This window comes from Dermacentor albipictus, chromosome 6, assembly GCF_038994185.2.
Source record: "Dermacentor albipictus isolate Rhodes 1998 colony chromosome 6, USDA_Dalb.pri_finalv2, whole genome shotgun sequence".
Taxonomy (NCBI): Eukaryota; Metazoa; Arthropoda; class Arachnida; order Ixodida; family Ixodidae; genus Dermacentor; species Dermacentor albipictus.
The window spans coordinates 104,788,504-104,839,307 of NC_091826.1; the positions used below are offsets into that span (position 1 = coordinate 104,788,504).

The 50,804-nt window shown below is 47.8% G+C and overlaps 1 protein-coding gene across 2 annotated transcripts; it reads left to right on the top strand.

Moving 5' to 3' along the window:
- The first annotated feature begins 12,818 nt into the window (after window positions 1-12,818).
- LOC139061328 (endothelin-converting enzyme 1-like) lies at window positions 12,819-38,186 on the top strand. Of its 2 annotated transcripts, none has more exons than XM_070541201.1 (3): window positions 12,819-14,257; window positions 29,325-29,692; window positions 36,051-38,186. In XM_070541201.1, exons 1-3 carry the CDS (start codon window positions 13,208-13,210, stop codon window positions 37,768-37,770), a joined length of 3,138 nt encoding a protein of 1,045 aa, XP_070397302.1. In that variant the 5' UTR covers window positions 12,819-13,207; the 3' UTR covers window positions 37,771-38,186. The 2 variants fall into 2 exon arrangements, with proteins under 2 accessions (XP_070397302.1, XP_070397303.1); XM_070541202.1 differs by having other exon boundaries at window positions 29,328-29,692.
- Window positions 38,187-50,804: the final 12,618 nt, after the last annotated feature.

Genomic DNA, 50,804 nt, shown 5'->3' on the forward strand with positions numbered 1-50,804 from the left:
TGACTAAGTGTGCCGTTTCGTACTACTTTACTTGTCCTGCCGCAGCTCCACTGGTCTCTGGTGTTTGCGACAGCAGAGCCACGCGTAATTCTTCTGAAGCTTTAACTTCTCCCAGTTCCGCTGGTCTCTGACGTTTCCGATAGCAGAGCCACGCACGACTAAGTGTGCCGTTTCGTACTACTTTACTTGTCCTGCCGCAGCTCCACTGGTCTCTGGTGTTTGCGATAGCAGAGCCACGCGTAATTTTTCTGAAGCTTTAACTTCTCCCAGTTCCGCTGGTCTCTGACGTTTCCGATAGCAGAGCCACGCACGACTAAGTGTGCCGTTTCGTACCACTTTACTTGTCCTGCCGCAGCTCCACTGGTCTCTGGTGTTTGCGACAGCAGAGCCACGCGTAATTTTTCTGAAGCTTTAACTTCTCCCAGTTCCGCTGGTCTCTGACGTTTCCGATAGCAGAGCCACGCACGACTAAGTGTGCCGTTTCGTACTACTTTACTTGTCCTGCCGCAGCTCCACTGGTCTCTGGTGTTTGAGACAGCAGAGCCACGCGTAATTCTTCTGAAGCTTTAACTTCTCCCAGTTCCGCTGGTCTCTGACGTTTCCGATAGCAGAGCCACGCACGACTAAGTGTGCCGTTTCGTACTACTTTACTTGTCCTGCCGCAGCTCCACTGGTCTCTGGTGTTTGCGACAGCAGAGCCACGCGTAATTTTTCTGAAGCTTTAACTTCTCCCAGTTCCGCTGGTCTCTGATGTTTCCGATAGCAGAGCCACGCACGACTAAGTGTGTGTTTGGCACTACTTTACTGGCCCGCTCGCAGCTCCACTGGTGTCTGGTGTTTGCGATAGCAGAGCCACGCATAATTTTTCTGAAGCGTTACCTTCTCCTAGTTCCGCTGGTCTCTGATTTTTCCGATAGCAGAGCAACGCATGACTAAGTGTGCGGTTTCGCACTACATTCATGGCCCTCCCGCAGCACCGCTGGTCTCTGGTGTTTGCGATAGCAGAGCCACACATAATATTTGTGAAGCCGTAACTTCTCCTAGTTCCGCTGGTCTCTGACGTTCGCGATAGCAGAGCCATGCATGACTAAGTGTGTGGTTTGGCACTACTTTACTGGCACTCCCGCAGCTCCACTGGTCTCTGGCGTTTGCGACAGCACAGCCACGAATAATATTTTGTTATAGCACTAAGATGCACTTTGTGATTGTTAATTAGGAAAGACTTCTCTTAACCGTTTTCTTTGAAGGGTTGAGCTAGTACCTTCCATTAAATAGCCAGGAAAATAGAAAAGTGAGAGCTGAATTCATGTATAGTTTATTGCTCGTAAATATTACTTGTCATTGACCTTTGCTACTAACGTGTTCAACATGTTGAGTGGCCAACTTCTGGCAAGCTTGCAAGAAGGTTGCGCTTAAGAACTTCTGTTTATAACGCAGACCCAGAAAAATAAACTGAAGCGCTAGTGCTCATGTCCAGCCGAGTATTCTGGCGCTAGAACACGCAGATTTCGCATAATAATTGGGTCAATAAATAACACTGTTGCACAGAGAATTCGAACGAACTAGGTCACTGCAGAATTTTTCTGAATAATTAGGTGTCAGGAAATAGCCAAGTATCTGGAAAGGTGTTGCGTGAGCGCCTTTAATACTATCAGACTTTCAATTGCCTGCGCTGGAGCATGGAGCATAAGTGCGAACGTGCCTGTGTGCTTCCATTTTAATATTAAGATGACTGAAGGAATTGTTGCTGAATGTAGGTGGCGCCAGCTACTCATATTTTGTACGCTAATACTTGGAGACAGTGAAAAAAATTGGAGGCTTATCAAGGTTACGCCGAGTGGATGCTTCGCATCCACTGGGCTTAACTTTAGCGTATCCTTAGCGTTTGGAAGCATCTTGACCGCATACACGACCGGCGCAAAGACGCTGGCGCGGTTGCGGGCACAGAGACTGACGCGACGGTGGGCGCGCGCCGCTTCATCCCTGGCGTGACGTCACATATCACGTGATGCAGAGATGGTGGCGCCGCCGCCGCGTCGTGCGTGACGGCGCGAACCGAAGCGTGGTGGCCACCGCCGGGAGGCGACCGACGGTGCGATATGAGGCCCCATCTGCAGCCGGTGTGACGTCATCACGTGACGTCCCATCATGTGATCTCACTTCAGGGTCAATGGTGGCCACCGCTGGGAGGCGACCGACGGCGCGATATGAGGCTCCATCTGCAGCCTGTGTGACGTCATCACGTGACGTCATGTCACGTTACCCCACTTCAGGGTCAATGGTGGCATCCGCCGGGCGTCGCGCGAAGGCCCGAAACCTACGTTAATATGCTTCGCATAAGAAATGGCTGTGGCTTAGCTAAGGTTAAGCCCAGGATGCGAAGCATACTAGCCTTTATTTTAACGCGACAGCGTTAAGGAGCTCGTGTCGCAGAAAAGCCGGTGTCGTCGGCGTCGGCTCAGGCGTGCGTCGCTTGCTCAGGCGCACATTTCGTTGTCGCGCCGAACGCTGCGTTGCTCGACGCTCACCGCGTCCCGATGCGGGGCGCGTAGTCGCTATGCCGTAGCCCATTGTCTTACACCCCTTGGCGGGTCGACGGGAATGCTGTCGCGTTCCACTCTTGAAGGCGAAGCTTAAACGTCCGCTTTGTAGCTGTTATGACGTCATGTGGTAGCTACGCGGCCGTGCGCGGCGCAGCAAGGAAGAGCGTGGTTGTGCGGCTAGTATGCTTCGCATAAAAAAGGAAGACTGCACATTCGCTGCAGGTAGCTGGGCCAGTTGGTTCATACTTGTTGCGGTGAAAAAGACGCGAATTCATTTTAACGAATGACCGCCGGACGACAAGACAAACAAAAGACGACACTACCTACATGTATGTTGTGTATTTTTGCCCCTTCCCTCTTTTTTTTTTTTGTCAAGTCGTCTTCCTCAGGTACTCTATAGGATATAAAGAGAGGTAAAAACGGTGACATTATTCCCAAAGCTAACGTAAAAAGAAAAGGACAGGCCTCTGTTAAGGCAGTGTGAAACTCGGCTGCAGCAAGTATATGCGCGTTCACTTCCTTCCCACAGCAGGAAGAAAGACGCGCTCGGAGACAGCCAAGCCCGCTTGCGCCGAATATCACTCGCTTTTTGTTAGTTCCCTCTCTCTTTACCCAATCGCCTCCCCGGTCGCCAACTCGCGCCTCTTTTGCGCAGGCGGCAGTTGTCGTTGGCGCGCAAATTTGACCTGGCAGCTCGAAGTCCCCTGGGGACGTCGTATGCAGGGAGAAAACGACGGTGAGAAACAACAGGACGGCCCTGAGCAGGCACCTCGAAGAGCGCCGTAACGGGACATTGTTTGTCTCGTGCGCAGCGCATCTCGCTGCAGTTGCGGCTATTTCGAGGTGTCGACTGTATACTTCGACTGTATCGAAATCCACGTGCCGATTAACGTTTTATTTTTTATTTCAATACCCTAAAGGCCCAATGCGGGCATTACATAGGGGGGGATTCCTCAAAGAAAACTTATAAATATACAACACAGGTTATAAATGGCTGAAGACAGAAATAAACGACTTAAGAAGCCAGGTACAAGTTATTAAGAAAAAAAAATGGCTAGGAACAGGAACTGGAAAATTGCACATGTAGCAAATTAAAAAAAAATGAAAAAGAAAAAAAAAGCACCTTCAGAAGTTCCAAAACATGGCATCTAACATTTCACAGAACGATACGGCTGGCACGCACAAAAAAAAGAAAGGAAAAAACAACGACGAACATCATTTTACTTTGGAATTTTCTAAGTATGACCAAAGAGCTGTCTGAAATGATGATGTTTTAGCGATAGCCGCAATGCTAGAAGGAAGCGAATTCCACTCTTCGATAGCCAGGACCAAAGGTGAGTATTTGAATCGTTCTGTTCGTGCGAAAATGGGTTGAATCTTCTTCATATGATCTACACGAGCCGATGTGTGCGGCGCCGGGAGAAGATGTGAACTTGCAAATGGTGTGTTATTGTGGTAGAGTGTGTGGAGAAAGGATAATCGGCTGAATTTTCTGTGCATGACCAGAGGCGGGAGATGGAGCGATATTTTCAGTGATGTTACACTTTGATACCGAGAGTAACGGGAAAGGATGAATCGTGCAGCCTTGTTTTGTATAGATTCTAACATGTTAATAAGATAGGTATAATGAGGGTTCCAGATCACTCAGGCGTATTCTATCACAGGACTGATTAGCATGTTGAATGCGTGAAGTTTTGTATCCTGATTGACTTGGTGTAGTCGGTGTTTAAGAAGACCAAGTTTTTTTAAGGCTTTGGTAGTAATCAGTTCTATATGAGTGCTGCAGGATAAATTAGAGGTAAGATTTACGCCGAGGTATTTTACCGACGCTGCAGTTTCTATGATAGTATTATTAACAGTGTAGGCATTAGGACTTGTGTTAGCATCGGAAGTAAACTTGAGATGTTTAGTTTTGTCTGCATTAATAACCATTTGCCACCTGGCGCACCAATGAGTTAGTTCATCAAGGTCAGTCTGGAGAGCAATGATGTCGCAAGGGCTTGATATTGCTCGGTAAATTACGCAGTCGTCTGCAAATAGCCGTATTGTTGATGTTATGTTCGACGTGATGTCATTAATATGTATTAAGAAAAGCAGTGGACCCAGCACCGAACCCTGGGGTATTCCTGAAGCAACAACTGTACGTCTTGATAAGAAGCTCCCTAACTTAACTGACTGAAAGCGGTTTGTTAGAAATGCGTTGATCCACTGCGTAGTACGTTGGTCCAGCTGCAGGTTGCGTATCTTTATCATGAGGCGGTTATGAGGCACGCGGTCAAAGGCTTTAGAGAAATAAATAAAGATGGAGTCAATGTAGGAGGAAGAGTCGATTGCTTGATGAAGGTCCGTTATTAACTCAAATAACTGCGTCTGACACGATAAATGTTTGCGGAAGCCGTGTTGGTTATTATGAAGCAAGTTGTTCTGGTTAATATGAGTCATAATGTTAGTGAAATAATATGTGTTCGAGTACCTTGCAACATATCGATGTTAGTGAAATTGGCCTGTAATTATTAGGAACGGATCTGTCACCAGATTTAAATACCGGCATTACATAAGCGGATCTCCAATCTTCAGGCACACATGTCGTATAGAGTGACTGTTGGAAAACGAGAGATAGCAGGAAAGCTGTGTGTTGGCAGGTAATCTTTAAGAGTTTCGCGTTGATACCATCGGGTCCTGGGCTAGTGTGGTGAGGTAGGCGTTCAATTGCACGAGCCACGCCAAGCGCAGATATGTGAATGGGTGAAAATGGAATCTGTATATCGGCCTCAGGAAGCAACAGTGGATTGTAAATGGGCGATTCGTTCGTAAAAACTTGTGAGAAGTGGCTATTGAATTGTACTGCGCACTGTTCGATAGGCAGAGTGCTGCCGTGGGCGTCCAAAAGAACAGGAACCGTACTACCGGTTTTAGGATTAACAATGTTCCAGAATTTCTTAGGGTTGGTTTTCATCAAACTAGGAAGCGTAAAATTAAAATATTTGTTCTTGGCTTCAGAAATTAGTTTTTCAGCTATTTTGGAAATGTTTTTATAGTTTTCCCAGTCTGTAGCTTCTTTTGATCGAACCGCCTTACTAAATGCTCTTTTTTTCCTATTTAGTGCCCTGTTGACATCTGTGGTGAACCAAGGATCGTTGGTACGCGTACTCATCATTAGTTTTGGCACGCAGGAATCTTCAAGTTCTTTGAGTTTGTCACGAAACAACTTCCAATTTTCATTAGTCGTACGGTTATGAAAATTGGCCTGAAAGCTATTTGTGAAAGTTTCCAGCAACAGGTTCATATTTTCAACATCCGCACGTGCCTAGTTGTAGATAAGCTTCGTGTTTTTTGTTTTGTCGGTCCGTGGGAGTAGAAGAGAACAGTGCACAACCTTGTGGTCACTTATTTCTTCCAAGACGTGAATGTCTGAGAGCTCAGGATGGGTTGTTAGGATGAGGTCCAGGATGTGTTTACCGCGAGTGGGCTCGTGAACAATTTGGGTGAGCTGGTGATATTGAAGTAAATGAAGAAAGCTAATGTTCTCCTGTCGGTTATTGTCGGAGCCAACAGTTAGCGTCGTCCAGTTAATCGTGGGAAAACTAAAGTCGCCAGCTAAAAATAGAAGGCAATTCGGGTGCCTAACAAGGATCTGCTCGACAGCGTCATTTAACATTTCAATGAATTTAGGTTGGCTACTTGGTGGCCTATAACAGGCGCCAATAATGCCGAGCTTATGACCAAGTTGAGCAGAAACCCAGACTATTTCTAAGGGAGAGTCGATAGGGGTAAGAGATGCATGGAAGTCTTTGTTAATCGCAATGAGCACTCCTCCTCCTCCTAGAGAATCAGCCCTATCTTTCCTAAATAAAACGAACGATGGTGGAAGCGCGATGTCGTGAGATGCAACGTCTTCGGTTAGCCACGTTTCCGTACCCACGATGACATCAGCTGAGCAGGTATGTGCTATAGCTTTGAGTGCGTCTACTTTGTTATGTATGCTGCGGAAGTTTGCCAAGACCAAGGAGATCGGTTTGGTTTTGTTATCGTTGACTTTCTTTGGAGTAGACTGTCAATTCTCGGGGGGCGACTGCCTAGAAAAAAGTTTTTTCACGCTATCTGTTGCCGAATCATACCGGTAAACAAAATTTCTTATGTGAAGCTTATCAAATCTTACAGAATAACGCTCGTTTTCTCTGATATTGGCCTTGGCGAAATCGCGCAGCTTTTTCCGTGCATGTAGGACCTTCGGGGAGAAGTCTTCGTCTAGCCAAACTTTTGGTTCCGTGAGATGTTTTAGTTTATGCGCATTTTGAAATGCTTCAAGTTTAGATTTAAAGTTCAGAAATTTAACTATAATTGGTCGAGCTTGATCAGAACGTGGCCGGCCAAGGCGATGTGCACGTTCGATCTCACCACACTGTATTTTAAGCAATGCCCCGCCGTAACGGGGCATTGTTTGTCTCGTGCACAGCGCATCTCGCTGCAGTTGCGGCTATTTCGAGGTGTCGACTGTATACTTCGACTATATCGAAATCCACGTGCCGATTAACGCTGTTTCCAAACTATGAAAACATTTTCATTTTTTTGTTTTCCAGCGAGCAAGTAAACAATCGTGAGCTGTGGACAACGCTGCCGGGAAGATGCGAGCTAATAGGGGATATTCAAGAATGTAAAGCGCTGCCTGTCGACAACCCTGCAAGCGCCGTCGCCATTTTACCGGTACGGCGCTGAAAAACGAAACCATTCGCGGCGCAGCATGTCAGCTGCCAGCTGCTGCTTTTTCGCCTTCGTTTTGCGTTGCCTTCCCACCACTGCGGGGAAGGCAACGAGGGTAGTGCAAGCTGAGGGCAAGAGGTTAGGGCAACGAGGTGAGGGCAAGAGGGTATATGCTCCCACAGGGAGCAGAGTTGCCCATAGATTCGCAATTATGTTCCAGCTATGCAGTGAAGCCACTCCTCGCGCGCGCAGGAGGGAAATTCCGCGCGGTGTTCCATTTTGCTTTTTTTCTTTTCTGGTCGCAAGCTACATGCGGAAATTGTTCCCAAGTGCTGAGCAAGAGGACAGTTTTTAATGCAGGCTACGCTCGAACAATTGGCGCAGCCGAATGGGAGTAGGGGGCAGGGTTGCAACCCTCCGAAATGTTTAGTTTGGATGTACATATCTACACGCACATATACAAACGCACGCAGGACGTATGTATACGGGGGTCCTCCCCTCGAAATAAAATCCTGACTATGCCAGTGGCTCGACCAGCTCTAACGTTCGCGTGCAAACGCGCAGTACCTTGCAACAAAAAGCAGTGCAATGTTTTTGCGCATGCATAGGTAGTTTTCTTGCTGAAGCCGGAAGGCAAGAAATGTTTTAAAGGGTGCTTAAACAAAACTTCACACGCGCAAGGGGGTCAATTATGTGAGAGGACTTTGGCTGCCGAAACCCACCGATTAATGATTAACGCTATCGTGCCTGCATAATGTTTGTGACCATTAACCGTGACTGTCATTTATCACTAACAGTCTTTCACAGGAGCTGCATGTTTTTGATATATGCGATGCGGGCACGTAGATTTAAACAAATTTCAAATGTTCGCATGCGCACATTATACGGAGAGCTTAATTTACGATTCACTCTTACTTCAAACTAAACGCGTGCTTCGTAGCAGCAAATATACAAGTGGAAAAAGGTTCAGGATGCACGAGCTTCTAGATCAAATTTATTTCGTACAAGGGAATGGATGACTAATGGCTGCTGGCAGCAGGGCAGGAGTGCCGGTCTTAGAGCCTGAGGGGGCACAATTCAAAGCAACTGGAAAGGCAAAAAGCTATTAAGAGTAACAACAGGTTATTTTTATTGCACTAATCACATCAAGCAGACAAACTTGCAAAGTAAATTGTTCACAGGTTGCAGAGATTAAAATGACAACGCGTTTTTCTTTATCTCTTCATACTACTCAGAGCAGGAGAACCAGTAATTGAAAACACTGTATCAAGTCAATAAAATCACTAAAGCAGGCTTTGGCCACATAGCTCGCTTACAGAGTTCTGTGACCTATCGCATAAGAGGCAAGGAAAATTTGCGCCATTCAACAGTGCATTCAGTCCACTCCCTCTCACAGAAAACAGCATTGACCAAAGCAAAACATACATTTCCTGCTATTTTGACTGAACGACAAGTTTTTGTTCCGCTAGCTGGTACTTGCAGCTCACAAGCTAATATACATACAATAAATACATGCCGCGGGCAAATTGTATCTGCTAGTACTTACTCTGTTTTGAACGCACTGTTCTGGACCCACATAGAACAATCGTACAAGCAACACAGCGAATTGGGCGAGTTCGTAACTTAACATTCGGGGCATATATGTGCAGCGCAACACAGACGTGTCGTTCATTCTCTGTCCCGCGTCTTTGTCGCGCTGTACGTATATGGCAAAAAGCGTACAAGTGAAGTGAGTCTCTCTTAACCGGCGTAGCGTTAACAGGGCTGTCACTGGAGAGAAACGTTGCTTTACGTGTAAACGAGGCGAACTCACCTCGCATATCCTGGTCCCCTTTCGGAGCCGGCATTTGACGTCATTTTGCACCATGTGAATAGCGGTGCGAGCGGAAAAGTTATGCGCAACTGTGCTTCCTGCGGGAGCATATAGAGGAACGCTAAACGAAGGAGGCCGTGGCAGCGCCGGGAACGAGGTAAAACTGCTTTCCACTGAATGTCCTTGTTACTTAAGCGAGGCAAAAAATATCGACGCGAAGCTGATTTTGTCAACGAGAACGGCGCTGCGTTCTAGTCCACAACTGTAATCGGCGCGTGTAAAAGCTCCATTAGGCGTCGTTTCTCGTTTTCCTGAGCACCTGCGTTGTCTCTTTCAGCAGCATAAACTAAGCTTAACGAACAACCAGGGAGACATTCCCGATACGCGCATGTTTTGTTTTTGCGCATGTGGTAGTAGCAAATACTCAAGTGAGAACCTTGAGGACTGAAGTGAATAGAGGTTTCAGCTTTTTCTATTGACTTAAAGGATCTGTACGATTCTATCCCGCAGAATGACGTGATGAAATATGTAAATGACTGCGTGGGCAAGTTTAGAACGGTTCGATTTCAAAACGCTTCCGGTTTGACTTGCGACAGATTTTTATAACTTTTTAGTTTTTATGCTAACTCGACTTACGCGACTTGGGAGGGAAATGTTGTCAAACAAAAAAAATGACATATGCGCTGGGTCATGTATTGCTTGCTGCTTAAGTGACTTATATCTAGCTAACCGTGACCAGGTTCTTGATGAACATATGAAAAATAACATCGCTGTCGTGAAAGTGTTCAGATTTGTTGACAATTTTAAAATTATATTGAATAACGAATCAGACCAATTTGACTCGCTGGTTTCAAAAACCGTAACCTTGTTTACTGAAGTGTTGTCCCCTTTGTCGTTGATGCATGAAGTCCCCGTAGGCAATTTCATAAGGTTTTTAGATTTGGTATTGTACTTTTCACCACAAAAGGTCTGCTGGAGTTATCAGCCGAGAGGCAATAAGCCACTCGTGCCATTTCATTCCGCTAATTCAAAACTCGTAAAACGTGCCGCGATAACATCGTGTTTCAATACTTCCCTGATGAAGTCATGTGACCCCAAAGTGGAAAGCAATTACAGAGATCAGGCCAAGCGCCTGGCAGATTCTCGTTACCCGATGCGTATTATCACCGCTGTCGCGGAAGGCTTGAGCAAGAAGTGTAAAAACGCACCGAAGGGAAGCAGTACCACTGCTAGAGCAAAGTTGCTGTGGTACCATACACTCATTGTGTTTCACATAATCTCAGCGGTATAGCGACTTAGTCGGGGGTTTGCGTGGTTTTCTCTGCCCCTGAGCGTCTACAGAAACTACGCAAACACGCTAATTCAGAGAATAACAAAAGGAATGCATTTTCTACTCAACATTGCAAGCAATTTGTAACCAGCTGTACTGATAACATTATCCATGTCATTCCGATTTCGTGCGGAAGAACGTATGTTGGTCAAACTGGCAGATGAATCAATGAGAGACTAAAATGGCATCAATATAACGTCACTAGGGTAATCTTCGGGTCACTTGGGCATTCATTGCCGAGATAGTTCCTGCCAACGCATGCTTGAAAGTACTTCTATTTTGTATAGGAGTCATAGCAGGATGACAAGGGAGATTGTGGAGGTCTAGGAAATTGCAAACGTAGAGGAAAAGTGCGCGAGCGATTCATCAGGGTCGCTATCCGAAAAGCAGATGCGATTCCTCGGTTAATCGTTGTAACCATTGCAGTGCAAGCGTTGACTATTCCTTGGACACGTGTACGGTTTGTCAACAAGCACCAGCGAATGTTCTCTTTGTGCTGTATCATTTGTTTACACTCGTACAGTATACATTTACCGAAGCGTGCGCAAATCAAATCTGTGGTTTAAAGCAGCGCTGTGTCTGTGTGTCTGTTTGTTTCTACGTCCTCGTTCAGTCGCGCTTACGCACTCTGTCATGGAGTATGAGACATGCCGTAGGGACGGACTCCGGATTAATTTTAAATACCAGGGGCTCTTTACCATGCCCCCAATGCATAGGAAACAGGTACTTTTGCATTGCGCCTCCATTAAAATGAGGCCGCCGCCGCCACCGCTTGGATTAGCAGCTCTCGTGCTTAGCAGCGCAGCACCATAGCCGCTAAGTCACTGCGGAGGGTTCGCATGGTCGGCGGCGCCAAATATGAAGTACGGGCTCAATTCACCCAGTTATTTACAAGTGTGAATCTTGACCGCCTCGTGCTCCTCCTCGTGTCCCTCTTCTCTCTTCAGCCCTCCTCTTCTTCGCCGGAACGTCACAGTAGTGCATATCAGTAAGTGAGATGCAATTTTTAGAAATGTCCGCTCATTGCAACATGTCCCTGTTGGCCATACTTGCCCCTTGATTTGGATGCTGTTTCACTTGTACCTTTGCGTCATTCATATTTAGTATTGTCATCAAAGATCACTGAGATTTTGAGTATTAGGGATTTGAAGAAGGACATCTTGTAAAGTTACCGAACGTTCGTGCTATTTTCTAGTTCGTCTTGAATTAAGTCAACTGTAATACAAAACTACGCTGGCATCCTTTTAACGTTTCTCGTACACTTTAAGATTTTCGCGTACAATGAGCCCATCGTTTTATATCACATTGGCTGTCAGATATGTCGGTGATTTTCCCACCTTTGTGGAGAAACGTGAGTTTGAGAGAGGAGAATTACCTGGGCTTTGAAAATATTAATTGCGCGAAAGATGGTTTTGTGCAAATCATGTGATTTTTCTCGCCGTTCGCCGCTCTCCGTTCTTTCTTTATTTTTATTATTTTTAACAGCACCAATATCGGGAACTGTCATTAAGAAGTGGAACAATGCATGTGGCGATTCAAACGTCCATGACACGAAACGACTATGGCTCATTCGAAATAACAGGAAATCGGTGCTTGAAATCATCATTCATGGCCGAGCTGCATTTAAAAAGAGAGAACTAATGCACTGCTGTCTAGAATCCGTGGGAGATGCATCAGTGGAGGGCCATAGTATAACGCCGAAGTTGGTAATGTGACTAGAAGAACGCAATAATGTTATAATAAAATTTTCACTGTTGTATGAAAAAAAAACTGTTCACTCACGAAATCGGTATTTTGAGGAAATGGGTGGATTGTTAGGGGCAATAGGCAGGCAAGTTTTGAAATATCTGTGACATTTAGGGGTTAAATGACAAGTATTAAACCCTCGTTTTCGGGCCTCGTAGAAGTGTTCTATTAAACGCTTTAAACGTTTTCTTTCTTCCGTGGAAGCACCATGAACGGCAGCAATGTCATATTTTGAGGAAATGGAGGCCGCTTTATGGGTGACCTTTAGCGACAGATTGGAGTGTCTAGAGTTACTATGTGTTTTGAAAATTGTTACGGACTACTCGTCTTCTCTCAGTTTTCTACTGTATACACGGCATGTATATTTAGTGCGTGGAGAACTCCTATGAATCAATGGGGGAGGAATACAAATAAATAATCGTATTATGTTAGTGAAATAGGCGGACACCAATGTCAACTCTCAGTAGCAAGAGTTATCTGTGCTATCTTCATTAAATGTTTATTTTCATTCATGTGTTGATTTTAGTGCTATCATTTATTCCTCTATTTTCGCTGCATGCAAAAAATAAACTTTACCTCGATCTCATCATAGCATCCCATGTGAAAAGACAACAGAACAGATCTACCAGACAAAATTCCCAAATGCGCTTCTTGAATTTCAAAGTGGATAGGAAAAAACTTTAATAAAAGTCCTGCAAGAGTACATTTCAAAATTATTATTGAAACTTTTAGGTTAAACAAAAGTAACATAATCCCAGCAGGTTTATTTTCTCACTCATAGCTATGACTACTCACGCCAGAGTATTAAGGTTTCATTTGCTTAAGACGTTCTTAACTAAAACTAATAAGGAGGGAGACACAACCGTTAATGAGAAATAGGTTGAGAGCTCGGCCACAGGCACGTGACTTTAGCCGGCTACTCCCCGCTGTGGAACGGGTTAGGAGGAACCACAACGACAGGGCAGCAAGACCAAGGGGGCACAGAACAAAAATCAACTGTAACGTGCACCTTGGCCAGTCTCCCGTAGTGGGCAAGCTTCAGTGCTCGGCGACAAGAAGAAGAAGTAGAAGAAGATGGCCGCTGAAGCTGAGGCCGGCGGGTCCTCCTTGCCAGCCGAGAAGGAGTCGAAGCCTTCCCGAGACAGAGACGAGACGTCCTCGCAAAAGAAGAAAAAGCGCAGGGCGCGGCTGTCAGCGGCATCTCCGTCAATACGGCGCCGGAAGGCGCCGAAGCATCGGCGGGGCCAGCCGGGAGACACCACCCCCAGCAGCAGCAGCACCGCCAGCCACGTGGACACACCGAAACCCTCGACAGAGACGTGCAGTCTTCCCGCGGGGCCCGCAAACGTGTTGGACGGTGCTACGTGCCACGGAATCGCCGTGTGTCCCTCAAGGGACACGCCGCCACAAGATGTGCCCACGTTCACCCCACTGCAAGTAGTCGGAACCGAGGCGGCGCAACAGCCCGTTGGAGCGGGGCCCGTTCTTCCGTGGGTCAGCCCAGAGAAATGCGAACCGTCAGGAGACGCCGCCGTCGCTGACGTTTCACCTAAGCGGGACGTGGATGCAGGCGCGTCGACTCCGCCCTCGACGACGTCACAGTGGTCTCGGAGTACGGCAGCAGCATCGGCAGTCAGTTGCTCGGAGCAGGCACCGGAATTTGACGCGCAAGTGGACGGCGAATCGCGCGCCGGATTACCGGAGACTTCGCCGGCGCAGCAGTTGCAGCCAGTTCCCGGTGTGGTCGCGCTCGCGGCAGAAGACCCGCCGTTGGGAGGCGTACCGGGACACCAATCGAATCTCGAGGAGGCCGCCGGTCTACAAGTAGACCACGACGATGTCGGAGACCAGACGGAGAGACGCGATGCGGAACAAGCGCCGAAGTGGGCAGCAGCAATAGCCTATGCCGGCGCTGCTGAGCCAGGTGCACGCGCAACCCCCAGTACGGGAACCCCGCACTTGGTGGCGTCTCCTGCCCGCGCTGCGCTGGCGGGCATCGCGGGAACCTCGGAGTGCTGCGCGAGCAAACTGGCGCCCCACGGGGAGCCATTGGCCAACAAACCGTCGTCGACTACGGAGCTGAAGAGGCGGGCGCACTTCATGCAGTACTCGTTCGCCGAGCGGGTCAGTGCTCGCCGTTTCGTACGCGCAGTTGACAGTTCACGCCTTAAAGGGACTCTTTTAGGTGAAACCCTAATAATCTTTAGGGTGACAAAGTATTGTTTAAAAACTCAATTTTTGTTAGTTTCGCGGCAATGGGATAATTTTGCAAGTAGGAATGGCTAAATTTGAGGGTTTGCAGTTTCTAGCCGAACCTCGAGCTACGGTAAGCCTCTGTGACGTCACTCATTACAAATATGTTTTCCCAGTTTCTGCTTTTGTTCTTCAAACCACGTTCTTCAAACCTCTTAAGTTTGTTTTTCGGCACCTATAGGGTGAAATATAGTTAATTTTCGCGGATAAACAGTGGACTAGGCAGGCGTAGATGCTGTAATTGAATTCTTGGGGTTCACGTGCCGAAACCACAATACCATTCCGCAATAATTTTGACCACCTTGGGCTCTTTAACGTCGCCCGCTGCACGAGACCACGGGCATTTCTGCATTTTGCTTCCATCGAGGACGCGGCCGCTGTTCGATCCCGCGTCCTCGAACCCAGAAGCGCAAAGCCAAAGCCACTAGGCCACCACGCCGAGTAGGTCACCGGTATCGTTCCAAAGTGCACTATCTCCTGCGAGCAATTAACCTAGATAAACGTACTTCTTCACAGAGTCTAGAGGCTCACTGCCGGCCACGAATTGTTGATTTCTTGCCGGGCTATTGAACGCTTGTCCCAGCCGTGAGATTAGGCTGATCGATCGCCGATTTTACAATTTATTTCCTGCTGTCCCGAAGGGCAGCAGGTATCACGGGTTAATTAGGATCGAAGCGGGCAGCCTCATTGCTGCCGTGTTGTCGCGCAAACGCGGTGTGAGGTGGAGCGTTCCGGTAAACTTGTACCGGAGCCCGCTAAACTCCGCACGTTCACACTCGTGGCAACCGGTATGCGTTATCGCTCACGGTATACGATAACGCTGTGCTAAAACTCTCTAAATGCCATGGCAGCCGTAGGCACGGCTCAAGGAGCCACCATTTTGGCCACCACGGTCAATGGGGAGGGTAGAGACGACACGAGCCTTTGGCCAAACCTGCAGAGGCAGCGGTGTGCCTTTCATTTACTCTTTCTTCTTTCACTGCAATCTTTATAGATCTGCTTGCGCAGTGGCTAGGAATGTTGCAGCCTGATGTTGTCTTTTAGCCTTTCTATTCTAATCTTTACTGCGGTAGATTTGGAAGGCTGTTATGGCAAAGGTATATGTACGCGTGGCAGCACAGTGGCGGCTCGTGGAGGCACAGCAGTGCCATCTACATTTCGCGGGGCCGGCGTTTGGATAGAAAAAAAAATAACATTTGCCGTTCGAGGCGTGTTGCGCGAATTCGCGTACTGCGCCAGCTCGCATCGCATCGCATAAACAGAGCGCCAACAGTACAAATGAAGCGTGAGAATAACATGGCGTCACAATCTAACCTGCATAGGTCTATCTGTATTCATAGCCCTCATTGTATAACAGCACGCATTACACTGATGAGCCTTGACAGTATGGCATGAATTTAGAGCAAAGAATGTACCCAGATTTTGATTTCGAACTAAGTTCCATGTGCATGTGTCGTTAGTATTAACACACATTGAATATTTCGGTATTGAGATAAAATATACATTACATTGAAATTATTGACAAAAATCACACTTTAATCTCCAGTAGCACAGCACGCATGCTACCTTTCTATGGTGCTGAAGACATGGCTAAAACATAACATCTTGTGGAACGGCGCTTACAAAATAAAGGTACTAATCAAGTCTTGTGAAATTACCACAGTGTATATTGTCATTACCTTTTATATGGCTACGCATAAGAGAGTTTTGACGACATTACAGTATTTAATACGGTAATACAATCTCTATGAGCAATACAAGAACAAGGTAAAAGTGAGAGCCAACGTTTCGACAAGTGGACTTGTCTTTTTCGAGGCAGCGTAAAAAGACATGTCCACGTGTCAAAGCGTTGGCTTCCACTTTTACGTTGTTCTCTTTTTTCTCATCGTCTTAAATTTCCATCTCCCGCCTTCCTTGTGTTTTCGCTGTAATACAATCTCGCCACATTCAGCCCGCTTCAATACGAGCGAACTTCAGAAAGCCGGCACAGTTTCGTACTCAATTATTCGTGGATGGAAGCAAACAGCCCGTGACGTCACATCTTCCTGTTCTAATGGAATTTTCTGTGCATTTTCAAACGCTTCCGTTGGTGACGTATTGAATACATACCTTTCATCAACTAGTGTTTTGCCCGCGAGGTGTAGTCGCGCTTTAATCGCACGTCCACAATTCGTGTTGCCGCTCATTGATTCAGTACCGCATTTCTACCTCGCCTTCGCTACCTTGTGAATTGACATTGGTTACGGCCAGACGCCTTATGTTTTTAGCTTTATGTGCAACAACCGCGTTCGGGAATAAGCTCGCGCGCGCGCGCAGACGATACCTGTTTTAACGCGAAAGCGTTTAAGAAGCCGGTGTCGTAGAAAATCTGGCGTCCCACGTCCGGCGTCGAACATCGCATCGGCAACAGGATTTTGGGACCACGTATACTCAGGCCTTCCATTTGATGCAAGGAATTGACTGAACAAATAAATTTTAGCTCTCGGATTGTGATTTGGCTACACGAGAAAACATAATTCGTTTACGCGAAAACTCAGAGAAACCCCTTCACACACAAACCGTCCGCGGCGTTCACACACCAGCCGCAGCGTCCGCCATATTGCACGCGACGGCGCGATGGGTGTCGTGGGGTCCACGGAACGGCGAGCCCGGTTCCTTGCATTACCTCCACATGGCGATCACCTCCGCCGCACATAACCTCGTTATCGTGAATACAGGGCCTAAGTATAAAGGGCAGATCACGTGGGAAGTGGGAAACCGGCAATCAACCATTGATTACGCTTTGGTGACACAAGGAATTCTTGATAAGTTGAGAGAAATGGTCATTGATGAGGAAGGGTGTAGCAGCATAGGGGGTGACCGTAAACGTGTCATTTCGAAAATGGGATATGTAGTTAGGAAAGACAGCAAGAAGTGCAAAATGGCCAGTCCAAATTTGAATACTGAACAAATAACAAATATAGCCACTATAGTCGAGAAAGAACTTTGCAAATGGCAAAGTAAAGAGTGGGAATATAGTTAGCTTCTAAGCGTTAGAATGACAGAAATACGGATAGGGAAACAACATGTTTGTTCGAAAGCAAAAAAGAGAAACCGAGAAGCTGGTGGAACAGGGAGATACGAGAAGCGAACGCCGAACGACAGAAAGCATCCCGAATGCACAGGCTTGCAAAAAAGGCGCAGTTGCTGCAGTATGAAGTAGCCAGCAATTGGGAAATATACCGGGAGAAAAAGTATATGATTCAAATACTCGTGCAAGCAAAGATAAAAGGTGAAAGTGAACGTTGGTTGTGAGAAATACGCGAGAAAAAGAAGGCCGCACCTGGAGTATTTTGGAACCACATAAAATTATTAGGCACGGAGTCAACAACAATATAACAATATATCCTAGACGAAAATGGAAACAGACTGGAAGGAGAAGCGGCATTAAATTACATCCGAAAATAACAGCCGAATCTTTCCAAGGCAATGACGACGTTATACTTGTTGAAAAAAAGAGCATGAAAGAGACCCAATGGGAGAAGCAGCTGGCGCCGACAAATTTAAACTGGAAGAAAGCGGAAAAGAAAATTCCTAAGCGTACAGCCACAGGGCTAGACGAGGTTCCCGTTAGGCTGATAAATGAACTAGGACCAAAAAGTAAGGAAGCCTAGTGAAAGCAGTGGAAAGAACTTTAAAAGATAGACGAATACCAGACAGTTGGCGACAAAGTAGAATGAATTTAATTTATGACGCTAAGGGGGAGCAAGATAGAATTCACTCGTATAGACCGTTGACCATTACATCGCTATTATACAGGCTAGCAATGCAGGCAATCATATTAAAGCTGCAAGCATGCGCAGAGAATAATGGCATTTTGGGAGAACTTCAGAAAATGGCTTCAGAATAGGTAGGTGTTTGGATGATAACTTATTTATTCTTACTCAGTGTATTGAAATATCAAAAGTAGAAAGCAGACGGGTACATGTGGCCTTTTTAGACACTACACGGGCGTGTGACAACGTAGACCGGAATGTTTTGTGGGATATTCTGGAAGGGGAAGGCTTAGGTGACGATTGTGTACAGCTTTTGAGAGAGATTTACCTAGAAAAGACCGTTTGCTTTGAATGGGAAGGGATGAGGAGCGAGGATAAAGTTGATATCAACAAGGCACTCAGGCAGGGGTGCCCTTTATCCCCACTGCTGTTTATGATGTACACCCGCCGTGGTTGCTCAGTGGCTATGGTGTTAGGCTGCTGAGCACGAGGTCGCGGGATCGCATCCCGGCCACGGCGGCCGCATTTCGATGGGGGCGAAATGCGAAAACACCCGTGCACTTAGATTTAGGTGCACGTTAAAGACCCCAGGTGGTCAAAATTTCCGGAGTCCCCCACTACGGCGTGCCTCATAATCAGAAAGTGGTTTTGGCACTTAAAACCCCATATATTATTATTGTTTATGATGTACATGGTGAGGATGGAGAGGGCGCTAGAGGGAACTAATATCGTGTTTAATCGCTCATGCAGACAGGCGGGCACAGTAATAGAGCAACAACTCCCAGGTTTATTTTATGCGGACGTCATTGTGTTGCTAGCTAACAAGCAAAGTCATTTGCAGTGTCTGGTTAATATCTGTGGACAGGAAGGCAACAAGTTAGGTTTGAAATTTAGTGTTAGAAAGTCAGGTGTTATGGTATTCAACGAAAACAGTGAACAGACAGTGGAGATACAGGGCCATGAAATACTTCGGATAACAGAATATAAATACCTTGTTATATGGATAAACGAAGGCAATGGATATATGGAAACACAGGAAAAAACCATAACAGTAAAGGGGAAGAGAAATTCAGCCATAATGAAGCACAGAGCGCTACGGGGATACAATAGGCACGAAGTCCTCCGAGGTGTGTGGAAATGTGTAATGGTTCCAGGACTTACTTTTGGAAATGCGGTTGTTTGCTATAAATCAGAGGTACAATCAGGACTCGACGGGAACCAAAGGCCAGTAGATCGCCTCGCATTGGGCGCTCACGGGAAGACTACAAATGAAGCTGTGCAAGGTGATATGGGCTGAACTAGTTTTGAAGTGAGGGAAGCTCGCAGTAAAATTGACTATGAAGAACGACTGAGGAATATAGAAGAAAGTAAATGGGCTGGGCGAGCGTTGAGGTATCTGTACAGGAAAAACATTGATTCACAGTGGAGGAAAAGAACTAGGAAGCTTTAGCAAGTATGCGGCCTATAGGGTGGGCAACAAAGCAACAAAGAAAATCAAGCGGAGATTCAGAGAGGCTGAAATAATCCCATGGGTGGCGGCAATGGAAAAGAAACCTGCCATGAGTAACTACTTAGGAGGAAAAAACGAAATCAGGAAAGAAACTATTTATGATAACTCAAAGAGAAGCTCCTTACTTCTCGGAGCGAGATCAGGACGTCTTAGAACACGCACCTATAAAGCGAGATATAAGAAGGAAGAAGAAGGATGTGCTTGTGGCTGTGATAAAGCTAGGGAAACGATGGAGCATGTTTTATGAAAATGTGAAGACATCTACCCAGCGGTCGATTTAGGCACCACTGGCCTCCTTGAAGCCCTTGTGTTCAGCGAGAGAAGGGGACGAGTAAACATGTCCGCAATAGAGATTAGTAAGAGGCGATTGGAAGATCGGTGGAAGAAAAGTAGGAAAACGACAAACTATGGCGACGTACAAAAGCAAAGTTCGCAATAGGTAGTCAGAAAATTTGATTGTGTGAGTTCGTAGTGTTATTTCTCTTTTTTTCTTTGTTAAATCAGGTAGGACATTATAGTAGGCAGTATAATAGCAAGAGCTTGGTAGCGCAACCCCCCCCCCCCCTCCGTTTCAAACAGGAGGCTCGGAACATCCATCCATCCATCCATCCATCGTAATGCCCTTAAATGCCCCATCGCGGCTCACCCAAGAGGCCGTGGTTCCACCTCAAAGCTCGCCCATGGCTCGCATTCGTGCATAGCATTCGCGGCAAGCGTTTACTGTTAAACATTATGGTTACATATACTCCAATTGCTGGGAAGTGTGAGAAACAGTAAGGGATCTGTGAATGCTCTCGCGTTTTAATCTTATAAACGAAGCCTAAACGTCCTCCAGATTGTTCGACCTGCTGCTACCACAGCGGTTGGTTCGAACAACGTCATTCTTCCAGCCAGGGCTTATCGCATAACTTGGGAATGGTTTTCACGGCTGTTGCACCGTCCTCACGGCTGTTACGCCGTCCTGCTTCTTTCGATCAAGACCTATTCCGAGAACTCTTCTTGCAGCGCCTGCCTTCCACCATGCGCATGGTTCTCGCCGGTGCGACTGGGTTATCTCTGGCAAATTTCGCGCGATTTGTCCACTCCGTCATTGACGTTGCCCCCCCCCCCCCCCCCACCAATTTCTTCCATCGCGACCACTTCCGCAACAAATGAGTCACCTTGTCCTCTTGCCATCTGACCTGCAGGCACTTCTCAACGGTTTTCGCAGCCAGATAGTCAATCTAGACGCGCATATTTCCACCGTATCTACACGCTCTCGATCTTCGTCACGCCACCGCTCCTCGTCACGCCGGCGTTCCTCATCTCGATCGCCGCGTCCCGGCGAGTGCGGGTATCACTGCGCCTTCGAGGCAGCCGCCCGAAAGTACACGTCACCGTGCACGTTCTCGGGAAACTCTCCGACTTAACCCTTGCTTACGTTTAATGAGATCACCACGCACTACTATCTGTCAAGACGGGTCTTCCCCCTCCCGCACCCCGCCTTATGTAGGGCGCGGGCGGTTACCCTTCGACTTTTACAAGCCCGTGCGTACCCTACCCTCGCGGTTTTTCATGCCATATACCCCGAAAGATATCCCAGTGCGGACTGCCCTGCCTGTGGACTAAGGGCAACATTGGACCATGTGTTGTGGGAGTGTGAAGCCATCGGCTCCTCCTTCAGCGAGGATAGGTGGGCTGCGCTCTTGGGCAGCCCCGAACTCAACGACCAAACCCTGGCCGTCCAGAGTGCCCGCGATCGGGCCGTCAAGCTCGGCTTGGCGGTCCCTACGTGGGACTAACCGGGTGGCGCGGGGTCTCCACTGCGTCTTCTCTGGACCAAAATAAAATTACTTCACTCACTCACTTACCACTAGAAGCGGCGAGTGGTGGCGGTCCGGCAAGCAGCCGCTTTTTCTTCGTTTTCGACAAGGCGTCTGGGCTCCGTCGACAGGGGGCCGAAGTTAGCGTTGCTCCACCCTCGCCTGCGTTTTTGAAGAATCGCCTATCTGCAGATACGCTGCAAGCCACCAACAAGACCAGCATCGTGACTTATGGTGAATGCGCCCTCACACTGAACATTAGACTCCGGTGTCCTTTCCGATGAGTTTTCCTCGAAGCGGACGTGGCTTACCCGATTCTTTGTGCGGACTTTCGTCGTCGGTTTGACCTGCTCGTGGACATGGCCCACAAGCGTCTTGTCGATGCTAAGACGCACCTAACGGTGCAAGGTATAGCGTCAACAGCCAATGTCGGCACTGTTACCAACAAGCCACCTTCATGGGTCTGTAAGCATTTATTAAATGACTTTCCGGGCTTGCTTCGCCCGTGCAATTTCATGCATCCTGTAAAGCACGATGTCACCACCGTACTATCACCACAGGGTCACCTGTGCACAGTCGTTCACGACGCATCGCACCCGATCGGCTCAAGGTTGCCAGAGCCAAATTCGATTATACGCTCGAGCTTGCCATTGTGCGACCATCATCAAGTCCTTCGACATTTCCTCTGGACATGGTGGGCAAGAAGTCCCCAGGAGGCTGGCAGCCCTGCGGTGACTACCGCACCTTGAACAACGCCACCATTCCCGATCGCCACCCCTGCCTGACGTCGCGGATTTTACAGCACCACTATATGAAGCAACCACCTTTTTAAAGATAGACCTCGTCAAGGCGTATTATCAGGTACCTGTAGAACTCTCGGACTTTTCCAAGACTGCCGTCATAAGATCTTTTGTCCTCTTTGAATACCTGTGGATGCCCTTTGGTCTCCGCATTGCCGCTGAAACTTTCCACCGTTTCGCGGACATAATCACCCAGTGGCGTAGCCAGAAATTTCGTTCGGGGGGGGCTCACTTTGCAGCTCGGCCTGCGCCTTATAAAATTAGTCGAGGGATCAATATATATACATATATATATATATATATATATATATATATATATATATATATATGTCTGTCATTCAACAACCTTGTTTACATTTTTGTACATATGCTACGACCAGGGGAAAATTTAAATGACGCTTTCCTTTGTTAGAATGTATTGCGCAGGAGCAGCTGTCACCAGTTGTGCATTGCGGAGTAATTGCTCCGAAATTATAGTCACAACAGAGAGCGCATATAAAAAGCAGGCGTTCTGCAACATATACGAGGGCGAGTCAAATGAAAGTGAGTCAATGCGGATATATGACAAATGGGGTACTTTATTTAAAAGAAGTCACCATGAGTATTTAGACACTTGTCCTACTAACGAGTCGCATAATTCCCGTCTCATAAAACTCCTTGGGTTTCTGCCTCGAAAATCTGTAAATGACTACACGTCATCTTCCGACATGAATCTGGTTCCCTTGAGCAGTTTCTTCAAATTTGACTAAATGTGGAAGACGCAAGGCAACAGGTCTCGGCTGCATGAGGGATGTTGCAGCATTTCCCACTTGAACTTTGCCAGTTTTCTATTAACCACATCAGCGACGTGGGAACGGGCAATGTCGTGTAGCAAGATGTCCCCAATGCTCAATTTTCCACGTCGTTTGTTCTTAATTGCGACACGCAGCCGATTCGATCTTTCACAATATCTGAAACGATTTAGAGTCTCTCCAGGTTTATAAAATTCGATCAATAGTGGCCCCTAACGATCTAAAAAGAAGTCAACGCTTTTGCGGCATAAATGACGGCCTTTGTTTTCCTTGGGAGTGGTGAATTCAAATGTTTCCACTGTAAGTTTTGCCGCAGTGTTTCAGGCTAGTAGTAGCGGCACCATGAGTCATCCCCGGCCACAATTGCAGACAAAAAGTCGTCACCCTCATCTGGGGTTTTTTGACGTGCACTTAAATCTAAGTACACGGGTGTTTTCGCATTTCGCCTCCATCGAAATGCAGCCGCCGTGACCGGGATTCTATTCCCCCGACCTCGTGCTCAGCAGCCGAACACCATAGCCACTGAGCCACCACGGCCTTTTCAATTGTGTTGGGGGTGATTGCACAGTGGCTTTGGCCCGGCCATGGATCGTCTTTGTAACTTTCGTGTGCTTCTTTGAACACTTTGCTACAACGCTTCACAGTGGCCATTGACACGCAATGTTCAACGCATACGGCAGCCATACGGCGAATAATTTCTTTTTGGGAAACATCTTCATTTGTCAAAAACCTCACGACACCAAGCTGTTCAACTTTTGAAGAGTCCATTATGTCATGCAACCATGTTCAACCCCGTGTATGAGAGCAATAAAGAACATTTAACCTCACCTCTGCATGTCACTTGTAAATGAGATGCGTATGTGCTACGCACATGACTCGAAAATAATGAACCGAACCATTATTGCGCGGAGCGGGTTGTCTCACTTTCATTTGACTCGCCTTCGTACATTACAAATGCGAAGATACAATGGAATATACAAATGTGAAGATACAGCTTGATACAGGGCAAAAACCTGTTACTGGAAACAATGTTCACTGCGCATATGCACAAAACCTCGCAACAAGATATTTAAATATACGCATAAGTCACCAATAAATCTACGTACCAAAGAAAAAGTCACTATATATAATGCGTCAAACAAGGCAAATAAACATGTTGCGCAACCACAGATTCACAGATCACAGCACCCCCCCCCTCACTCCTCCCTCCACTCCCAAAATGTATCGCGTGCGACGGAAGGCGGCGCGCTTCCTCCCCGCTTTTCTCCCTTGCGCACACAAGACTCAGCCACCATCTTCGGCTCACCCCCTCCCCTTCTCCCTCTCCCGTACGCTTTCACTCGCACATAGAGTGTGCGGCGCGCGGTCACGATGTTATCGCCCTTGGCCGTTATTTATACGGAACATGACGGCAACGACAGGAATGCGCCTGGATTCTTCATAGAGCTGCTATCGCAATAATAAAATAGTATCCGGCAACTGAAGCGTCCCGTCACCCATTACTTTCCGCAAAAGAAGTAACAAAATCGAACTTTCACATGCGAAAATTCGCTGCGCCGCAACAATGTCTTTTTTTTTTGTGGGTGGAGGGTGGCGAAATAGAACAACGCAAAGGAAAGCATGCTGGCTACAATCGAATGTCTACTTTGGGCACCTAGTGTGGCTACCGAAGGAATATCGAAGAAGACGTGTGACGCTTGGTCCACAGAAAGCCATACGCGTACTGCTCAGTATCCTACACCGGCGAGACAAAATTTTCCGGAGAGGTTGCGCTCAAGCGAACGCGTTGCAATCCATCGAGTCCCCGCAGTGCTGGCGGGGAGCGACTATGCATTGTTTCTTTTCTCGTCTGCTAGCCAGAAAGCGTCCAAAACTCTGCCAGGCGAAAATGCAGTCGGCCAGAGAAAAACGCGCATCCAAGTGCACCGCGCGGTTATCGATGCAGCACGAGAAAAACGCATGCGCTCTGGCTGGATCGACAGCCCGCGGGTTGCGAGAAAAAAAAGAAGAAAAAGAAATAAGAAAGAGGCTCAATATATCCTCGCGAATAAAAGTCTAAGTAGAAAAATAAATAAAAACTTAGTTACAATGGTGGCTTTAGTGTCTTGACATGGATGCTTTGGCGCAGGTGAAAAAAAATTTTTATATTCTTTTCTGTGACCTGACGGCACAAATGAACCACCATAACGCTTTGTCTCATCGGACCTCGCTGCGTGCTTTGTCAACTTGTCTGATAGTATGTTGATTTGGCTTGTCTCGTTGTATGGCCCGATGTACGACTTCAGAAAAGTCGATGCACCTTTGGCGTGAAATGTTTACAACAGCATTAAACCAAAAAAGTTTCGTAATTGGAAATCTAAAGCACGACTTTGAAAATCTCAATGGACCTTTCGCATCAAAATGTTATGACATCTTTACACCCACAACCTTTCAGAATTGAAATCCAAGCGCTCCGTAGATTCCGCGGCCTCCGCGAGATGCCGAGACGAGCCCGCTCGCCTTCAAAACGCCCATGAAATTTTGTGCCCGGTGGGGCTCCTTGCGTTACGATATGTGACTCACGATGCATGGACGTCGCCCCGAAATCCAGGCCGATTTAGCAATTTCGGGCTAAAATGTCTTTTCGAGCGTGAATTAAGGTCATTCTAGACAAAATCGACCATGATTTCTGGCGCCGGGAGTTGTTTTGGTCGGCGGCAGTGCACAAAAAAATTTCGGGGGGGGGGGGGGCTGAAGCCCCATAAGCCCCCCCCCCCCCTGGCTACGCCCCTGTAATCACCCGAAGTCTTTCATTATGCTTTGCCTACATCGATGACCTCCTCATCTTTAGCCGCGATGCAGACGACCACCTCTCTCACCTTCGACAGCTTTTCCAGCACCTTGGCGAGAACGGCCTAATCGTCAACAAAGCGAAGCGGACGTTCTGCGTGCCTAATGTTGACTTTCTTGGGCAGCACGTTGATCGTCATCACATCTGGCCGCTCCCTAACAAAGTGCAGTTCGTTCGCGACTTTCCTCAGCCCACTTCCGTACGTAAACTATGCTATAGTTACTGGGACAGATCAATTTCTATTGGCGTTTCATCCCCCGCTGGGCTCACCTGATTCGTGCACTTGCTGATCTTCTCCAGGAAAACAAGAACTTTACTCCCATTACACGGCCTGAGAATGCGTCCAGCTCTTTCGGGGCTATTAAGACACAGCTCGCAGACGTGACCCTTCTTGTTCACCCAGTACCTGAGGCTCCGCTTTGTCTCATGACGGACGCGTGAGAGGTGGCAGTTGGAGCCGCCTTACAACAATGCGTTGACGGATCGTGGCAACCGCTAGCGTTCTCTTCACGCAAGCTCTCCTTTACTCAAAGCAATCACACCACTTTCCGCCGCGAACTCCTAGCTACCTACATGACTGTGCGTCAGTGGCTCGAAGTTTTTTCATCGCCACAGACTACAAGCCATAGGTGTTTGCCATCGAATATGCCAGTAGCAAGTTTTCACCCCATAAAAACTTGCTCCTTGCGTGTCGCGTGCATCACGTAAACGCATGCAAGCTACATCTACAGCATGATGACGATGGTATGACGGCGATGGCTCCATGACGGCATGATGACGAGGATATGACAACGCTGTGACAACAGAGTAAAAACGACGGAAAGCGGACGATGCCATGAGAACCAATGATCGTGATGTTTTGAAGACAACGAAATGACCGTGACAGGATGACAAAGACAGCATGACAATGCCGGCATGTTGGGGCTGGAGGTCACGTATCCGCTCATGTGCACAACCAGCCGCCATGGCCCGCCTTAATTCGTACTATACCCGGTGTTTTCTTGCACTATGTTCGACGCCGGCCTATCAGGTCGCCTTAATTCGCACTATATAGAGTCTTTTTAAGACAGCACTATCTACAGGATCGGCACTGATTTTTCCTAGACAAAACGCCATCAAATAGTCATCGCGTCCCCGAGCATGACCTGGCTCTGACCTGGACTTCGAATATGAAAAAAAAAGCTCCGCATTAAAAGAAAGGAAGACAACGTGAATGGGCTGACAGACTACTCAATCGAAATTTATTATTGATACTGTGAATTTATGGCCAAGAACTGTTAATTGCAGAAAAAATCCTACCATCTTGACGTGCTTGCAACGTAACCCGCAGCATCTCGGAATACTAATGTAACTTTGATAAGCTGATCGGTAGTCCATGACTAATTCATGGGTGAAGGGTTTTTTTGCAGGGTAATTATGCGCACAAGTGCTGTGCTTTGTTTGTTTCATCAAAAACAGACCGTACCTTGTGTTCAAAGAAGTACCGTGGAGAATTCTCCACAGAAAATTTCTTTTTCTATAGCACGCTCCTTAGTGGAAGATTTAGCTCGGGCCCAACTCTAACGCGGCCTATTCAAACACATGTAAAACGCAGTAGATAAACCCTGGACCGATTTCGATGAAATTTGTCGCATTTGAGAGAGAAAGTTAAATTATAGTGACTGTTGGAAGCGAAATTTCGATTTAGGGCCTCAATTTGTTAAAAATATTTTCAAAAATTTGAAATCTTGAAAAGAAATAGAAACACGAAGTTCACAAATTAATGGTTTTCCATCAAAAAGAGATATCCTGCTTCTGTAAGCGGGATCCGTTAGATTATTTAAAGCGATAAAATTCAGTATGTCAATTTATATATTACGTGAATTCGCTACATTGTGTACAAGGATTCTGCACAAGCTGTATTTCCATATTACTAAATTTTCTGAGATTCATGTGTAACATATCACGTCTGTTCGCCTTAGATTTACTATTAGATGGAATTCACAGAATTGTGATATCATTTTTATTGCTGAGCTACAGAGTGGTAAGCTTCGTAGTTTTGTTTTCTGAAAATGTGCGATTTCTGCCAGAATTCGAAACGAACAGTCACAAGAAGTTATGTTTTTCTTTTATATCAACAAACCTCGCAAAATTTGGTGAAGTGGTTGCCGAGAAAAAAGAATTCTCCTTTTACATCCATTTAGATAGCATGCCCTACCTAAAGCTTCCTGTTCTTTGGTTGGGCTTGCCGCGAATACCTTTGGGGGTGGCGTCTAGAGAAATAAGGTCGGGGAAAGCGGTAGTGCGACGGGACTGAACGACTGGGATTAGCTGACGAGTGAGCATGGTTCAACGGCCGCTGCAACGACATTGTAAGACCTTGAAAGTCCCCTTCCCAGAGACCACCGTAAATTTCGATCATATATGGGACGATACAAAGCGTCGGGTAGGCAGCACTTCGCTGCAAGAATTTTTGAAATTGATCCATTATAATGTAAGGATGTAATGTTATAATGTCACGCTCAATGTAATTAAGAAAGTCTAGTTAGCCCGCTCAGCGCGCGGCTAATTACCGTCACCTAGAGGAATGTGTAGGTAACGTTGAGCGAAAAGGAGATGGAGAAACGAGGCGAAGCGTCGCGGAGAAGGAAGGTAGGCGGATGCGCGCTGGGTTGACCTCCTCCGGCAGCTGATACCGGTTTTCTTTGCGATGCCTGCGTCGTGGGTTCGTTGAGTGGTACCGTCGTCCTGGAGCGTCGTACGGTACGCGTGCGACTGAAAGCGTGCGACGGTAGGCGGAATATGACGGCTCAATCCTGCGCGTGCAAGGGGAGGAAGCCTGTCGTATTGTGTCGTGCACATTGTACCATGGCACCGGGGAAGTGGATGGAGCGGGGGTGTCTACGTCGGCAGCACGCGATCTGCTTTGGGGTCACAGTCTAGGTGGGCCGGCAGCTCGTAGCTTTGCATGCGTCGTGTTCTCACCGCTGAGTTTGCGTTGAAGCGATACGCAGCACCAAGGTCGCTTCGCTGGCCCCTGCTTCTGCGATTCCTCCCGCCAGCGTTTTGACAGCGAGTGCCCACGGTCGTTTAGTGCGGACGCTTGCTGTTTGCTTGTGCGTGCTGACACCATGCTAGACCGATGAAATAGCTAGCGCACGTTTATAACGGGGCGTTCTACTCCGGCGGCTGCTGCGTATGGTGCGGCCGCGCGAGCCCGATCTTGAATGCGATCTGTGACGTGAACCGTGTAGGCGTCAAGGCGCACCTATATGGCCGATGGCGTCGTGTGCGCTGTAGCACCCATACGCTTGCGCATCACCCGCGATCACGAGGTGAAACGTCACTGCAACTTCTTTTATAATTTATTTCGTTGACCGCCTTGGCTAAGATTTGTAAGGACAAACGACACAGCGACAACAGGGCTGATCCGAGCCCCTTTGTAACATGCCTTCCCTCGCCCCGCTGAAGCAGGCGGCCAGCGGACCGTCGCCGGGCCCGCAGCAGCTGCTGGTCATCGCGGCCGCCGCCGCGGCAGCCTCGCTGCTCTTCCTGGTGGTGTCCGCGCTGCTGCTCGTGCTGCTCAGGCGCGCTTCCAGCTCGGACGACGGGACCGACGGCTCGGACCCCTGCGGAGGCCGCCCCGACTGCCGCCAGCACAGGGCGCTGATCACGTCGCGCGTCAACCGCAGCATAGACCCGTGCCTCGACTTCAGCGCGCACGTCTGCTCGGCGTGGTCGCCGCCGGGCGCGCTGTTCCGCGAGTTTGCCTCCACCCAGGACGACGTCGTGCTCTCCTGGGCGCGACAGTTTCCAGACATCCTCGAGGCCGGCGCCAGGTGAGCCTTTCGAAGTTTTCTTTTTTTTTTTGCACGAATGAATGGAGCCAAACAGACGCGGAGCGAGAAACTAGTCCAACAACGAGTGGTACCATTGTGTTTTATGGTGCGTGTTCTCATTGCGCCGTTTATTTTACCCCGTAATATAGGACACACCAACTATATCAAACCAAGATTCTGCTTAAGTTATTCGGGTTCTGTTGTCGATTGTTGAACAAGGGTCGAAACGAAAAATCGAGCCAGTAATATTGAGTTAACCCAAATAAGTCAGGTGCTTTTACTACAATAAACAGCAATTCGCAACGGCAATATTACACTGTTTGAACGTGGTGAACCTATTTCTTCAGCAGTTCAACATGTTCCTTCCTAAGTGTCATTAATGCAATTTCGACAGCCCAGAGCTGCTCTTCTGGGCATTCGCTGAGCAGTATAGCGTCCTACTGCTCAGGGTTTTCTATTTTGTCATTTTGGTTTGTGCTGTGTCTGATATTGTTTGGAGCTGATGGGCATGCCCATATAATGCGATGAAGGTCTGCAATTAGTGTATTGCATGTCTTACACCGGGTTCAGTATGTTTCTGAGTGTATTCGGTGCGTGGGTAGTGATGTCGGGAAGGTGCTTGTTTGTAGAAGTCTCCATGTAGGGGCTTGGCCTTTGTTCAATTATTTGTCAGGAGGATGATTATAGCGAGCATTTCGATAGTATTCTATGATTTCTCCTTAAGTAGACGTTTGTTCGTATTGGGATACTGTTCTTTCTTAATCTGGTTCTGGGGGGCGCATCTCTGTTTGGGTTTCTTCGAGGATTTGTCATCTGGAGAGAAATAGGCGACGCAAGCGACTCTCTCGGTTGGTACTTGCTCGGGCAGCGTCGCGCGCAGTGTTGTTCCTAACTAGCCCTTAATGATGTGGTGTCCAGATCAGCCAAACAGTTCTTCTGCGGGTGAGATGTGTTCCGAATATGGTATCTTTGAAGGGCTGTGAATGCCGTCATGTGTTTAATTAGGACTGCTTTAGAGTCAGTGTCAATGCATAATGCAGTGTTTCATGCGTATGCTAAAGCTATTGCAGCCTCTTCCCTTTCTTCTGGGTGTTAGGTACGCTTGGAGCTAGTTGTAGTGATATCCATTTTTGTACCCGTAACAACTACCAGGGCCATGGCTGGTTATGACAGATACATTGCAGCATCAATCTAGGCCACTTGTTCAGTGTCGTTGAGAACTTTGTTGTATCTTTGAGTTCTTGCTTTCCGTCGCTCTTCGTTAAGGTTTAGGTGCGTATTCTCTGGGGTGGGGGCATTATGAAGGCGTTCCTGATGTCCGGCGGAATATATCCCTTTCCGTCAATTCGCGCCTGGTATTGTATTGCCAACTTGTTTAGTATTGTCTATCCTGATTTCGTGTGCGTTACGCGTTCGCAGTGTAAGGTTCTCTGTGTTTCGATAATTTCATGCAATGTATTGTGTAATCCTAGGCCTGTTAGCTTTTCGTTTGCTATACTTGGAGGAAGGTTTAATGCTCGTTTTAATGCTTTTTATCATTATGTCAATCAAGTGTTTCTCGGTACGCACAGAATTTGGGAATGGCGCACTACACGCTATACGGTAGATGATAAAGGCTTGCATCAGTCGAATGATATTGCTAGCTTTCATGCCCGTGTGTCTGGTAGCAATTCTAGAAATAAGCCGGCATGCCTGTGCCGTCTATGTCTCTAAGCGTTAGATTGTTGTGGCTTTTCTTGGTCACTTTGTATGTACAATCCTAGTACCCTTATGCATGAGACCTGGGGTACGGGTATACCTCCGATTTCCAACGCACATCGTTGTTGGTTAGAGGCTTGCTATTTTCTTTGATATTTTGGCTTGATCCGTAGGAGCTCAAACTTCTCCGGAGAACAAGAGGGTTGTCTCCAGTCTATGTATGTCTTGCTTCTATTTATTGCGTCCTGCAGGATCTTCTGGATTTTCACCATCGCCGCCACCCATCCCTCATAGCGTTATATCATCCGCATATAAGCTGTGGTGTAGGTGCCGGATGTGCTCGATTCTTCGCGGAAGCCCAGTGAGTGAGAATCAAAGAGATTCATTGGAGAAAAGCGCAAACCGTGCATGCCCAGTATTCTAAGTCAGCGTCAAGGAATTGGTTCGAACAGCGGCACCTACCCAGTCCCGCATCTGCAGTGACGCATGTCGGCGTTAAAGAGCCTCATTGAAAAGTGGCACGTGCGCACATATTGACACATTCTCAGCGACCCAAGTTCGTCCGATTGTTCGTTTCAAGCCATGTTACTTTGGCACAGCCGCCGGATAGGCTACCAATCCGACCACAAACTGCCCATTGATCCAGATGGGGGGAGGGCGGGGGAATGGTTAATATATAAATGGATAGACAGCCCCAGAAATGTGCATGAAGTACCCAAAAAATGCTAACGCTTTAAAAGCATACCGCAGCAAATATTGGTCACAGGGCTGTGTGTGCAACAGCATGTGTGTGCTGCAACAAAACTGTAAACGATTCGGCACAACACAATGGAATGCCAAGATGTTCAGCCAGCGAGATCTGCAGGCAATGTCCACCTTCAGAAAGCGTTGGGATGCAGAGGATGGGACGACTAACTGGTCAGCATTCGAGATAAGTGAGATATGTTCAGAAGAATGCTGGGAAAGAAAGCAGGGAAGAGATTGACAGAACCGGAGTTGTTGAAAGCGTAGGGTATGAAATGGAAATCGAGAACCTGATGGCGATCGCGAAGATGGAGATACGATAGGCAATCTGCTAGACAGCAATAGAGGCAGTGAAACCTGATCAGATCAGGAAGGCTAGGAGAATAGAAAGGGAATGTCAATAAACATCATCATCATCGGGCCTAATACAATTTATGAAGCTGAGGGCAACGCAGACACCTGACGCCACGTCAATGCAACCACGCAAAGTCGCTAGCCGCACATGCAAATTTGAAGGAAACAGCTCAAATGTGCAAGGGGCCAATCGGGGTCCGAGTGAAATATCTGTGCATGAACTGATCCTAAAGTCTGTGCAAAATATGGCGGATCCTCGGCAATTCTCGTCGCTTAATGATAATAGTGTTACGTACGGAAGAGGCTATTTACAGGCTATTTACACTAATTTACACTGGACTGGAGCCAGAGGACCGGGCCGACATTCGCTCGCGCCAAGGGCACAGACCCACTTCATCGTCGTTCTCGCCGCGGCTCGTCTCTTGAGCATCGCTCTATGATATCATAATAATGGCATAGGGACCTTTCATGGCGTAGTGTATGTACCTAGACCATTTGGTGTTAATTTGCTTAAAGAATGCAGTACAACTGTTTACGGTTTCTTTCTGCTGTAATGAGAGAGAAGCAAACAACCAGCCGTCCTACAGAACGCCTGTTTTACTGCTGTTTCTTTGTCGGCTCTCCTCGCAATAGCTGTGCGAGCGACCTTAGGCGAAGTGAGCACTTCGTCTTCACACTCGGCCATGGTGCAAGTTTTTGGTGCGGTTTGCAACAACACAGCTTACCATGCGCGCAACTTGTCCAGGGACTGAAGTCGTCATTGGTGAGCCGCCCAGCGCGAAGCCAGTTCCTATGGCGGGTGGCAGTGGCTGTTGCACGCTGGTCGCAGGCCTCGCCGACGATTATGACATCGCAGTTTGGCACGTAAGGCAGGAGATGCTGTAGAGTGAACACCCTTGCCGTCGGGTGCGTCTTTGCAGCCTTACCGCTGACTGATCGAAGCTCACCGATGCGCTAGAATCAGCGGGGCTTGGCGAATCAAGACCGTGTGCCCTGCGCGTCTGGCCCCTGGCGCTTCTCTTGAGATCTTTTGCGATGGTGTCTTGTTGTGGTAACTTGCGCATCTTGCTGTGTCTTGCATGTACGAGCAACTCTTTGAAGGAAGTGAAGCCTCCTTCACTACCTTCAGCGAGGCCTCACTCAGTGCGGGGCCAGCAGCCATGAATTCGGCCAATGACTGCATTGAAATTCTAGTATGTGACGGGCCCGGACGGTTTTTCCTGCTGCGATCCGTGGACATATCGGGTTCCTGGAGTGCAAACACCTCAAGTACTAAAGGAGCCGGTGCTGTCATGTGCTCCGGCGTTGATGAATTCTGGAGCTGCTTCGCCGACTGCTGTGGTTGGAAAGTGGTCACGGTCTCTGAAAGTGATGGTGTAGTGTCGGATGCCGAGGCGGAGACCGAGATCCGCGGTGGAAAAAACGGCTCGCATTCGCGATCTACCCCGGAGCAGACTGCGAGCCAGCCTACGAAAACCTTGCCATTTGCAGCTGCAGCGGCGAGATCTTGCAGCTGCCGAGCTTCACTGGGTTCACCAAGTTCACCAAGTCTACATTCATAATGATAACAATCATAATGATAACAGCGCGAACAAAATGATGACGGAGTGAAAGGACACGGGACAGCTCCCGACCTGTGTCCCTTCACTCAGCCGTCGTTTTGTTCGCGCTGTTACCATTATGAATGTATACCAACTCGCCCAACGTTCCACTTTGATACAGTGATGGTCTGCCGCGTGTTTATGGCTTGTAGTGGAGCCGATGGAGTTTGATTCTGATGGGCTGCCCGGTGGGGGGCGCCACGGGAGCGGTGGCCTTCATGTGCGCCCCACTTTTCGGATGGAGCCAATGGCGAGATCCGGTGAGCCGACCTCTGCGGCGGACCTCTCTGTCGGAGGGCTGCAAGGTTACTGGTTGCGGTGTCGAAGCTGTAGCTCCCAGGAGCGCCGTCCGTAGAATCGCGCTGGTCGGACTCACCGCAGGCATAAGATAGGCGGTTGAAAACAGCTATCCGAGCTGCACTCCAATCAGGCCAGTACCCCTGCTTGATACCTTCGTAGTTTCCCCATGCCTAGGCCAAGTGTTTACTTCCTCTTCACATTGAACTGATATTTGCAGCATAAAAAGTCTCATATTTGTATAGTACATGGTTCTATCCCGGAGGCACTGCAATTTAGTATCACTGCGCGGCAGACTTTGTTGTCTAATTAAAGGGCCAAGTAATGTGTCTTAGGGCCGTTGCTATGTATAAACCCTATTATGGTGCTCTTCATCGACCGGAGCTGTTCAGCTGTTTCTTTTGTGTGTTTTTGAAGCTGAAGAAGGTTTTACTTTGCAATGTTCTTCAAGCACTTTAAAAGTCCATAAAATATCCGTGCAATCCCGGGGTCTGTGCCATTCGCCTCACACTGATGACTTACGCCCCGATCTTCACGTGAACGGCGCCTACTGGTAGTGTAGGTAAGGTTCAGTCGCAGCCACTTGTAGCCATTCGCATGCCCATTAATTTTGAACATCGCCACTTTGGTCATCTAACTTACCGCAATTTGCAAGCATAACTCAATGACAAGCATGTTTTAAAAATGTATTTCAATATATCTGCTGAATTTGTTTAATGCCCCTTGTGTAATGCCTTCGGGCCTTCAAGGTGATAATAAATGAAATGAAATGAAATTCAGCAAACTTCAGTTAGCAACGTCAGCTAAATATAGCAAAATTATCGATGGCACTTAATCATAAGTTCCCTTTTGTACCAAAGCCATGTTCTCGTTGACCGAAACAATGCAATAGCGAAGCAGGGAAGTTACAAATAAGCGCCGCTAATGCGCATGCTTTTAGGAAGAAGTACCCTTCGACGCTGCTTAATGAAAGTTGTTGAAATTTGGCTGACCTCATGGTTATTTTTTGAAATGCTGCCCACTGAGTTACTTTGGTGCACAAAGGCGGTGCAAGTGCTGCTTTTGCACACTTCTAACTCCGGCGACGGCAATATTTCTCACTACCTTCACCCACCCCGAATTTTCTGTGCACCAGGATGCCTGGAACCTTGCCCCCTTCCCCCGTCACCTTAGGAAAATTCGTGGTACATTGCAGCGCTCCCTGCAATGTACCACAAATTTTCGACAGTTGGCTGAAGCGGCAATATCAAGGATACCTGGGTAACGATGTAAACAGTGAGACGAGAAATGACACCAGCTTACAAGATGTTATCGGTTAAGCGTGCTCCTTGTTATCAGAGGACTTACGCCCTCGAATTGGCAGTTGATGACCATGAGAGCAAACTAGAACCGTTTATTCGTTACTTAAGCATCAGTAGTCATCAAAGCTTCTTGTTTGGTTAGAACAAGAAAATCACCTATAGTGCAAAGATTAACGCGATAAAAAGCAATCACGTTTGATTCAAATGCAAAGGGGCAGTTGTTAATTCATAACATAGTGAGCAAGAGCGCGTTAAATGAATGCGATGAAGCATCAGAGACGTAAAGCTATTTTCCGACTTCAGTAGCAAAAAAAGAAAGCGAGAAGTGTTCGCTGGTACAACTCCTATTATGCTTGTTCGCAGGAGCCTGCCCACTGGCTACAAGGCGACCGCCTTGTATTATAAGTGCATGGAGAATACTACGCACGACGTCGCCGCGGCTGCTACGAGAGAGCTGCACCAGTTCATGGCTGATCGAGGCATTCCGTGGCCCGAAGAACCTGCCTCGCCGAGCACCGCTCCGTTGGGCGTCCTGTTTGATCTGGCGGTCAATTGGCAGCTACCGCTCTGGTTCACCGCTCACTTGTTCCCTGTACCGGGTAGCCAGAGTCGGGCCATTGTGCTGACGCCCAGCGGCTTGACCCTCTCCTGGGCGAAACATCACCAGGAGATCCTGGACAAAGGAGCCTTCGTTGCTTACTACACGGCCTTCGTCGACGCTCTGGCATTAGCTGAAGACGTCGTTTACCAGGACACAGAGAGCATCAGGAAGGTCGCCCACGTCGAAAGCACCATCCTGCAGGAACTCGCGAGCGCGGAGAAAGCCCGGATTCCCCGAACAGCGTCATGGCAGTTCCCGCTTCGTGAAGCGACCCACCACACGCCCAGCATCCCCTCCGAACAGTGGCTGAGCGAAATAAGCAAGAACTTCGACGTCGCGCCAGCCGTAACCGGCACCGATCTCTTGGTAGCTGCCAACGGCGTGTTTCTCAAGTCGGTGGACTCGGTATTCGCGCACTACGGCGAGAGGGAGCTTCTGTCGCACCTGGCCTGGTTTTTCGTGCAGCTGCTCGCTCCCGTGGCCGACCCGCGCCTGCTGGTCGTCAGGTACGGGAGCGAAGAGCGCGCCAACGCTCACAGGCCGCTCTTCTGCGCCGTCCACGTAGAAACAGTGTTCCGGGTCCTCATCATCTCCCTGTACGCTGTCCCGCGCTTCTCGGCGAGCTTGAGGAACAATGTCGATGCGCTCCTGCGCGACATCCGCCACACCGCGGCCGAAAGGCTGAGCGCCTTGCCTTGGCTCGACGAAACCTCCAAGATGCGCGGCCGTGTTAAGCTGGAGCGGATGAAGACTATACTCTGGCCCGCGACGGTGCTTTTGGAAGAGTCGGGACTGGTCCGCTTGTGCCGGGACTTTGCTTGGTCGAACGCGTCCACCTTTTTCGGAGCTTGGGTGAAAAGCCACCGTGCCCTGCAGCAGCTGGTCCGGGCCGAAAAGTTCGACATCGGCATGCCTGCGAACCTCGCACTGCCGCTGCTGGAGTACGACTACATCCGGAACGACGTGCGGGTGTCCGTGCAGTCTCTATCGAGGCCCGTCTACTACGGCCACGGAACCATCGCCATGTTCTACGGTGGTCTCGGTTTTCTGTACGCCAAGGAAGTGATGAAGGCGTTGGACAGCGAAGGTTCGCGAAGGGATTACCGGGGTGTCCTAACCGATGACCCGTGGATGTCTTCAACATGGCGTGACGCCTTGATGGATCCCGAAGGATGCCTTGAAGGAGCCTCGGCGGGCGGCTACTTTCCGGAAATCCCGGCCTTGGAAATATCCTACGCGTCGCTGGAAAGCGCGTTCGACGTTTCGGCGACTTCGATGAACGACCGAATTGGGGAGAGGCGCCTGTTTTTTCTGACGTTCTGCTACTTCCTGTGCAGTCGCTCAGGCTTCGAACAACACCCGGTTGCGGGTGGTGACTGCAACAAAGCTGTCTCCAACTTTGCGCCCTTCGCGGAGACGTTCAGTTGCCCGTCCGGTTCCGGCATGCGGCCTAAAAAGCGCTGTTTCTTTTTTGGCCCTTAAGCATTAGCGCTCTGTTTGCTTACGGCAAGGATTGCACCCTTAGTATTCTGTAAACCTAGGAGTCAAACCCTTGTAGTCGTGTTTAGAGTGTCCGGTGCACATATTTAGATAGATACTTACGAGGTGGAACCATATATTTATTCCTGACTCTAATAAGATTTACCTCGAATACTCACTGGACAGTGTGAAATGACTCCAAACTGTTTTGGTTACATTATTCTTATAGCTACCATGCTCCTTCGTCTAGCTCGTCGCTGCTGTTGCATTATTTTAACCCCGAATTTGCGCACATACTTTCTTCTTATTTCTATCTGATAATTATGTTACGTGATGATATATGCGTATGTGGTGCTAAAGTATGGGGAACGTGTCGACTTGACGCCTGTACACAAATAAAAGCACGCGTTATTTTTGCATAGTGGAAGTCTTGAAAAAGTATGAATAATAACAAAGAGTGATTTAGCAACGTATTTACTTTAGCCCTGCTGTAGAAAACAGTATTTTGCATTTCAGCGACACCCTACTTTTCACATCAATAGTCCATAATGCCTCATCCTCACCACCTTGGCCTCATCCTCATTTCACCTTGGAACGTGCAGTGCTTGCAGTGCAAGCTCCACTGCAGTAATCTGACTATGCATAAGCATTGTGCCACTTGCTCATTTCCATGCAGTCCGGTGTCATTATTAATCCTATCAAGCTTGAACCGACCATTATAAACCCTTAATTATCAACCATTAACGGCTATTATCAACGTTATCGGACCGTATCCTACCCTTATCAACCCTTGTCGGTTGCTGTCAACAATACCGGACTCGATTCAACACTTAAGAACGTACTTCTGTCATTATCAATCATATCGAACGTTATCCGAGCCTTATTAGTCCTTATCGGTCCTTATCAACTTTATCGTACTTGATCTGACCCTAAAAATCCTTATCGGTTTTTATCGACCTGATTAGAATTGCCCTGCCCTCCGTAGTTTTAACAACAGCGCAAGAGCAAACAAGGACAAAAGGAAGAAAAACACGACGCCACGGCGCTGCTTCACCCATCATAAGCCCTAATCACTTTTTAGCACCTTATCCATCCGTGTCGAGCCATTATCAACCGTGTTGAGACCCATATAACCCCGATAACTCCTTATCAATTCACTGACTGCTTATTTGTGAGTGCTGCGCCACGTGAAGCACGTGAGCCCTTAGAGATCGGTAGCATTTCGGTCGGTGAAGGAACGTCTCAACGGAAAGTGTATCCGAGACCACCGAAACGTTTTGGGGATGCGGCGTGTTTGGGATTAAATTCTCGCAAAATTGGAATATCCCTCATACCTGGTGTGCTGCAAGCCAGCTTTACATGTGGTCCTAGAAACGACTTTTATTCCCCCATCCCCAAATCTTTCCGGAAAGCGTTCATAGAAACGGTTCTCCTTTGACATTTGTTTTGTACGGCCGGTACAAAACATTCATATGGTTCAGATATATTCACGTGCCGCAAACTAAGGTGTGTAGGCTAGTGGGTAAAACATTCGGCTTCTGAGCGTCGGGTCGTATTCTCAAACTCACCGCCGTGTTTCTTATAATAAATTTCTTTATAGCTATTTGTGTTGCGTGACAGACAGACGAGTTTCTTTGTTAGATAAGCTTGCTGCGACGCTAGGTATGTCTCGAGCCCGGCTCCATGTGATACCGTGGTGGAGGCTCCGGGCTGAAGAAATCGGGAGCTCGCAAGTTGGGAAATCAAAACCGCAACATCCCTGTTCCATAGAATTTCTGGAAAGGTGCGCATGTGTGAGCACAATTCACGCTTACAAACGATCACTCAATGATTAGTGTCTATGGGCTGTCACGTCTACTGCAGTATAATTGCTGACGTCGAAAAAGAAGGAAAAATCACTGTGCAAGCATTCCGTGCGGATATCTAACCAGCGAGGCTGAAACGTGCAGCCCTGGTGTTTATCACTGGATTAATCCCGACAGTTCATTAAACGACGGCTTGGCTGGCTGCCAGATCCTCGGTACGCAGTTGCTGCTTGCGCTCGGCTGCACGAGCCTCTTCTTGCGTCCGGGCTGTAGAATCAGCACAGCGTAGACGAGCTCGTTCCCGGTTGTGTTCGCGGAGTTGCTGATCGAAAGGTGCCTGCTCCTCAAGAGTACGTATGACGTGCGGCCCGTTCATCTCGGAGCCGGAGAGAATCTGCTGCGCGCGCACTCGGCTGCGACGGAGAGCAACGATGTCACTACTGGCGCAGCCAATCGAGTGCCTCTTCTTTTTCGTGCATGCGCATGGGGTTACGCCGGAGGAGTTTTCGGCGTATAGGCGACCGACAGACGAACGACCGGATGGATGGACGGATCGGCTGGCCATATACAGCTTCGCTGTAAAAACCAACAGGTTTACTGGCACATGAGCAGTTATTTACATCGTTGTATAGTAAAATCAAAAAGTCGTGTTTAGCGACAAGGGGTAGGATGCGCCTGGTTTCCATGGTCCAGAGCCGCTTCTTTTCCCTCCGCACCGTCATTAGAACCCTTATGTTCAAGCACTCCACCCTGACGGTAGCCAATCACACACAGGTCACCACCCATCAGGACGACAGCCATTGAAGAAGCACGAACAACACTGTCGCAGAGGGAACATCGGACCGGTGACCCCATTCAGTTCCAGTGGGTGCACAGGCGGAGAGAGGGTCTGTTATGCGAAAACTCAAACAAACCCCTTTTCCAGCGTTTCTACCATTCACAGACCGGCTACGGTGTCTGCCATTTGCACGCGCCGGCGCATGAATAACTTGTAGGTCACAAAACGGCGCACCAGATTTCTTGCAACACCTCCAGATGGCACTCACCTCCGCCGTATCGCAGCCCGCGCAAGAGTCCGCGTTTCCACCAGAAAGCCCGGCCTTCGCGCATCTCGTTCACGGCCAACGTTTCCCGGTAAACACTGCGGTTACATACGCAGCAGTTTCCGGGAAGCGTGAGAAGCAGTCAGTGATCTTTGACTGCTATCGCGTTCCACTCTTAAGGGCGAAGCTTAAGCGCCCTCCAAGTTTTTGTTTGGCGAGAGCGCAATAAGCACGCCGAACATTGCTGGTCACGCTGACTGCGTCGTGATGCCAGGTAGACTTTACCTCGCCTTAAGCTGCGAACACCTTGCTCACAAGGTTGTGGCTACTCAATGCCGCCGTGCTCCGGTCTGGGTCCTCTATCAAACGTAGCGCATCATTGTTTCAGGGTCTACGGGAAAGCGCTCCCAATAGGGCCAGTGAAAAACTGAAAAATCGTTTTCATGCAATTTTGGGGCATCAAGTGTCGCTATGGCCATCGACATCGATCTGTAGAAGCGCCGTTTCAGTTTGTCGAGCAGCATCTGGTGTACCTCTACTGGGCGTGCGTCATTCGTTAGGAAAGTGGTCCTAAAGGACTCGTAACGGACGCCAGCACAACCTTCACGTTCCTTGAAAAGGTCTATACAGAAATTTAATATAAAGCTGCCTAATACTGACGTCTAAGGGTACTCGTGCTCTACAAACACTAAAATAGATCTATATGAGTCATGCAATACAAACATACTTGTTTCGCGGCCAACAGCTTCTGTCTACATGATTTAAGCCATTGACTGCACTAAGCGAAAAAGAATGGAGTACATGCTTGGATTACCGCCTATGTAGGCCGCCTGAAAGAACTACAGAGAGAAACTCATTATAAGAGAAAAGCTTAATGGTGGGACTTCCAAGAAGCATGCGCAAAGCTGCAAGCCTGTAATGTTCAGGTGATCGAGGCGTAGCGGCAGGACGTTGAGTGTGGGAAGGAGGCAAACCATGCACTTGTTTTCATTCCTTTTGGGACTTCGGTTCTCGCCAAATTGGTATACTCAAAGTGCGCGACCGGATAAGAACAGCCAAGTGGAAAAACGTTGAAAAAATGAAATACCATCTTGTGGCTCTTCAACGAACGCTGCAGGTGACGAGGGGGAGGGGTAACATGCCCCAAGAAGTCTCTTTGTGTTACCAATGTTTGGGCAAGCCCACAGCAATTTCAGTTCAATTTTAATACTTCTAAGTAATTGTGACTTATCGTTAGAAATGACGAACAGGACGCCGCCTCCGCGATGGGCATTGCCATAGCAGCGGTAGAACGCGAGGTTCCGGGCACCTTCGAAAGTTTCATAATCGCTGCGCATGCGCACAAAGCAAGGTTTCTGTCATAGCGATAACTTTCGCTTCACACGTGTCAGCTTCTGGTAATGTTATAATGTGATGTAATGTGAAAAGCTGGATAGGAAAGAAAGGACTGAGTTCTATCCTGAGCTGCCAAAAACGCACGTGCGCGCCACACAAACAAAAGCGCGTGGGCGCCACACGCATGCAAAAATACACAGTTAAAAATTTCCATACCTTATTTAAGGATCCCTGTGGCAGATTTTATCCTAAGCTGAAATACTTCCAACACTGACCAGGTCACGTGTCATACTTATTTGTTCCTTATAAGATATTGCGCTGCAAAGGAAATAAGGAACTCTCTTACATGTTTAAGACACCTGTGCGTACATTTCCCTACATGTTTAGCGGTTTATGTATGTGCTATCCCTACAAGTACAATAAAGTCCTGAGAGTGCCGAGTTTGCGAGAATCTGCAGGCCCAGTACACATGCCTGAGGGATTCTGGTAAGTCTGAGTGAGTCCGACTTAGTAGAATCTTGGTGAGCGTGAGTAAGAGCAAACACTGATAGTAGAATTTTGATGAATTTGAGTCTGATTGATTTCCGCCGAGTAGAAATTCTTGTGAGCCGGTGCCCGAGGGAGCTCAGCTGATTAGAATTTTCGTAAATCTGAGTCCGAGGGAGCCCGGCTGAATACATAATTGGTGAGTCTGGGTCCGAGGGCGCCGTCAGCAAAAATATAATTTCTGAGTGAGTCTTAGTGAGTTCCATTTACTTTAGCGACCTATGCATGCATATCACCCGCCGGGGTTGCTCAGTGGCTATGGTGTTGGGCTGCTGAGCACGAGGTCGCGGGATCGAATCCCGGCCGCGGTGGCCGCATTTCGATGGGGGCGAAATGCGAAAATACCCGTGTACTTAGATTTAGGTGCACGTCAAAGAACCCCAGGTGGTCCAAATTTCCGGAGTCCTCCACTACGGCGTGCCTCATAATCAGGAAGTGGTTTTGGCACGTTAAACCCCATAATTTTTTTATGCATGCATATCAGTCGCGATTTTTTTATGCGAAGCATATTACGAGGGCTCAACCCAGCTCCTCAGGCGCGGCGGTGACCATGAAATCACGTGACACCGTGACGTCACGACAGAGGAGAAGTGGCTTTGGCTCAACTATTGCAAGACGGGCTGGGTGGGAATCGAACCAGGGTCTCCGGAGTGTGGGACGGAGACGCTACCACTGAGCCACGAGTACAACGCTTCAAAGCGGTACAAAAGCGCCTCTAGTGAATGCGGTGTTGCCTTAGAAACGCGCTGTTTCTAAGGCGTGCGTCTCTTGCTCAGGCGCACATTTCGTTGCCGCGCCGAACGCTGCTTTGCTCGACGCTCACCGCGTCCAATGCGGGGCGCGTAGTCGCTGCCCTGTAGCCCATTGTCTTACACCCCTTGGCGGGTCGACGGGAACGCTGTCGCGTTCCACTCTTGAAGGCGAAGAAGTAATACATGAGTTGTTTCTTCGTCTAGCCGAACCAAATATAGCCAAGCAACAGCAGTTCACCAGGCTAAACAGTGGTTCAACAACTAAAATAAAGGCTAGTATGCTTCGCATCCTGGGCTTAACCTTACCTAAGCCACAGCCATTTTTTGACAGTCTGCTTGATCTTTCCTCTCTTCGTTTAAACGTATATCTATATATTTTACGTTTACGTATGTCTGTAACGACTCTAGTTCTATAAATCTATTTCCCTGCTTTGTTCCTCCTATACACTAAACGCATGTTGCTTATCTCGACTACTGACCAGTCACTGCTTCAATCCGCACTTGATCTCAGCGCACCAATTAATTCCAGTGTTTCACGTGCCGAAACTGTAAGCTTAATATGAGGCATGTGATAGAGGGAAACTCCGGATTCATTTTGACTGCCTGTGCTTCTTTAACGTCCGTCCAGTGCGCAGTACGCGTGCCTTTTTTGCATTTCGACGTTATCGAAATGCTGCCGCCGCGGCCGGGGATCGACCCCGTGACCTCGTGCTCAGCAGCGCAACGCCATAGTCACTAAGCCTTCACGATGGTAATCCAGACGCTTAAGGAAGATGCACGTACGTCCCCTACGTTTGGAGTTCCATTGACGCATACCCCTTCCTATTGCGAATATTTGCCCTGGTATTGTCTGTCGATTGCATAACTGCGGAGGGCTTGGATCTCAAGGTGTGTTGGGCTCAAGAAAGCTATTAATAAAGGGGAAATGAGACATCCACCCAAACGTAGCTAAGTGTTACAAAGGGTGGATCCCCTGCTCCGCCTTCTGCTAGCCGCTTGATTAGCTCAGATGGTATAGCAGCTGCTCCGGAAAGGTGGTGGTGCCAGGTTAGAGTCCTGGACCAGCAGAAATTATTCTTCAACTGCGAGGCTATTATTCCTAGGAACCCGTATAGGTTTCCTTTGTTACAGTAAGCTATGTTTGGCTGGATGTCTCATTTCCCTTTTAATAATTCCTTCTTTCCGCCTTGCTGGTTTCCGCAGAACTCTTCCGTTAAGAAAGCTATCTGTCTTCTTCTCGAGTTAACCACCGCGTCCGTGTAGATCGCACAGCATCCCGTAAGCACGGTCGTTTCGGTTGTTGGAATAGGTTTAACCCGTTAGCGGAGCTTTGTTGTCGTGTCAGTGGCTATTCACGTGTAATGCCACGGTGGAAGATTGTCGCAGGTCGCAGTCATGGCAATATTTCTATAGAAAAATGAATGAAAAAAATGAAAATTGGTGACGGCGACGGTGACACCGACTGCGAGGAATACGGCAGAAATGCCTCTGGAGTGTCCGTATAATTTGTATCACAGTAAACGTGCGCCCAAAAAGGTTCCGCTACAGCAAAACTAACTTTAGTTTGTGCTAGTTGGTCATTTCGCATTTATTCTAGGGCTGTACAGTAAAAAAGAAACTTGAAAGACGCACAGCAAACAGGAGAGGCGCTACAGCAAAGCAGAAAGCACAACATCATTTAGCATGGTTGTGAATGCTAGATATTTTTTCCATGCTTCGCCAGTGTCATTGAAAAATAAACCTGTGAGCTGATTCATGAGCTTTTAGTGCAGGTATGCATGTAGGAATACTAGAGCTGTCCCTATATTACCCTTATGGCAGCCTATTCGGTATATATAGCAGCCCATTTAGAAGTCACGCTAGCATTTTTATTTATGTTGACCACATTTAGGTCTCTCCAAGAAATTCAAACGAGTGAATGCTACCTACAATTGCTCTCTTCACTTTTCCATACTGCCCTAAGATTGGTCTACGCTTGTCTTTCAGTGGTCTATAACTACATTGTCGCGTAGCCGTGATAGTAAGGAACACAGTAGCAATACTCTGAATGGCGAAACTAACTTTTTTGGGGCGAACCTGTGCCCAGAAAAACAGGCTATACTTAAAGCACAATGATGGCGGCTAATACAGTCGGCGATCGTCAAAATCTGATCTGCCGGTCAAGCGCGTCGCCTTTTATACACGAGCCATCGAATGTTCCAGAGCAATCACCGCTGCCCGCCTGTCTTCCAGAAAGTTCTACGCCATTCACGTCACGCATACATGCAGCTAGATTACACAAAGTTCGGTGACACAGACAGCGCATAGAACCATCAATAACATTCCAGAAACTGCCGATATATGCAGGCGCGTCCCGCGTTAAAGAATAACATTTCACATTCCACATTTACCATTCCACATTTTGCAGCATGAACGGAGCACAGTGCGTTATCGATCAGGCAGCTGATCGCATGGTAGCAAGGTAGCAGCGGCAATGGCTTCGCATTCGTGCGATCTTTAGCCTAAGGTAACGTACGGAGCGCCTCCGAATGCGCCATCTCGTTCCTCTAGAACAAACGGCTTCGCGAAAAGGTTCAATGGCTAGGTCTTCCACGTGCCCAAATACTGCCAGATACTGATCTTAGGTGGATCGTATTTAAGGTTGTTTTCAGGCCACCATGAAAGTCGAGTAGCCGGCATTCGCTCGAACAATTTGCAGATCGTAGGTGTCCAAGAAATTGTCCGGAGAGATTCAAAACGTTTTGGTGGCTTTCCTGGTTTAGGTAAGGGCACCACTACAAAGCGTTTCCGTTCACGTTGGAAATATCCCTCGATCCATACGCCATTCATGACCTTGAGTAAAGTGACAATGACCTCGCCTTCCTAGTTCTTATAAAGCTCATGTGGGGAGACTGTCATGTCCGTACTTTGTATGCTGCTTTGTGCCCGCATTTCACTGCGAGTAACTTGAATTCTGTGAAAGTCACCGTGATGCCCAATGTATCATTCCCATACATAGAAGGATAAGTTGCTGTCGTTCGCTGGTGATTAGGGAAAAGCTGACAGCGACTTGCTCAGCAAAATCTTCCAGCGCAAGGTTGAGAGAGAGCTGAATTCCTGACGATAGTTCTGAACGATCAACTACCGCGTTGCATGGCTCGAAAAGTGCACCATAAGGTCTTGCTTCTTGGCCCGGAGCCCAGGGTCTGGCGCCTATCACGCCGGCTGTTTTTGACTGTCGTTTTTCGTAGCGTCGAGTAGGCACAGTGATGCGGCTAGCCAAAGCACGGGCTTTGTGTTGCAAAGGGTTACAAGAAGCCCATGTTCCGTCTGGCCGCGCTGTGCCCATAGTTTGGGAAGGCGAAGGTGGGTTGGTCCTCTTTCACTATTGTAGAAATTTTTGAGTGGTGTAAAATTGTTTTTTATGTGTCTTTTTATCCATACTCCTGTGTCCTCCATCAAAACTAATTTCGCTCTGCGTTTCTATGACTTCAAGATAGGCCCAGCCCTTGTACACTGCATTGCCTCATTTGTGGTTTCAACGCGTCACCCTAGTGCCAGTCGGTGCACCGTTTTCTCGTTAACTTCGAGCTACAACAGAATCTCTTATTTTAAGCAGAGAATGGCATTTGCGAACATTCGCAGACGTTAGCGCAGGCGCCATGACTCTTATTCAAATTCCTCGCACCAGCTGATATTTATTGTGGAGCCAAATAGCTATATGCTTCATTATTATTGCATTATGTTTCCCGTTTATCCTCAGATTATCTCTATTGGTTGGATGTTTGAGTAGCCGTTTGCTCGTTTGTGTATACACCCAGGGATTTATAATGCTTGACTATGGGTGTGACTTGTTGTTGAGTTGTTGCCACGTTATTACTCGTCTCTTCATTAAACATCATTTCCACGTTCCCAATGCCAAAATTTAGGCCTACACATGTCGCTTCATTGTCACATGCATTAGCAAGTTTCTACAATTTCCTTGCATTATCTGCTAGTAGAACTACATCTTCCCCATACATAAGTCAAGACACTTTCACCTGCAACATTTAACCATTACGGATCTAACATAAATAAACCTAATTGATTGTTTTCCAGTCGTCTTCAGATGCCCTTAACATAAAGCGAGAACAACACTGGTGAGAGAGGGTATCCTTGCATGAGCGATCGATGAACTTCGACTAGTTCTCTGTATTTCAGGCCTTTCCATACAAATTGTACTCGGTTTTCCCTATAAATCTTCCTCAGCACCTCCACGAAGTCGTCGATGACCTGATGGTTCAGAATATCATCTAGCGGTTTCCTCTCTGCGTTGTCGTAAGCTGCCTTAATATTTAGAAATACTATCCATAAAGGTCTATTCCGAGCTATTAAAACCTCTAAGGACTGAGTGAGTGCGAAAATATTATGCTTTAACCATCTTCCTGACCTGAACACATTTTTGTAGTTCCTCTAATATATCTATTTCTCCAGCCACTTCGATCTATATTGACGGGTTGCACTGTCATTCGATATGTCATCGACATTACTGTAACGGGTCTCCACGAGCTGGCCTTATCTTTATCACCTTTGCCTTAATAGATAAATTTCATCCTACTGTCATGACACCCAATCGGGATTTTCTTTGAAAATTAAGAATGCGATGACTGTTCCCTGAAATTGGACTTGGTTGCGACGTAACGTTGGTGTTTGCATGAAACTGCATGCAAGGCACAACGTCGATCCACTACGTGCTCGTTGTAATGCCCTTGAGTGGTTTAGGCATTCTACGGAGACGTCTTTCAACTGAGATTATATGTGGTGCCACTTTTGGCCACTGGGACTTCGCGGCCAAGTTGAGCAACGTGTGTTAAGCTGGCGGTCATGGACAGTACGATTGCGGAGCAAAGCTTTCCACGTAGTGCCAGTTTCGCCGTAACCTGTTGGACGCCCGTGAATGAGCTCGAAACGCCGCCAACGAGCCGAACAGGTCATCCAGGAAGGCGTCCACGTGCACCGAATACCAGATCAAGCTTATGACGCTCCTCTAGTCGAGCGGACCCGAACATGGCAGGAATAATAACTGCGTCATTTCATGCGTACAGGTAAAGAGCAGCTAAATGCCGGCCCACAGATGGCCTTCATACATAGATTACGGTATGTCACTCAGTATAGATAGGAGCAGTCATGACAAAATGCGTAATAAAGTCGTACAGGAAGCATACGTGAATATCATAGCAAATATTTATAAAGACCACGCCACAGCTAAATGAATTCTCCGCAAGTAAAGCAAACATATACCGATCAAGAATGGGGTCAGGCAAGGAGACTAAACCTATCCAATGCTACCCACTGCTTGCTTAAAGGAAATATTCAAGCCATTGAGTTGCAAATGATAAGTAGTGATGATCAAGGGCGAATATCTCGACAGCCCAAGATTTGCAGATGGAATTGTCCTTTAGGCAATGCTAGGGACGAATCGCAACAAATTATTGAGTACCTAAGTCGAGAAATTCTAAAAGACCTCAAGAATAATGTAGGACTCAGCCTCTAGAATCAGCGGAAGAGTACGTTTACCTAGCTGACTTATTCACAGGGGATCCGGATAAAGAAAAGGAAATTCACACATGAATAAATATGGATTGGCGCCCGTGCGGCAGTCATCACCAAATCATCACTGGAAGCTTACCGCTATCCTAAAACAGAAAAATGTACAATAACTGCATTCTAGTGGTATTAACATAAAGGCTTGTAACTTGGATGCTGATAAAGAAGCTTGAGAAGAAGTTAAGGACTGCGCAACGAGCGATCGAACGAAAACTGTCAGACGTAACGTTAAGAGACGGGACGATGGTGGTGTGAATCAGAGAGAAAATGGGGGTAGCTGATACTGCAGTTGACATTAAACGAAATAAAATGGAGCTGGGCAGGCCACGTGATGCGTAGGGCATCAGTGGTCTATTAGAGTTACAGAATGGGTTCCGAAAGAAGAGGAGTGCAGTCGAGCGCGGCATCGAATTAGGGGGCGGGAGCGAAATCTGAAAATTGCAGGCATCACGTCGAATCGGCATGCTCAAGACAGGGGTGATTGGAGATCGTTGGCAGAAACATTTGTCCTTCAGCGGACATAAAGAAATAGTCTGATTATGAATTGCCGGTCTTGTTCTCAGTCCCCCGAAGACCTTGGATGGGCTCCTGTGAGCAACAACAAAGGATAAGGTGCTGCAGAAATGGCGGACGAGGTACGGCCGCTTAGTGGACACGGCTTGATCGACAGAGTCGGTCGCAGCTGTCGAAACCAACATCTGAATGCTTCGAGACCTGAATCCACAGAAGGTACGCGTTGCGCTGCAAAGCTTTTTCCGCCCTCCTCTGCGAAAGATTGTTAGGCCCAAACAATGAAACGTTCCTTTTCTTCGAGCGCTTCCTAACCTTACGTGAGGCCTCCTTACAGCGAAGGACCGATGGAGGAAGCAAGCATACTCTGAAAGCTCCCTTGACCCGTCCTCACGTAAGGAGCGGTTGCCGCCATGCCTGGGTTCGAGATTATCTCTTAAAAGCTTTAGGCGAACACCAGAACACCCCTATTCAATAAAAAAGGTTGTATCGTCGCACAATCTCTAAGTTGATGAGCTAATATAGAGAAGCGTGGACGCTATTTTTTAGTTTTGTTTACTAAATCTAAAGAAGCAGTGCATTACAGTGCGAAACTTGATGTGCTCCAGCAACGCTGGCACGCCGGCGTCGTGCAACGCCTAGCAACGCTTGCATGCCGCACGCGTGACTGAAACGAACGTGCCTGGCAAAACGTACCGTGCTCGCGCTTCTCCGAAGGTGGGCGACAGCACGCACGCGCAAGCAAACGTCACGTGGTTAAGCAGTGAGGCGAAGTGCTCGTTCAGGGCCAGGAGCGGCGTAAGGACGCATGAAGGTAGCTTGGCCCAAACAATAAAACGTTCCTTTTAGGGGTGTGCGAATATTGAAATTTTCGATTACGAATCGAATACGAATAAGACGAAGAACTCTCTTCGAATATCGAATCGAATATCGAATACATGTGTAGTATTAAAAAATTGCAAGAGAGGTAACAATAGCTTTATTACCCTTTTAAAAATAACATTGCATTTTACAAGGTTGCTTCAAATTAAAGAGGTACTCAATTATAGATAACGGACTCAGGTAATGCCCTCAGTCAGGTAAAACGCTTGTTACAGATTGTCGTGAAGGAAAATTAACTGCTCAATATGGCCAGAAAGTAAACGCTCTCTATGCACTGTCACATTTCTACCGGTAGAAAAGACTCTTTCACTAGCAACTGAAGTGGCAGGGATCGCCAAGTACTTCCGGGCGAGTGCACTTAAAAGCGGGTACCTGAAGCGGCCAATGGACTGCCACCACTCACAAGGATTCATGCCCCTTTCCAGAAGAGGCTTTTGCGCGTAGTCTGTACCTTCCCTCTCAGGGGCAGATGCCAAATGTGTCTTCTCTCTGTTCATCACTAGATCGTCAAAAGCATTCCATACACTCGATGCCACCAGTGGACACGAAGTCGACGCTGGCACGGCGGTGTCCCCATGGTGTTCCACGACGGCTTCCTG

Bases quoted from the DNA above. Each gene is read 5' to 3' on its own strand.
- LOC139061328 (XM_070541201.1), top strand. From the start codon at position 13,208: ATGGCCGCTGAAGCTGAGGCCGGCGGGTCCTCCTTGCCAGCCGAGAAG. The intron at 14,258-29,324 runs GTCAGTGCTCGC...GCCCCGCTGAAG, and splicing joins AGTACTCGTTCGCCGAGCGG to CAGGCGGCCAGCGGACCGTC. The intron at 29,693-36,050 runs GTGAGCCTTTCG...GCTTGTTCGCAG, and splicing joins ATCCTCGAGGCCGGCGCCAG to GAGCCTGCCCACTGGCTACA.